This window comes from Bidens hawaiensis, unplaced genomic scaffold (genome assembly GCF_021521415.1).
Source record: "Bidens hawaiensis isolate Kalapana, Puna unplaced genomic scaffold, B.hawaiensis_p1.1 tig00062303_1, whole genome shotgun sequence".
Classification (NCBI taxonomy): Eukaryota; Viridiplantae; Streptophyta; class Magnoliopsida; order Asterales; family Asteraceae; genus Bidens; species Bidens hawaiensis.
The window spans coordinates 1-54,241 of NW_027501179.1; the positions used below are offsets into that span (position 1 = coordinate 1).

Genomic DNA, 54,241 nt, shown 5'->3' on the forward strand with positions numbered 1-54,241 from the left:
ATGATAAATGATAGATTCACCTAAATCATTTCAAGTAAGGGACTTGAAGGGAATGATGTTATTGAATGGCACTTCGTCATGCGTATTAGGGCTAGTAAACCGTAGTTAGGCAGTATTTGCTACTTACATCAATCTTCTATCTATCTTGTGCAAGTGAGACATTGTTGGACTCGGTCTGCCCAAGACACATATCATTATTGATGTGGCTAGTACGTTATGATCCAAGTCGGGTCATACCCAATAACAAGCTAGACAAACACCAATAATAATTGTTTATATATGATATGATCATAACAAACAAATATTAACACTTGAGTTATTTGGAAAGGGGTTTCTAAATACATTTTACTTGTGAAATAAATAAATCATATGGATGATTTATACTTTGAGAGAGAGCATTCCATAGTGTTATTTAAGATGGTTAAATAACAATATGTGAATAATGGTTACCAAGCATGTTACCTATATTGTGTTATATTTATTTTGGGAAATAACACAATGTGAGTTTTATGATATAAAACTTATTTAAAGACAAAAATATATATATATAATTTGAAATGGGTGAGGGTGGCCGCCCCCCCCCCCCCCCCCCCTTACTCTCTTACACCTTTTATTTTATATTATTATGTTTTCTTTAGTGGAGACATGCATTGGATGTGAGTGGGTGCCATAGGTGGTGCTTCCATTAACTCCCTAACTCTCTTTCATTCATTCTTACAATTTTTTACAAGTAACAAAACATTCCTCTCTTCCTTTTCTCTCCCATTTTCGGCCACAAGGAAGAACATCAAGAAGGAGTTGTTTTTTCAAGTGAATCCTAGCTAAACAAAGGTGTATTGTCGGAGGCTTGGGGTATGCTAGCTTGAGGAGCTTCCATATTCAAGTTCTTTCCTTTCAATCACTCTTTCTTCACCCGGTTTTTGGTTTACTTGAAAGGTAGTTTAACATGCATGAACTTATAGTGACATGCATGTGTTTGATAGTATGTATTTCGTATATGGATCCGGGTTTGGGTTTTGCATGTATAAAATTGGTTTTATACACTATAAACTAACAAGATTTAAAACATTTATCCGCTGCGTTTTTGGTAAAATTAAGGTTTTATCACTTTGATAATTTTGTTAAAACCCAACACATGCCTTGCTTACACCTAGCTAAAGGCAAGTGCCTTGGTTGTGCTTTTGAAAGCTTTTTGCTTGAGCGCCTTTGACTACTATTGTTTATACGCTTAAAAACATGCTGGAAATTGACCAAAAACAACCTCTTCAAAATATAGATTGTTCTTATTCAGTAGACATGTTTTTGACTTAATTTAGTATGAATGAAAGCAGATACATACTATAAAGTAACGTTTTTATATCAAATTGTTGTTTTTTGTTGGATCAATACAAGGGTATATTTGTTTTCCCAAAAAGTTTGATGGATTTTCTTTATTAGGCATGAATGGCCTATATAGTAATTTAAATATATTGGTAACCTTATGAAGAAAGTTAATAGTGTGGCCCCACATATAGTTTCCTTTCTTATTACCACATGATGTTTTTTCATTAAACAAGACGTGTTGACAATTCTATTCTAGGTTATATGTAAACCTACAAAACTCTATCAGGCCAAAGCTGAAGCTGATTTTCTTGTGGTTGAGCAACGTGTTAGAAATATATTGAAAAGAATTGGCAGAGATCCATATAGCATTTCCAAAGCGGTCATAAAAAGCTTCTATAAGAATGTAAGAAAACTCACAGTACGTATTTACATTTAGTAAGATATCTCAAATACCACCTCTCACGTCTCTATGTATGATCTGTGTATAAGCATGGTAGATTTCTGACCTCATCTATATGTAAATTGTTGCTTCATTTTCCAGGTATGCAGATATAAACTCATTGAGGAAGAGTTTAACTCTCCAGTTTTTAAAACGGAGTTGCAAAAGTACCTAACTGATGAGGAATAGAGGTATTCTAATTACTTTTTATCTTATCGTATTTTCATTAGGGAAAATATAGAAGAAAGGAAAAGGAAATTGCTTATTGATGTTTATGCTTGATTATTGTTATGAGTAAATTATATTTTGTCCCTATGGTATGCAAAACGATACATAAATCATCTCTAATGTAGCCTAAAATCTAAATAATTCCTGAATAGTCCTGGTATTAGTAACATGAATAAATGCCCCCTCATCTTTAATTTATAATTTGGTTTTAAAATATTATTTAATTTTAAACCCAAATTCATTACATTCAACAACACTGAGAACACAAACATAAATTCATAGCCTCGAAAAATGTTAATTGTTATTATTATTCATTAGTTGTTACTAACTGTTAATTGCAGTGTCGCTGTGGGATTCTATATTTTGCTTCGAGCTGCTGATCGATTTTCAGCTAACTATAATGCTTTCCCTGGGCAGTTTGATGGGTAACATCCATCTTCATCATTCCATTACTACCTATCAATGCCATACATATATTAATTGTACTAGTAGTATTTGTACAGGGCAATGGATGAGGATATATCAAGATTAAAAACTACAGCAGTTGGTCTTCTTAGCGACTTGGGGTGCAACGGGTCCACTTTGACGGAAGACCTTATGAATGAAATGTGTCCTTATGGTGCTGCTGAGTTACACACAGTTGCAGCTTATTTTGGTGGAGTTGCATCACAGGAAGTTATCAAGGTTATTTCACTTGCTGTTTTTTTATTTATAATAGAGATGTCAGTTTTCACTCACTTATGCAACAAGATGCGTACTTGGTGGCCTTAATGAAAAACTTGAATAATATTGCTGAAAAGGAAATCAGTAGTATCTTAAAGTTTATTTTTTAAAAAAAACCCAAATCGTATTGTAGCGTTGTTGTACTATGAGTTTTGTTTTCGTAGTTGACAATCACATGGCAAACTATTTATAAAAATTTGGACAAAAAATGTTGGTTGTCAACCTGACATGCCCCGCTTTGACTTGATTTTTGGCATAAAGTTTTGTGATGCTTTTTATTAAATTGGAGGGCATTTTAGATATCTATCTATTCTATAAAAGTACAACATGTATAGTCAAACATTAGGTTTTATGGGATGTTCCTTCTTTGGGATTGCTTAGTGCGCTTTGAAACAAACAGATTGGATTGGTATAAGCAACTTCTAAATAATTAGATAAACCGTTTTGATAAGCGAAACAGTTTATTACTAAACAAACAAGTTAATGTAATTTAAGTTTTAATTGCGTGTAGCTTATTACACAACAATTTGTGCCCATGAGTGGAACTTTCATCCTCAATGGCATTGATCACAAATCTCAATTGTTGTCCTTCTAAGGTTATTTTCTTGAAATTACTTGTGTGCGCTTGTCATCATTATAATTAATCGTTGTTAAGGGTATTGGGTTAACGGACGGACACTTGTTTTAAGCTATGTATCTGGTCAAACAATGTAAATTAGGCCCCGCAAAACAGGTCATTCCAAAAAATATCAATTGATCAAAACTGTCACAAGAAACTGCCTTTAAAACTAATGAACACAATTAAGCATGAAGTTAGGCAGTAACTGTCTAAGTAGCATGAGAACGGGTACGGGACCAGGATACGGGGACGTTACGGGTACGGGAAACGGCAAAAATCAAAAATCCAATATACGGTTACGACAACGGTACGGCAAAAAAGAATATAAAAAAAATACAAATATATTAAACAAAGTCCAATATATATATATATATATATATATATATATATATATATATATATATATTGTTTTAAGAATTGAATAAGTTAGTTAAAATCTATAAGTTAGTTAAAATCTAGGGTTACAAATGAAATATACAAACCTAGAGAGACTAGATTAAAAAAAACACCTTTTAATGTAAAAGTTTAAAGTTTTAAGGATTAAATTCATACAAACAAAACATAAAGGGGTTAAATGTTAAAAAACCTAAAATTAGTTTAAACCTAAAAACCTAAAAAAAATTAACAGCCGTCAGTATCTTCTTCCTTCTTCTTCCTACTGCTCCAGCGCCGGAATCTCCGTTTCGGAAACTTCAAAGACGCCGTACCTAAAGCCCAAATACGTATTACATCCCGTCCCCAATTTTCGGAAACGGCCGAGAAACCTTTCGGTGGCGTTTCGCCGGCGTTTTTGTCCCCGGCACATCCCCGGGACGGGGACTCCACCTCCTTTGGCGTTTTGGTGCAACGTAGGTTGAAGTTGAAGTCCGAGCATGACTCCACTCACACACAACACCAAAAGCATAAAACGAATATGGTACGATACTGGTACCGATATTATTATGTTGGAAACGTCATGGTACCAATTAGAGGTGCACAAATCGGTTTTTTTAAAAAAACCGGTTCGGTTATTAACCGGACCGGTTTTTTTCGTCCTGGAAAAAAACCGGTTTGGTTAATAACCGGACCGGTTAATAACCGGTTTTTGTGCATGAAAACCATAACCGGTCAAACCGGTTACGACCGGTTTGTGAACCGGTTAGAACCGGTTAATAAACCGGTTTTTTAATAACCGGTCTAACCGGCTAACCGGTTTTTTTTTTTTTTTTTTTTTTAAATAACCATTATTTTTCACAGTATAAACAAACCGGTAACTACAAGGCAAACCGGTAACTACAAGTATTAAATCGTTATCGCATATTCGTAACTAAAAAATACATAACTTTCATTTATAGCTTTTACATTAAAAATACAAACATTAAATCGTTATCGCATATTCGTAACTCAAAAATACAAACATTAAAGAATGCTTAGACACGATTACATTAACAACTTGCTGTTTCTTACTCATTATTTTCATCGCTACCCGATCCCGAGCTATTCCTTAGGTAATCGTCGTACGCGGCTTCTTCATCGGTCATTGGTTGAGTGTGTCCTTGATTGACCTCGTCTTCATACAAGCCCGCCTCATAGTCCATTTCCCCCTCGAGTGAGCGTTGATGTTGTGCCCTATCTAAAGCGTCCAAGTAATCCTTGTAGCAAATAGACATCTCTACAGCTGGTGGAGTGAGTCGAGTCCTCCTAATCGATATAACCCTGCCAGAAACAGAAAAGGCAGACTCCGAAGCTACCGTGGAAGCTTGGACCGTTAGTAAATCTTTGGCCATGGCGGCGAGGATCGGAAACTCATCCTCCTTACCTCTCCACCAAGCCAGCAAATCAAGACTTCTAAATTCATCTGGAGTCATGTGTTTCACAAAGTTGGTACCACCATACCTTCCAAGTTCACTGCTTGGGGTGTTTACCTTTTGACGTTTACCGGCGTCTTCCCAAATCATGTAGTACATCCCCATTTCAAGGTCGGTTTGGGATTGGGATTGGGCAACAGCTCTTAACGAGTCATGAATTTGGGAAGACGACCCGTATTTTGTAAGGTAAACATCATACATGTTAGACAAGGTGGTGTTGAAAGCATTCTTTAAAGTTTGGTTATAATAGGGGTTTTGATCGTCGTTTAACTCTAGCTCATCACAAATTTTTTCTATTAAAGCTTCAACACCACCAACATTTATGCAAGGGTTTAACGCAGCAGCACATGTCAAAACAGCGGGTAGTTGTTGAAAATATTTTCTAAATTTTTCTTTCATTTTTACACCCATATCAAAATAAGGTGCACCCCTACAATGAAGTTCACTCAACTTTGTGCACATGACAGCAATTTTTGGTAAAGCAATGGGGCTTGTTGGATAGTAAACCCCGGATAAACTAGTTGTGCAAGATTTAAAAATTTGAAGGACCTCCGTAACGATCTCAATCAATAACCAGTTTCTAGGATCGTACGGTGCACATTTACCCCTACTTGACATTATTTGATGAAACGCAATTAGTGATTCTTTTTGTTGGATGGCTTTCTCAAACATATCACAAGTCGAGTTCCATCTTGTTGGACAATCCCAATTGGGCCCCAACCATTGACAATTAGCTTCATCACAAAATTTTTTGTATCTTGAAAATGTTTTATTGTTGCTAAAAACATCTCGTAACATTCTTTTAAAATTGTTTCTTTGCGTTTCGATCACGTTTAACCCATCTTGCACGGCCAAGTTGATAATATGTGCAATGCATCGGCTATGAAAAAACGCTCCATCACAAATAGGTTTATACTTTAATTTTAAATGGCCAACCGCGGCCGTATTGTTGGACGCGTTATCAAACGAAATTGAAAAGATTTTATCTTCAATCTTGTATTGTCGAATGACTTTATCCAAGAGTTTAAAAATATTTCTACCCGTGTGCGGGTAATCAAACAATTGAAACGCAACGGTTCGTTTCATCATTTGCCACGACCCGGGGTCAACCCAATGAGCCGTCACACAAATGTATGAGTCGGGCGAACCATTAGGTACCGACCACACATCCGTTGTTAAGTTTACACCAGTTTGTAAGTTTGAAAAGTATGAAATTAGTTCGGATTTAGCGTTTTTCCAAGCTTTAAGACAATCTCTTCTAAGGGTCGAACGACTTACGTGTTGGTAGCGTGGTTGAACATACTTTTGCATCATCTCCGTGAATTGAGGGTTGTCGAAGTGGTTGAAAGGAAGTGTATTTTGAATCACAAAGTTTGAAAACTTTTGACGTACCGCTTCAAGGTCGTACGTAAACACCGTTCCTTGATTCGTCATCTCCGGCTGCGAACTACTTCCCGATTCGTCCTTCAAGGCCTTGCAAAAGGGCCTTTGTACATGCGCTCTTAAAGTGGAGTTTGCATCTTTGCCATAAAACTTCAAACAATGTTTGCATCGAGCTTTTTGGGTACCGTTAGACATTTCGCATAGGTCGAAATGTTGCCAAACATCTTGGTTTCGTTTCGTGGGGATGACCCGAACGACCGTTTCTCCCGTGTTCGAGGCACCCATGTTGACGGATGAAGCAGCACTTTGGGAGGCCATGATAATCGACTACGAAATAAGAGCGTATGGAGTGGTAATGTGGTATAATTGAGCGTGAGATAACAAAATAATCGCGTATGTAATAAACGTTTAGAGCGTTTGGAGTTGTATAATCGAGTGTGATCTAACCAATACCCAACCTAAGCTATATATAGATGTTTGTGGGGGTAAAATGGGGAAAAAAAAAAACGGTCAAAACTTATAAAAAACGGCTATATGGCCGTTAATCAACGGGAAAAAACCGGTTTTTAACCGGTTAACCGGTTTTTTTATAACGGTCAAAAACCGGTTTATAAAAAAACCGGTTAACCGGTTTTTTAAAAAACCGGTTATTAAAAAAACCGGTTTTTTAATAACCGGTTATTAAAAAAAACCGGTTTTTTTTATAACCGGTTATAAAACCGGTTTTGGCTCCAAATTGTGTAACCGATATATAAACCGCCGGTTTGTAAACCGGTCAAACCGGTTTACAAAAAACCGGTTTTCTTAAAAACCGGTTTCCGGTTTAAACCGGCAAACCGGTTCGAGGACCGGTTTTTTTGACCACCTCTAGTACCAATATTGTGGACGTATCAATTCGGTTTGTCACGCCACTGTGCTAACACTTTCTGCAGCTTACGATACAAAAATATTTATATACCTTATAGTGAATACAACTTTGTTTTAAAATAAATTTATGCTAGATAAAAAAACAGGTAGCAATGTTATATTCCGAATTTTATAAAGCAATACATTATATTATTAGAATAACGAAAACGGTAACGACGTCAATTTAAAATAAAACAAAATAAAAGAAAACTAAATGTGAGTTAGCTTTGTTAACATGTACATTTATGTTTCGATTATTTGGACGTTACTACTCGCAACCTCTAGAAAAAATTATATCGAGACTATTCTAAAAAAGGGTGAACTGCGTCATTTTTTCAGAGAAGCTAAATGTGAGGTAATTATGATAGCAATATATTTTGAGATAACTTTAATAGCATGTGCATTCGCCGGTGGCCTACATTGGTTCTATGGCCTACGTTTAAATCTCGATTGACTTTAATAAAATTTTCACACCGACACCTATGAAATTTTGATCGACCCATGAGAAAAAAAAAAGAAAAATTAGAAATTTATACATTTATACATTTACAAATATGGGGAAGGTTCATGTGCATTTTACTCTTAACATGAGAACGTAGGAAATAATATCAATTTATAAAAAAATGAGAACGCTAGAAACAATAACAGCTACAATACCAATCTACATAAACAATTATTTATAATAACAAAGAAAAAAACCTAAAAATTACAACAAAAGAATCAAAATCAAGAACAAAATAATAACAGCATATACCAGCAAATACTTATATCAGCAAAAGAAAAAATCTAATAATAATAACAAAATATAAATAAGCAAATACTTATAACGTCTCATAATCAAAAATTAGCAAATACGAACAAAAACTAACAACAAACATTTATAAAAATAAACCTAATAATAACATCAAATTGGTTCTCACTGTTTTCATGTTAAGAATAAAATCTACCTATTCTAATAATGTAAAATAATTGTTTACACTTGTATCTTTTGGTTAATTCTCATAATTATTTTCCCTCCAAAACTAAGATTTTAATTGACCCTAAGATATGTAATAGATCAATATTATTCACTTTCCTTTTGTTACTCTATTTATATTATATCTATACATTTTTATAAAAATAAATATTATATTATTTTACTATATATTCCACAGTCAATGGTTTAACATTTAAACCCGGTTTAATTATGGTTTCATAAGTACTAATCTCATTAAAATGATCATGGACAGGAATAAATAAACGAGTAATCATCACTTTGTGGAACCATACAGGATCCGGTTACAGACAATACAAGTACGATACGAAACCAACCAAATTAAATATAAAACTAAATGACAATATTTAATTTTACCTCGGTTAATAATTGGCCGGTTGAGACACCGAAGATTAACGAACTTTGCTAGATGACCAAACGAGACCGGACGTTGGCGGTGCACAAAGGCAACGGCAGCGGGCAACGGACAGAGGTGCAGCGATTAGCGGTTAGGTGACAAAACATGGTTTATTGTTGATTTTCGAATTTCACCATGTGTGCCAAAGATTGAAAATAATATAATTTCAAATGTTATCATTAACATATTGTACCATGTATATTGTTGAAAATTATAAAGAAAAACAAAATTCGAATATGCTTTCATTTTACAAAGTAATTTTTTAATCATTAAATTATAAATATATGCTTAAAAGTTGATCCATTTTTTTAAAATCTATCAATTTATCTATTATTATTGTAAATTGTCATATAAATTTATAAATTATATATATATGCTTTAAATCTATCAATTTATTTTTTGGTTAATTTAATAAACTAAATATATGTTAAAATGTAAGGATAGTATATATCAATCACTTTCAAGCGTAACAAAGTTTATCATATTTGTAGGGGTATGGTACTAAAACCCGGTTCTACGACCCTAAATCTATTATGTTTGGCTTATTTTATTATATGGGCTAATACATTTGTTTTTGGGCCGAGGGGGTTTTGTGGAGGTAACCCTAACTGGGCTAGGCCCATTAGGGTACCATGATGGTGGCCATGAGACTCTATATAAGGAGGTCTCCACCTCCTTATCAGGGGGTCATGCTCAGTAAGAGCCACCACCACTTTTTGTGTCTGTGAACAAGAAATCCTCAGGATATCTTAGCAGTCGCCTCCACGTCCCCAGAAAAGCCATCGCAGGTCTCACAGCATTGCAGGTCTCAGGCGCAGCCGAGGATGAAGAAGATCAAGACGTGGTTCGTTCATCTCGAAAATCCGTGGAAGCATCGCCTTGGATCAGGTTAGATTCGTTTCGTGCTTCGACATTGGCGCCATCCGTGGGACGGCAACGAACTGCCCTTCGATCTTCATCTCGGCTGTCAGATCTCTCCCAAGAAAAACGCAGATCTGTAAGTTTACAAAAAAAGGCTTCAAAGCTTGTTCTATTTAAAGCTCAAAAAGATCCATAGATCTAAAAAGAGGCTTCCAGATCTGGGCAAGAAGGAAAATCCGTGATTCGAATGATCAGATCTCCGAATCTGTAAATCTGTGATTCAGGATCTCCGAATCTGTGATGGTTTTAAATCTGCTCCGAATCTTCAGATCTGTCCAGATCTGATTTACGGATCTAGGTCTAGATTACAAACCTGGATTTTAGGTCTAAAGTTGCAGATCTGACTCTTAAATTGCAGATCCAGAAGTTACTAGACTTCCGCCGCCATGTACGCACGCTCGGGGGTTCTCACTCCGCAACCGTGCATGTGCCGCCGTGGAATCCACCATCTGGGTTTTGCGCAAGAGACCTCCGCCATGCACACGCACTTGCGAGTCATCACTCTAACGCCGTGCATGCGCGCATCAGGCTACGCGCCAAACTTCAAGGTTGGGAATCCTCCTAATATCCCATATGGCTACGCGCCAAGGTTGGGAATCCTCCTAATATCCCATATGGCTACGCGCCAAACTTCAAGGTTGGGAATCCTCCTAATATCCCATATGGCTACGCGCCAAGGTTGGGAATCCTCCTCATATCCCATATGGCTACGCGCCAAACTTCAAGGTTGGGAATCCTCCTAATATCCCATATGGCTACGCGCCAAGGTTGGGAATCCTCCTAATATCCCATATGGCTACGCGCCAAACTTCAAGGTTGGGAATCCTCCTAATATCCCATATGGCTACGCGCCAAGGTTGGGAATCCTCCTAATATCCCATATGGCTACGCGCCAAACTTCAAGGTTGGGAATCCTCCTAATATCCCATATGGCTACGCGCCAAACTTCAAGGTTGGGAATCCTCCTAATATCCCATATGGCTACGCGCCAAACTTCAAGGTTGGGAATCCTCCTAATATCCCATATGGCTACGCGCCAAGGTTGGGAATCCTCCTAATATCCCATATGGCTACGCGCCAAACGCCAAGGTTGGGAATCCTCCTAATATCCCATATGGCTACGCGCCAAACTTCAAGGTTGGGAATCCTCCTAATATCCCATATGGCTACGCGCCAAGGTTGGGAATCCTCCTAATATCCCATATGGCTACGCGCCAAACTTCAAGGTTGGGAATCCTCCTAATATCCCATATGGCTACACGCCAAACTTAGGGGTTGGGAATCCTCATACCATGTGTTCACGCATCACATATGCTCACGCATATTACACATGCCAAACTGCAAGGTTGAGAATCCTCCTAAGATCCCATATGGCTACACGCCAAACTTAGGGGTTGGGAATCCTCATACCATGTGTTCATGCATCACATATGCTCACGCATATTACACATGCTTACGCATCACATGCTTACGCATCACATGCTTACGCATCACATGCTAGCACATGTCACAATCTACACGCACGCGCACGCAACATCTGCGCGTGGCGCATGACACAAAACCAAAGTTTACGCGAACGTGCATGAAACATCTGCACGTGGCGCGTGACATAAAGTAGCCCGTAAGTCGCCTCACGCGCAGGCTTTATTATTCACAGCTCATAAGACGCCTCGCGCGCAAGCTGTTATTATTCTTACAGCCCGTAAGTCGCCTCACGCGCTGGCTTTATTATTCACAGCTCATGAGACGCCTCGCGCGCAAGCTGTTATTATTCTTACAGCCCGTAAGTCGTCTCACGCGCTGGCTTTATTATTCACACAGCTCATAAGACGCCTCGCGCGCAAGCTGTTATTATTCTTACAGCCCGTAAGTCGCCTCACGCGCTGGCTCTATTGTTCACACAGCTCATAAGACGCCTCGCGCGCAAGCTGTTATTATTCTTACAGCCCGTAAGTCGCCTCACGCGCAGGCTTTATTATTCACAGCTCATAAGACGCCTCGCGCGCAAGCTGTTATTATTCTTACAGCCCGTAAGTCGCCTCACGCGCTGGCTTTATTATTCACACAGCTCATAAGACGCCTCGCGCGCAAGCTGTTATTATTCTTACAGCCCGTAAGTCGCCTCACGCGCTGGCTTTATTATTCACAGCTCATAAGACGCCTCGCGCGCAAGCTGTTATTATTCTTACAGCCCGTAAGTCGCCTCACGCGCTGGCTTTATTGTTCACACAACTCATAAGACGCCTCGCGCGCAAGCTGTTATTATTCTTACAGCCCGTAAGTCGCCTCACGCGCTGGCTTTATTATTCACACAGCTCATAAGACGCCTCGCGCGCAAGCTGTTATTATTCTTACAGCCCGTAAGTCGCCTCACGCGCAGGCCTTTATTACTTTCACAGCTCGTAAGACGCCTCGCGCGCAAGCTTCATTATTCTACAAGCTCGTAAGTCGCCTCGCGCGCCAGCTTCTTTATTATTTTACAGCTTGTAAGCCGCCTCACGCGCCAGCTTCATTATTCTACAAGCTCGTAAGTCGCCTCGCGCGCCAGCTTCTTTATTATTTTACAGCTCGTAAGCCGCCTCACGCGCCAGCTTCATCATTCTACAAGCTCGTAAGCCGCCTCACGCGCCAGCTTCATTATTTTACAAGCTCGTAAGCCGCCTCACGCGCCAGCTTCATTATTCTACAAGCTCGTAAGTCGCCTCGCGCGCCAGCTTCTTTATTATTTTACAGCTTGTAAGCCGCCTCACGCGCCAGCTTCATTATTCTACAAGCTCGTAAGTCGCCTCGCGCGCCAGCTTCTTTATTATTTTACAGCTCGTAAATAGCGTCACGCGCCAGCTTCATCATTCTACAAGCTAGTAAGCCGCCTCACGCGCCAGCTTCATTATTCTACAAGCTCGTAAGCCGCCTCACGCGCCAGCTTCATTATTCTACAAGCTCGTAAGTCGCCTCGCGCGCCAGCTTCTTTATTATTACAGCTCGTAAGTCGCCTCACGCGCCAGCTCAATTATTATTCTCAAAGCTCATAAGACGCCTCTCGCGCGCAGGCTTTATTATTAGGCTCGTAAGACGCCTCTCGCGCGCAGGCATTCTTATTATTTTAGCTCGTAAGTCGCTTCTCGCGCCAGCTCCATTATTATTATAACTCGCTTTTATTACAACATGTCACCATCATGAAGAAAACCTCTCAAAACTCAGACAATAAGACAAGGCCAAAGAAAAGGGAAAAAATCGCCTCACACCTTATAAAGTCCAGCGCTCCACCTAGACGCTTGCGCGCCCAGGAGCAACACTGGACTTGGGGGGGCTTGTAGGGGTATGGTACTAAAACCCGGTTCTACGACCCTAAATCTATTATGTTTGGCTTATTTTATTATATGGGCTAATACATTTGTTTTTGGGCCGAGGGGGTTTTGTGGAGGTAACCCTAACTGGGCTAGGCCCATTAGGGTACCATGATGGTGGCCATGAGACTCTATATAAGGAGGTCTCCACCTCCTTATCAGGGGGTCATGCTCAGTAAGAGCCACCACCACTTTTTGTGTCTGTGAACAAGAAATCCTCAGGATATCTTAGCAGTCGCCTCCACGCCCCCAGAAAAGCCATCGCAGGTCTCATAGCATTGCAGGTCTCAGGCGCAGCCGAGGATGAAGAAGATCAAGACGTGGTTCGTTCATCTCGAAAATCCGTGGAAGCATCGCCTTGGATCAGGTTAGATTCGTTTCGTGCTTCGACAATATTTAATTTCTTAGTTTTTTTATCGAGGATTGTTTCAGGTTTTTTGTGGAACTTAAATTTGATTTTTATGGGTCAAAAGTTGGTCTAGATTGTTTGGTACAAGTTAACTACATTTAGATCAAAATTTGTTACGAATCAAAAATGGGAAAATTGAGTATTTTTAAAAGTTTAAAAATGCAAATAGATTTGTCATCAAATTTATTACGGGTTTAAAGTGTTGGCTTGAAAATGTCAAACAGATGAAAGTTAGAATTTTAAACATGATTCGGGTTTCAAAATTATTTTCAAGCGCTTTTTTGGAAATAATCAAAAGGTTCAGGATTTGTCAAATTGACTATTTTTCCGTAGACTATTAAAATTTAAGAAAAGATTACGAACACTTTCGGCACGTCACCCCCAGGCCTATCAATGCTTCTAATTTTTATCAAATTTGAAATATTTGTGTAAGCATTAAATTTTCCTTCAATGGTGATCAGAACGTTGTATGGGAAGCATGTCATGCAAAACTATGCTCAAATGAAGCAAAATATTCACAAAATTGAATGGGTTAACATACTATTCTTTATGTTGTCATTATGACAAAGTCGATAAGCTCCCTGAAACTTATCAAAATCTTTTTCATTGTGTAGCTTAGAAAAACGTAGTTCTTGAAGAATATCCCTCGTTACAATTTGATGTTCCTCATTTCTTTCGATGGGTGGTAAATTAATAAATATATCAATAAAGGTAACACTTATTTTGTATTTAGGCTGAGTGGTTAGAACTACTATTGTATGAGAAGTCTTATTCCTGAAATTGGTTAATAACCAAAATTCTTTCAATCATACATATATGACATTGAGAATGAAAATATATGACATTGAGAATTAAATTTTCAATAGAAAGAGCGTTCTAGGGTACGTTTCTGCACGTACATTTTTTTATTAAGTTCATTAAAAAAATCATTTTGTGATATAAATAAAATTAATTTATACACACATAGATACAAGCATAGATGTAATACATTTCTCATATACGTTATGTAATTATTTGCTTTACTTGTAATTTTATAATTTGGATCATCCCGTGTATAACACGGGCTCTAAAGATAGTGTATCTAATATAACAAATGAAATCCAATTAATACATATACATATAGTTATATAAACATCTAATATAAATGTTAAGCCCATAAAAGTTAAACTGTATGCGGCTTTAAGCCTATTTAGATGTAAAAAGCTTACCCCAAAACTAATTAAAATTAAAAAATTTTAAACCTAAAACAAAAAGAAAAAAAAATAACTAGCAGTAGTTCAATTTGGAAATGAGAAAGAGCACTAAATGCCATCGGTGACCCGAACTGAAACCCGCCCTACCCGAACTGTAGCTGAGAATCAATCGCACGTGTTCATGGAAACACATATGGTTGGTGACGACAATGGGGCATATTAGTTCATACCAAATCAAAACTACCAACAAATAAAGCAACTACTCAGGTTAATCCAATAGCAAGATGTGACCCCATGCGTCCGCAATCGCAAACAACGTTGGGTAGCTCAAGCTTGTCATCTTCTGTTTCAGGGAAAACCCGCCTCCCAAAGGCCCATTGCGACATAACTCGATTGAAATCGGATTCGAACTTGAGACTTTGCAGTCTTCAGCCCAAAAAATCACTATCCTTACGATGTTAGTTGAACGAAAGCTCATTGACAAAAAAAATTAAGAGGGTTTTGTTTTTTCAGAAAAGATCTTCTTGACCTCTTTTGTCTGCGCCGTGCAGACCACGCACATACGTTTAGGTCTGCATTGTGTATGTTTTTCGAAAGACCTTTCATTAAAAAAAAATTGTAAGGCCCCGATCCTGGGTACCCTACTTTCACGCTGGTTGAATTTACTCATTCACATAATTCGGAAAATCAAAGTTAATTAAAACATTTCGCGGAAATAAAAGTCAACCATTCATACATAGCATAAATACTTTGTCTTAAACCAGTAACATTCGTTAAATTTCGAACCTTAAAACCCGGCCCATTTTCTTTTTAATGTTGTTTATTTATTTAATTATTTATTTGATTTTAACTATCAAAGATATACAAAATATGCGCCTAACTAACTTTTAACCCAAAAGTGTATCCACCTCTATTGGGTAGGGGCCTAATCGCAAATAATGTTTAAAATTTTTCATCTTCTTCTTTCCCTCCAAGCTCACAGCCGACACCCCTTGCTCCTACCATTGTAACTCGGATTTTTCGCCCTAAATCATGGAATTGACTTAACCAAGATGATTCCCCACTAAAATACGAACCCACCGACACTTTAAACATGGTATTTGATAACCAATTGACAGCTAATCGTGTATATTGAACCCGCGGCTGCCCTTAACCATAAACCACTATAAATACACGTCGAAAACTCAATTTAATCTGCACACACATTCATCTTAACCTCTCAACTCAAAGCCCTAACCTAATTCCACCATAGGAAGCCGTCAGTGACCAGTTGATATCACGCCTTGGCCGAAACCCTAACTCGCCGACCACCCTTAATCCTTTAACGTATCAGGTAATTGTAATATGCACTCAAATCGTTTTTCATCGTCTAACAAAACCCCCAAAACAATTTTAACATACACTGAACGAATCAATGGATTTAAGAGCTAGGATTTATGTAAATAGATATGAACAACTGAACCTGTTTATTTATTTAATAGTTTCCAAGATATTAACAATTGAGAAGCCTGGTCTGTTGGTCTGTCTATGCGTGTTAAGGCCTGAACCGGCCTGGGAGCCGAATTCGATCCCTCCTAGGCCCGGTTTTATGTTTTCTTAATTTCTTTTGTTTTTAACATTTTAATCATAATATAACAATAAATAAACATTATTTTAGTGAAACCGAACCTAAGAGGTATTATTTTGGCCATGGCTTCGTGTCATATTGTTCCTATCTATAAGTATGTATACATATATACACATAAACATACATATATATATTTTTATACACTTACATACACATAATACTATAAAACGAATATTATTTTATTTAGTTATTTATTCATTTACTTATATTTTTTTTCCAAATCTATCTAGCTTAAACATCCGAATAATTTTCTCCATATGAATATATATATTTTTTAAATAATTAATATTAATGTTTCATTAAACATATATATAATGTTATTAATACTTAATATCGGTTAGTATTAATAAAACTCATTTACTTGAAAATATAAATATGGATAAAATATATCGCTTACCAAATAATAATAATCTTAATTATAATAATAATAAATAATGCATCTAAACCCTAAACGACTCCCAAATATTTCAAAGCGATTAAAATACAATAATGACGTTGAAACTAATAATATCTCATCAAATCTCAAATTGTTATTAATTCTTTTCCTCATTTATTAATACTATCATTAACAATTAGCGAATTTTTGTTGACGTATCTCGAAGGCTTGAACGTGTCCATCCGCACTTTTATTATTATCTCATCCTCATTAATCCACCTATAAAGTAAGTAATTCACATCCCCCTTTTTACCGTTTTATATTTTGGGGGCGTTATGCGTTCACAACTCAATGATTTTATTTTACTACAATTCCATTATTTGCGTTATATGATATTACTCAATTAGTTATACGTGCAATGTGACTATGTGTTTATTTTATGTTTTGGTGGTTGGTATCTCATCCCCATCCTCATTAGTATGATCATACGCCATCGGAGTAGCTCGTTATCTATGTGATTCGAGTGAAAAGACAATTATTATATTTATTGTTTTGCTAGTTGTAGTAGTTCATATTTATCGCAAGGAATTGTCATTTTAATATTATATATATTCAAAAACCATGATTACTTGCTCAACTTTATGTTGACAAACTACATATTTTCAAACATGGCGCAGGTAGCTATATTAGGTGAAGAAAAAGAGTTAAAGAATAGTTGGACTTCAGGTTGCGTGACGGATAAAGACTTTTAGATGAATTAATTATTTTTCATTTGTAATGTTTATTTCTTTTGAGACAATGTTGTGCTTTGCGTACTTCATATATGAAATGAATAATTTAGATATTGACACGTGTATTATACTTTAGTGTCTTTTGAGCAATGACACAATTATGTCGCGCCCCGACATATTCCACCGTAGGTTGGGGTGTGACAAAACCGAAATAACATAAGTCTTAAACATTAAATATAAATAACAAGTGACTCTTCTTTTCTTCAATGCCAGTCTTCTTTTATTTGCCACGTGTCTCCCTCATGCAACTTGTCTCATCCTATTTGTCTGCGTGCAAACTAAAAGTCAGCTACGCTGAGTGAGATCTAGATAATCAATTAACATACATTCATAGTCATGCTTCTACGTGTCCGTAGATACGTATTACATACATTACTTACTATTACTCATTCATGCATACATTACGTACATGCATACGTATTTACATACTTTCATTCATACTCTCCCTATGGTATACCGTAAACTATCCTGCTTTTTCAATCTCAGATATTATCAGGGTCTGGTCCCTACTATCTCAGATATTATTAGGGTCTGGTCCCTCTATCTCAATCTCAGATATTATTAGGGTCTGGTCCCTGTCATCTCAGATATTATTAGGGTCTGATCCCTTCGTCTTGCTTAACCATACATCCATACATGTCCCATCAACTATCCATACTTTCACATCATACGTGCCTACTTTACATGTCTTATGTATATACATATTCATTCATATAATCATCATATAATAATAATAATAATAATCAACGCACAATCATACACGTATCTTATACTTATCACTTAGGATAAGTATTTTAACTGTCACATCGGAGTATGCGCACAGCCCCGAAAAACGTCAGAGAGAAAGGGGCTAGAACTCACCTGCAGTCGATTTCTCTCTGAATTAATAGTAATTCCTTTCTTCAACTGTGCCCGACTAACTGATAATAACACACGTATTAATCTCTATATTTGCCTTTTTACTTATTTTATTAAGTTAACGGGGTTAACTTTTAAGTTAACTGAACCGGCATGTAACCTTCTTTACCCGTTCATATTAATTTAATATACTTTAATCCTTATTTTATTATTGGTTTGCATCATTAACCTTTAGTGAACATGAACTTTATTATTCTAACAAACCAATACGTTCACGGTTTCTTTAACGAACATACGTGGTAAGGTCCCTAGCGAGTCGGGTTGCGGGTTCAAGTCGAGTCGGGTCTCGGGTTCGGGTTCATTCAAGTTCTTGTATCCACATTGCACTCTTATCATTATTTATTATTAATAACTTGTTATTATTATTATTATTATTATTATTATTATTATTATTATATAACCCGTGACCTCAACGTTCCCCACCTACCCTCTTTTCATTCATCTTCTTCCCCTTTCTCATTCTCTACAAGACCACCGTCGCCGCCCCCTTTAGATTTCCTGCCACCAGGTTCCGGTCACCATGGTCGATGAGGAGGAGCTGGACTAGGTCTGAGCATAGGCTAACTGAGTTGCACAGAGCTTGCTTCACACGAGGTTTGGGTCGCCTCAAATCGATTCGCACGGAATCGATTCTCTCAGAACAATTCGCATGCCAATCAATTTGCATGGCATGCGAATTCTTTTTCGGCAACCATTCACTTGGCGTGCGAATTCTTCTCCGACAATCATTCGCATGGCGTGCGAATTTTCTTCGACAACCATCCGCATGGCGTGCGAATTTTCTCCGACAACCATCCGCACGACTCGTGCGAATCCTTTTACAGGAATGATTCGCACGGTTGTGCGACTCATACCTCGCGAGCCGTCCGTCGAACCTACCCTCGCACCCCGGGCTCGGGTCCTTAAGATTCGGTTGTTGAAGCTTGGGTTCAGATCTCGCGGTTAAAAGAGCCAGTTGAAGGGTTCGGACACAAGACCCACCCAGTCCATCGCGGTTCAGACCTGGGTTCAACTTTTGTTGGTTTATGTTTCAAGCTTTCGGGTTCGAATTTAACCATGGCCGAACAGGTTGGGGGTTCGGGTTTCGTTCCGTCAGTAACTACGAACTCGAGTTACATCCATAACCGAAGACTTATCTTTCTTATTCGGTTCACTAAGATTAATTCGTGTTGGCTCGTTTTGTTACAAACTTTTCAGATTTCGTTTATTCGTATGTTATAAATCTTAATAAGGAAATTAAATGAAACTAAACATAATATTTACCTTATATATTGATTGGTTAGATCTTGAGTATTTGGATGGATGAATTTGGAATGCTGGTGCACAGGAGATTTTTGTGTGTGTATGGCAATGTGTGACAATGATTGGGAGGATGACGGTGAAATGATGAGGATAAGGATGATTTAGGGTTTTTTTAGAGGTTTAAATAGGGAAAGCCCAAAGGCTTTTAGGCCTATAATTATCCTTAAGTCCATTAGCCTCTATTAACTTTATCCATTCTCCTAAAATATTTAATTAATTTAATTGACTTCTCTCGACACGACAACTAAAATAAACTCGAAATACTTTATTTATTATTATCAAAATGAGGACGTTACAAGTCTCTCCCCCTTAAAAAGGTTTCGCCCCCGAAACCTATCTATTACATAAACAACTGCGAGTAGAACTTATGCATATCCTCCTATGCTTCCCATGTTGCATCGGATCCTTTACGGTGTTTCCAAATCACCTTAACTAGTGGAATAACCTTTTGACGAAGTTGCTTATCCTTACGGTCAACGAACTCAACTGGTTGCTCAATGTAATTCAATCGCTCATCTACGTCTATGTCCATCAACGTCACGTGAGACGTGTCGTCGACGAGACATTTCCTTAAGTGAGAAACGTGAAAGGTAGAGTGAATCCCCTCCAGTTCTGCAGGTAGATCGAGCTTATTCGCCACTTCACCTACACGAGCAATGATCTTAAACGGACTCAACTTTCCTCTCTTCCTTAAACGAATGATACCTTTCTATGGCAAGACCTTAAGCATCACGTTGTTGCCAACGTTAAACTCAATTAGTCGTCATCGCTTATCGGCATAAGACTTTTGACGGTCTTGAGCAGCTTTCGTCCTTGCCTTTATTTGATCAAACCTCGAGGAGGTTTCTTGCACAACTTTCAGACTATCAATCCTTTCTGACCAATCTCTCCCCAGCATACGGGAGTTCTGCTGTTGTAAGAAAATTATGCTAAGTGAAGATGATCATCCCAACTTCCTCCAAAGTCTAACACACAAGCACGTAGCACATCCTCAAGGGTTTGGATAGTCCACTCAGACTGCCCATCTGTTTGAGGACGATACGCCGTGCTGATGTTCAATCTCGTTCCCATTGCTTCATGGAACCTCTTCCAAAATCGAGAAGTAAAACGGGTATCTCTGTCGGATACGATCGACAACGGTACTCCATGCTTCTCTACGACTTCTTTAATGAACACATTCGCTAATGTTTCTGACGAGATGGCCTTTCGTATAGGCAGAAAGTGAGCACTCTTAGTCAAACGGTCCACAATCACCCAAATGGTATCATGATTCTTAGCTGTATGCGGTAGCTTAGTTATGACATCCATGGTGATGTGTTCCCATTTCCACTCGGGTATTTCCAAGGGCTGCATCTTCCCATACGGTTTCTGGTGTTCTGCTTTAACTTGTAAGCAAGTCAAGCACTTGCTGACATAATCAACTACTTCATTCTTCATACCTGGCCACTAATAATCTTTCTTCAAGTCTTGATACATCTTGTTAGATCATGGATGAATCGAGTATCATGATTTATGAGCCTCGTCTAGGATTCGACTTCTGAGATTCCCATGTCGTGGAATCCACATTCGATCGAATATGATCTTTTCACCTTGTGTATTATCAATCAACTCAGTGTGTTACCATAAATCCTCTCTTTCTTCATCAACCCTTCATCTGTAAGTACTTCTGTCTGGACCTTGCTGATTTCTGTAAAGAGATCTGAGTTGACAATTAGCTTGTAAGACTTCACGGTCGCTATTACTTCTTCATTCTTCCTGCTTAAGGTGTCAGAAACTACATTAGTCTTTCCCGGGTAATACTTGATTTCACAGTCATAGTCTTTAATCAACTCTAACCATCTTCTTTGTCTCATATTCAACTCCTTTTGCTCGAAGAAGTATTTCAAACTCATGTGATCCGTATAGATAGTACACTTAGTACCGTACAAATAATGTCTCCAAATCTTAAGAGCATGTACTACAGCTGCTAACTCTAAGTCATGCGTCGGGTACGTACTTTCATGCACCTTCAATTGTCTAGACGCATAAGCTCTAACCTTCCCTCGTTGCATTAACACGCAACCTAACCCTTGATGCGAAGTGTCAGCACAAACTACTAAATCCTCGTTACCGTCGGGTAGAACAAGAATTGGAGCTTGCGTGAGCCTCTTCTTCAATTCCTTAAACGCCTCTTCCGGGAACTTACCCCAATTGAACACTACAGTCTTTCGGGTCATACGGTCAACGGTGCGGCTATCTTGGAGAAACCTTGGATGAATCTCCTATAATAACCAGCCAACCCTAAGAAACTACCTATCTCAGGCGATTTTTATTGCCTCGATCTTTGCTGGGTCCACAGTGACCCCCTCGAGATTGATTATGTGACCTAGAAACTGCACATCACGCAACCAGAACGCACATTTCGAGAACATGGCGTACAGTTTCTCATCTTTCAAAACTTCTAACACTTCCCTCAGATGCCTAGCATGATCAGACTCGCTTTTCGAATAAATTAGTATATCGTCGATGAAAATGATAACCGACTTATCTAACATCGGCCGACATACCCTATTCATCATGTCCATGAATGCCGCGGGAGCATTCGTTACACCGAACGACATTACGAGGAACTCGTAGTGTCCATACCGCGTTCGAAACGTTGTTTTAGGAATGTCTGCCTCTTTCACTTTTAACTGATGATAGCCCGATCGAAGGTCTATCCGCGAGAACCAGCTAGCACCTTGTAATTGATCGAACAAGTTGTCAATTCGTGGCAACGGATATCTATTCTTTACTGTAAGCTTATTCAGCTCACGATAATCGATACACATTCTCTTGCTTCCGTCTTTCTTCTTGACGAACAACACCGGCGCGCCCCATGGGGAGACACTCGATCGTATGACACCTTTGTCGAGGATATCTTGCAGTTGGGACATCAATTCTTTCATCTCGGACGGCGCCAGTAGGTAAGGTGCTTTCGCGACGGGCTGTGCTCCTGGTATTAACTCAATCTGAAATTCTACCTCTCGTTCCGGTGGCAACACCGAAAGGTCCTCAGGGAACACCTCGGGATAGTCGCACACTATCGGAACATCTTTCACTTCCTTTACCTCCTCCAAAGCATCGACAACATACGCCAGGTAGGCACCGCACCCTCGCTTTAACATTTTCTCGGCTTTTATCATCGAAATGACGTTAAGCCCCGAACTTTCCTTATCACCATAAACCGTCACTGTACCACCATCCAAGGATTTTAACCTTATCAATCTACTCTTACACACTATCTGAGCCTCAAACTCAGACAGCCAATCCATTCCCAAAACCACATCAAACCCACCTAAGGTCATTACATAAAGAGTAACAGGGAACTCACGTCCCTTTAATTCTATCTTACCGTCCATAACCATTCTCATTATCCTAACAAAGGTATCACTAGCCGTTTCTACCATAAAAGTTTCAGGCACACGACTACATGTCATTTTAGCTAACTTACAAAATGTTACATCTACGAAACTTCTATTAGCACCTGAATCGAAAAAAACATAAGCAGAAATACCATTTACGAGAAAATGTACCTGTCACAACATCAGGAATCTGTTTGGCCTGCTCCTGTATCAGCATGTAAGCCCTAGTCTTTGGCCTGTTCTTCTCAGCATCTTTCTTCCCACTACCTCCAGCTTCACCCTCAGTGCATTCTCAAGCCATATGACCCATCTTCCCGTATTTCTAGCAGGTGGGTTTTGCATTACATTCATGAGCATAGTGCCCCACCTTCCCGCACTGAAAACAGGCATTTGACCCAAGCCTACACTCCCCTCCATGAGGCTTCCCGCACTTATGACACACATCAGTACTAGCACTCCACTTACATTCACCACCATGAATTTTCCCACAAGTCTTGCACGACTTTCTCTCCCATACCTTCTGTTTCTTGTCCTTGGGATTCCACATCTGAGTATTGGGCCGCTTAGTGTGAGCAACCCATTTTTTTTTCTTTCTTCTCCTCTATCACCACCTCATTCACTGCCAGCTAATCATAAACCATTTCCGCAAGTGCAACCACGGAATCGAAAGTAGCAAGTCTACTCGCCTTGACCAGTATGCGGACATTCTATGGAAGTCCTCTAACATAAAACTTGATTCTCTTCTCTTCGGTATTCACCATCTTGGGCACAAGTCTTGACATACGGTTAAACTCAGTGGTGTACTCACAGTGTGTCATCTTTCCCGCCTTCAAGTTCAGGAACCTCATCTCAGCCCTTTCAACCTCAGCATCAGAACAAAACATCCTCATTACCATCTCTCTCATATCATCCCACCTCATAGCCTTAATTTCATCAGCAGTCTTTCTTTGTTCAACAGTTTCCCACCAGAACATAGCTTCATCACCAAATGATTGGGTGCTTGGTCGGGACGGCACTCGCTAATGCGGATAACCTTATCCATGGCGGTTATCCATTGAAGAGTAGCGATTGCGTCACTAGTACCAGTTAGCTTAGGTGGGTCACAACTCTTGAAGGTTCTGTAGTTGCAACCACCTCGGCTCTATTCCCTTCATTCATCTTCACAGAACGAACCTCGCTTGACGCCTCATTCTCAGTCTCAGTATCCTTCTTACTACTCTCCCCAGTCTTCTCAACAGTCTTAGTATGGCTTTCATTAGACTTCTCAGATTGGAGATTCTTCACCGCAACAGCAACAGCTTGAGTAATCGCAGCTTGAATAGCATGATCGAGCTGATACTCTTCTTCACGTATAGTCAGGCTTCTGTCTTCACTAGGTTCAGTAACCAGCTCTTCTGAGGGTACTCGGTTAACCCGTGGCCTACCACGGCGTCCCTTGCGTCCTCCTTGTCTAGTAGTCTTAGTACCAGCCATCTGAATCCTAAAGGAAAACAAAAACATCGTCACGTGAGGAACTATTTAGTACAAGGATAGTAAGGCTGCAAGTAATAACAGTGGCCAGCTGGGATTAGCTGCTCACATTAATTTCCGTGTCCTATACACTTCCTTTCGTGAGTCTACTTGTGCTTGGTTCTACTTAAAGTAGTTAGAACATCAAACATTTCAAATACGAACAAACAATTCTATCACTAGATATTCATATAGCTTTCCTTACTTATCCCTACATTATACGTAAGGAAATTCACGTATTAACCTTGCATGAGTGACACATGACATTCTCTAACTGGCATCTTCGTTCTTTCTTCTTTTCGTCCCATTCTCTGTTCGAGTCTAAGCATGTAGGATGCTTATTCTCTTGAACTTTTGCTCTGATACCAACCTGTAAGGCCCCGATCCCGGGTACCCTACTTTCACACTATTTGGATTTACTCATTCACATAATTCGTAAAATCAGAGTTAATTAAAACATTTCGCGGAGATAAAAGTCAACCATTCATACATAGCATTAATACTTTGTCTTAAACCGAAATAACATAAGTCTTAAACATTAAATATAAATAACGCGTGAATCTTCTTTTCTTCGATGCCAGACTTCTTTTATTTGCCACATGTCTCCCTCATGCAACCTATCTCATCTGCCTGCGTAGATACTAAAAGTCAGCTACGCTGAGTGAGTTCTAGATAATCAATTAACATACATACATTCATATTCATGCTTATACGTGTCCGAAGATACGTATTACATACTTTACTTACTATTACTCATTCATGCATACATTATGTACATGCATACGTATTTACATACTTTCTTTCATACTCTCCCTATGGTATACCATAAACTATCCTGATTCTTCAAACTCAGATATTCTTAGGGTCTGGTCCCTCTCTCTCAGATATTATCAGGGTCTGGTCCCTACTATCTAGAATATTATTAGAGTCTGGTCCCTCTATCTCAATCTCAGATATTATTAGGGTCTGGTCCCTGTCATCTCATATATTATTAGGGTCTGGTCCCTTCGTCTTGCTTAGCCATACATCCATACATATCCCATCAACTATCCATACTTTCACATCATACGTGCATACTTTACCTGTCTTATGTATATACATATTCATTCATATAATCATCATATAATAATAATATTCAATGAACAATCATACACGTATCTTATAATTATCACTTAGTATAAGTATTTTAGCTATCACATAGGAGTATGCACACAGGCCCGAAAAACGTCACAAAGAAAGGGGCTAGAACTCACCTGCAGTCAATTTCTCTGTGAGTTAATAGTAATTCATTTCTTCAACTGTGCCCGACTAACTGTTAATAACACAGGTATTAATCTCTATATTTCCCTCTTTACTTATTTTATTAAGTTAATGGGGTTAACTTTTAAGTTAACTGAACCGGCATGTAACCTTCTTTACCCGTTCATATTAATTTAATATACTTTAATCCTTATTTTATTATTAGTTTGCATCCTTAACCTTTAGTGAACATGAACTTTATTATTCTAACAAACCAATACGTTCACGGTTTCTTTAACGAACATACGTGGTAAGGTCCCTAGCGAGTCGGGTTGCGGGTTCAAGTCGAGTCGGGTCTCGGGTTCGGGTTCATTCAAGTTCTTGTATCCACATTGCACTCTTATCATTATTTATTATTAATAACTTGTTATTATTATTATATAACCCGTTACCTCAACGTTCCCCACCTACCCTCTTTTCATTCATCTTCTTATCCTTTCTCATTCTTTACAAGACCACCGTCGCCGCCCCTTTTAGATTTCCGGCCACCAGGTGCCGGTCACCATGGTCGATGAGGAGGAGCTGGACTAAGTCTGAGCATAGGCTAACTGAGTTGCACGAAGCTTGCTTCGCACGAGGTTTGGGTCGCCTCAAATCGATTCGCACAGAATCGATTCGCTCGGAAAAATTCGCATGCCAGTCAATTCGCATGGCGTGCGAATTCTTTTCTGGAAACCATTCGCTTAGCGTGCGAATTCTTCTCCGACAATCATTTGCATGGTGTGCGAATTTTTCTCCGATGACCATTCGCATGCCGTACGAATTTTCTCCGACAACCATTCGCACGAGTCGTGCGAATCCTTTTATGGGAATGATTCGCACGGGTTGTGCGACTCATACCTCGCGAGCCGTCCGTCGAACCTAACCTCGCACCCCAGGTTCGGGTCCTTAAGATTCGGTTGTTGAAGCTTGGGTTCAGATCTCGCGGTTAAAAGAGCCAGCTGAAGGGTTCGGATAAAAGACCCACCCAATCTGTCGTGGTTCAGACCTGGGTTCAACTTTTGTTGGTTTCTGTTTCAAGCTTTCGGGTTCGAATTTAACCATGGCTGAACAGTTTGGGGTGATGGTTGGGTAAAAGTTAGTTATTATTATATATTAATTAGTTATATTTAGGTAAATAAATAAATGAACATTGGTACTTCAAACATTGTTATGTGTTTTCAGTACATTGGAAGTTAAGGAGCTTAAACGAGCTAATTCAGAGCCATCCAGATGAAGATTAAGAAAGCCTCAAGATGATGGAAGCATGGGGAAACATATATGGATGGTTAAGAAGGATTCGGGAAAGGATTGGATGAGAAACCTGAAGCCGAAATGAAAGCTGAACCAGACGGGTTACCAGGAAAGTGTCTTTTAGTAAAACGGGCATATCTCGGCCTAGAAAATGAGTTACGGAATCCATAATATATGAATTTCGGATTCTCAATGAGACGAATCTGAATATGAAGTTTGTTTGCATCTTCGTGCGATGCAAAGATGCTGGACATGCAACTTCGCGCGACGCAAAGTTGCAACATTATGAGCCTTAATATTTTGTCCTTCATGCGACACGAAGATGAACCCCATTGCAACTTCGTGCGACGCCAACCGACCTAAAACCGAAAAAATCTAGGTTTTGCCTTATATAAACCCATTAACTTCACCATTCGGTTTATCACGACTTCCAGAGGTAGAAAAGGCTCCCAAGGACGACTTTCAGCCATCCCGAAGCTTCCGGATCCATCATTGATCATATGTTCATCAAGATAAGTGTTTTAAACGTTATGTCGATGCTCGGCTAAGTTTCCGTGTTCATTCTAGGCTAGGTTTTATGTATCTTAACTTCTGATCAGATTCAATATGCTTAAAGATTAAGAGTTTGATTAAGTTTATGATTTGATCTTGCTTGTTTATTGCTTTGATTGTTTAAACAATTTATGTCATTGATTATTAATTGTTGCTTCACTATTTTGGTTGTGTTCATCACCATTTAGGGTTAGCTCTTGTGTCATTGAACTAGTAATCATCGGTCTTTGCAAATTAATTGGTTTTCATAACATAAATTGGTAATTGGGTAGGCTAAGTTCAATTGTGTCAACAATTCGGTTAGGGTATCGTTTGTCATCACAATCAAACTATTAGGTCTAGCAATTACTGCGCAATCAAGTCAGTTGAATCTGTGATTAAGTCAGATGTCACATTACCAAACCTAGAATGAATACTTTTCTTTAATATTGTTTACAAAATCTTTTTAAGTAATCGTTTAGTTTTAATTAATCTTATTTAAAAACCGCTTGACATCGTCTGTCCGCTTTAGTCTAATAATTAATTTAGTAATATTAAATTAGTACTTTCCTCGAGTTCCTGTGAAGACGACCTTACTTACCCGTACTTATTATAGGTACTTAAGTCTTAAATTAATTGTTTTTTAGGAGACCGTGACAGCCTATGTCAGGGGGTTCGGGTTTCGTTCCATCAACAACTACGAACTCGAGTTACACCCGTAACCGAAGACTTATCTTTCTTATTCGGTTCACTAGGATTGATTCGTGTCTTCTCGTTTTGTTACAAACTTTTTAGATTTCGTTTATTCGTATGTTATAAATCTTAATAAGGAAATGAAATGAAAGTAAACATAATATTTACCTTATAGATTGATTGGTTAGATCCTGAGTATTTGGATGGATGAATTTGGAATGTTGGTGCACAGGAGATTTTTGTGTGTGTATGGGGATGTGTGACAATGATTGGGAGGATGATGGTGAAATGATGAGGATAAGGATGATTTAGGGTTTTTTTAGAGGTATAAATAGGCAAAGCCTAAAGGCTTTTAGGCCCACAATTATCCTTAAGTCCATTAGCCTCTATTAACTTTATCCATTCTCCTAAATAATTTAATTGACGTCTCTCGACACGACAACTAAAATAAACTCGAAATGCTTTATTTATTATTATCGAAACAAGGACGTTACAAAAAGGCATGCGTGCCATTTTCCTGATACAAACTTGGACCATTAGTTTCCATCTAACCTTTTCTTCTCATCCCATCTTCTATCATATTATTTTCATCAGACCATTTTCCTCAAACACTTCGATCAAACCCTAGCAACCCTCCACCCCTCTCCTCTCTCCGCCGTCACCCCCCCCCCCCCTCCTCCTGCCTTCGCCATACACCTCTGTTGGTCACCCCCACACCACTGCCACTTTCCTGTAATTGATTTGTTAATTATTATTAGTTTTTAGAATTTAATTTGTAATTATTATTAATTTTAGTTCAATTAGTAGCAGCTTGCAGACGTTAAAACACAAACAATCCTCTTCTTACTGACTACAGAGGTTTGGTTCACCTCTTCTGCTACAGATATCTGTTGATATGGTCTACAGACTACATACATTTTACCTCTAAAAAAACAAACAGCACCTACTTTTTAAATTCTTCTTTAAATTTCTATGTATTCCCTAATAGGCTAATTATAATGTAAAACATAATACTAATTATGTTACCATTTATTACTTTTATATATATATATATATATATATTTATATATATATATATATATATATATATATATATTTATATATATATATATATATTTATATATATATATATATATATATTTATATATATAGGGGTGAGTTAACGTACAATAATCGCTTAATGTACATTACGTACGCACACAAAACTTCAAGCCAAATTCCAACCCTAAAACGTTTACGGTTAAATTCTAAATCGTTCAGGCTTAAAACCTAATACTCTCAAGATTAAAAACCATCACTCAAAGTCAAAGTTGATCGATTGAAGCTTCAAATTGATGATTAAATGGATCGATTTCAAAAATTAATTGATCAATTGGCTTCAATTCCAATTTCAATTCTTATCAAAAGCTAAACAAACCTGTGAACAACAAAAGGAGACGGTATATCACGACGGTGGATGGTGGTTTCGAAGGTGGACGGAATCGCTGGACAGTGACAGTTTGCTGAACGGTAAGAGTGAAGGTGGACGGAATCGATGGGAGCAAAGGTGGACGAAGACCATCTCGCGTTGTTGTTGCTCGCTATTCTGGTTGTAGAAACCCTAGATCGCTAATCTGAGTGTTGTTGCTCGCTATTCTAATTGAAACCATAGATCGCTAACTGAAATCGACAGGGATACAAGTCGTGTACGTCTTGTATGATTAGAAATAGAAATTATTGTATCAGGTCCATTTCCTATACACACACACACACATAACAATGAACACAACCAGTATACAATACAATTTCTAATTATCTTGTATGGGGTATACTAGGTGGTGCCCTGGGGTCTCGTGTTTACGTAGGATCCAAGGAGGGCCCAGACTGCTTCCCGGTCCTTCCCGGTCTGATGTATATAACCTTACGCTATACTTTTTATGTAAGAGGCCGTTTCCATGGCTTGAACTTGTGAAGATTGGATCAGATAAGATATCAATTGAATATCGGTTATCTTGAGATCTTTAGCATGAAGTAATCCCCGTTAATTTGAGATTAGGGAATGGAGTTTTAGGATTTGTGAGGTTTTTAGATCCATGTATGGTATCGGGGTATAGTGAGCTAGAACCAACTCCTAATGTTATAACCCACTTATCCGAATTTGATGCTAAAACGGGTCAAAAACAGGCTAAATCAATGACAGCTCACCAATTACAAATGAAGCAATCTAGCGGCTTCATAAGCGGTTGGAAGCGATCAGAGCGTGACACGTAGAATTTTAGAGGCTTCATTTATATATATATACTAGGTTTTATCCCCCGTATTACCGGGGTTGTTTTACATTTTTCTTTTTTAATATTTATTTTTTAGGTTTTAATTTTTCTTGATTGTAAGAAAGTTATTAATATACTTAGGGTTTGATGATTAAAGGGCTTAACAAATAAATGATATGTTATAATCTGTTTAAAAGCTATTTGGATTTGGTGACCCATGATCCGCTTATTTTCTTTTACTATAAAATTGTTTTTGAATTATAAATAATATTTTTTTTAAAAACATCAGATATTAATTTTTAGTATATCGCTATTTATATATGGTAAGATTAATTTTTAATTTAATTTATCTCCCGTATTACTGGGATTGTTTTACATTATACGTTTATAATATTTATATATTTTTTTGAATTCTAATTTTATTTATTGCAAGAAATTTAATAATATACTTAGGGCTTGATGATAAAAGAGTTTTACGAATAAATGAGATGTTATAACTCGGTTTAAAAGTTATGTGGGTTTGGTGAGACCCGATACCCGCTTATTTTTTTGTAAAAAATTGTTCTTAATTATAAATAATATCTTTTTTTTTAAATCATGTATTAATTTTTAGTATATCCCTATTTTATAGGATTTTCACATCAAATATTTGGTGAGATTAATTTTTAATTTAATGAAATGTTATAACCCGTTTATGAGTTATCTATGTTTGGTGAGACCCATACCCATAAATTCGGGTCAAATACATAAGAATTTAGCGAGCAACCAGAGAGCTTTTAAAGGTTTCATTTATATATATTATAGATATATATATATATATACATACATATATATATGGGTGAGTTAAAATAAAAAGAGATAGTTTTCTAGGAAGAGTAAGAATAGATATAGGCCATTGGCTCTAGGATCTAGTGGTTGAGATTAGTAGTTTTCAAAATACCAAATAGTTTCCTAGGATTTAGGATTTAGTCTACATAATGTCCTAGATAGGCTCAAATAGTTTCTTAACTTCAAATTTTATGCCCTTCTTACCATTCTTAGGAAATTATTTATTTTTATTTGAACTCTCCTCTATATATATATATATACTAGATTTTATCCCCCGTATTAAAAAGATTGTTTTACATTATTCATTATTAATATTTATATATATATATAATTTGTAAGGCCCCGAACCCCGGGAACCCCACAGTTGGTAATCATACAAAACGCTTGTAAAAATATTTAAACTTAAAATGGTTCATTTCATTAAAATAAGCAATTCAGAGTATAATTCAGCGGAAAACATAAATAATAAAATAAGTTATCAAAACCCGGGAATTTTGCCCAAAATCAACATATTTATCTTTAAATAAAAACTTGTAAAAATAAATGTTTAATAGTAAAACTTCAATTCCCGTATGCCCTTCACCGTCCAAGTAGCTTCGTGCACGTCAAAGCGATAAGGCATCCTCTTCCTAACCTGAAACTCACAAAGTCAGCTTGAGCTGAGTGAGTTCAAGTTTTAAATAAGTATTATCAGTAATGAAAATTATGATAATCATACCAAAAGTCTTTAAAGTAAAAATAAGAGGGTACATCCATTAAGTCATCATTTACCGAAGACTAGACTTTCTCATACATATGTAAACATCCTTTAAATACATCCATATATGTATAACAACATATATATATATATAACATTCACATATAACATTCAGGGTCGAGCAAACGTACAACCCAAACACGTAACATTCAGCGTATGCAAACACAAAGTAGGCATGCACAACATTCAGTAGTCTAAACGACTACAACATTCGCCAAATAGAGGCCAAACAATAATTTATATATATGTATATATGTTAACATTCCAAGGCCTACCCTATTCTAGCAGGCCTATATAAAATCGTTTAAAACATTTCATCCAGTAGGAAAACACTTAGGTGTGCATGCTAGCCCAAAAGTTAAAAGAGTAAAAAGGGCATCATGAACTCACCTGAAATCAATCGAACACCTGCAACGAGCTAGGAATCTCTAAGTGCACAATCACAAGCAAGGGCCTGTAAATTATACACAACACGTTACTAAACTAGACCGTAAGAACACTCTTGCCTAATGGGTCGTTCAAGCCCAACACTTTGGCGCAAGGCCCAACAACTTGGCCCAAGGCCCAACACTTGGCCCAAGGCCCAACAACTTGGCCCAAGGGTAATCAAATCGGGTCGAATGCGCGTGTAATAAACCTTAAAACCATTTGTTAAACGAATCAGCCCCAAATGGACCAAATTCCATTTTAAATCTTTTCATTCATCAAAATTATGTCACCCGAGTTGATAGGGTTGACGGTTCCTTTTTACAACTCTTACTTTAACATTTAAACGAAAATTCGCGCACCGCCAACTCGATTGACGAAGCATGTAAGGCCCCGTTACCGGTAACCCTACTTTCGTGTTGGATTTACTCATAAACACAGTTCTAAATATCAGAGTTAATTAAAACATTTACGCGGAAAATAAAACTTTCATAAAACTTTACATAATTCATAACTTGTCTCAAAACATCCTTTGTCTTTCAACATTAAAGTATTAAATTAAAACATCATAAGTCTTCAGATGCCAGACTCTTGTTCAGTGCCATGTGTCTCCTCAAGCGAGCTGCCTCATCCTACTCACCTGCGTGCATACTAAAAGTCAGCTACGCTGAGTGAGTTCTAGATAATCACATAATCATACCCTTCACATAACATTATATTCTTTCATTCATACTTTCATACTTTCATACTTTCTTACTTTCTTACTTTCTTACTTTCATACTTTCTTACTTTCTTACTTTCTTTTGTATTAACTTACATTCATATTTTACGTTATAAAGAGCATTACGCCCTACATTCCTCGAGTATTATTAGGGCTCGGTACCCTCCTTCCTCGAGTATTATTAGGGCTCGGTACCCTCATTCCTCGAGTATTATTAGGGCTCGGTACCCTCTTTCCTCGAGTATTATTAGGGCTCGGTTTCCCTCTTTCCACGAGTATTATTAGGGCTCGGTTTCCCTCTTTCCTCGAATATTAGTAGGGCTCGGTTCCCTAGTTCTCGAATATTAGTAGGGTTCGATTCCCTCTTCGTTACCATACAACCATACATCATACCTCGAGTATTATTAGGGCTCGGTACCCTTTTCGTAACCATACAACCATGCAACCGTCATTTCCTTCTTTTATTAACTTTATCACGTTCATACACATAAGCATACATATCATACTTACCTTACACATAGCGTTACGACCTGACAGTACGTGCAATATCCGAAGATCGTTCACGTACCATCAAGCAATCATTCCTACATATCATATCATTCACATAAGGCATACACTTATCTCTTAGGATAAGCGTATTAACAAACATACCGAGTATGCACACAGCCCCGAAAACATAACACCTAAATGGGGCTAGAAACTCACCTGAACACGGTTACGTTCTCCGTTGATCGTAATCCCTTTCTTCAGTTGTGCACGGCTGACTGTATATCAAGTATACATATCAATTTAACTATTACTACTTATAATGTATTTCTATCTTTATATGACCCACAACGAACGGGGGTCCGGGGGCAGCGCCCCTGGCAGCGGGGTCTAGGGGCGGCAGCCCCTAGCAGGGTCCAAGGGGCAGAGCCCCTGGCTGGGGTCGAGCTGCCAGGTCAGCTTGGAAAAATTTTATTTCCATTAACTGTCTTAACACATTTTCCATTAGGTTTTTAATTTATTTTCTAAACGAACTTCACTTCAGGCGAAGTTAAACCTCGGGCGAACTTGGCTTCAGGCGAAGTTAAACCTTAGGCGAACTTGGCTTCAGGCGAAGTTATCCTTAGGCGAACTTGGCTTCAGGCGAAGTTATCCTTAGGCGAACTTGGCCGTAGGCGAAGTTATCCTTAGGCGAAGTTACGCTTGAAGGCGAAGTTACGCTTGAAGGCGAAGTTCATCAGGCGAACTTAATCTTGCAGGCGAAGTTATCGCGCTGCAGATCTGTTTGCCCATAAATCCTTCGTTTCTTAGCCAAATAACTCGATTTTGGTACCCACGGAATCGTATGATCGGCGCCTACAAATCCCAACCATCAAATCGGCCTAAAATCGACGTTTTAGGGGTCCGATTTGGGCAGTTTGGGTTTCGGGTCCGGTTAACCCATCCAATCCTAACCATTTTCAGTAATATTAGCTTTGTTGGATTTGTTCTTACCTTACCAACTCAGATCTATCAACAAAATCTCGGGTCTCGGCTTCGAATCTTGATCGGTTAGAATGTGTGTGTTTTGAGTGTGTGAAGAAATAGATGTAAATGAAGATATTTTTGGGATTTTGGGGGTATTTATATCCCTGAAATCCCATTCTTATTTAACCCATCTCAATTAATCCACGACCAAGACCCGCTCCCTACCCGATACTAATTAATTACGCGAAATCACTAAACATAACTTCCTTTATTCATCATTAAAATTTTTAGGATGTTACAAAGCACTAACCACAACAGCCCCGAGCATCAAAAAAATAATTTTTCCACAGCCCTTAAACCCCCCTAGGGCTGCACAAACTGATTCGGTCGGTCATCCGATCAATTAACGCATCAAACTCAACAATTGTCAATCCTACACCCGGTAAACCCTAGTTTTCGAACTAAAATCGATTGACCGACCTAAACACCTCCACTGGGCATGAAATTATAATATGATGTACATGTCATACCTAGTTGGATTTTGATGCGAAAACCTCACTCGAAACAGCCCCGGAAAAGCTCAATTAGGCAGCCACCCGGTTAGCCTACAACAAGACGTTTTTCGATCAATACGCGCAATATAAGGATCAATTGACGTGTAAAAGACTTGGGGAATCGTAGTACATACCTTGAATTGAAGTTCTAAGGCTTAGAATTGGCTGCAAAAAAGAAAATAGTGGGTCTTGTTCTTGTTCTTTTCTGCCGATCGCACAGCACAAGGAAGTTAGGGTTAGATCATGTTATAATATAAGATATTACACTCTAGTCCCTCCAGATTGAAGTGTAAGGAAAAATGGAAGGAAGAGTTAGGTTCTTTAACGTACCGGGATGACGTAAAGGCTTCCGAGAAACGTCGGTTAAGTCCCGAGAGTTATACATACTCTACAATCTTTAATTTTTGAAACCGGAATTAACGGGCGTTACATAATTGGATTTTAATTTTATTTATTGTAAGAAAGTTAATAATTAATATACTTGCGGTTTGATGATAAAATGGTTTCACAAATAAATGATATGTTATAATCCAGTTTAAAAGCTATCTGGGTTTGGTGATACCCATTACCCGTTTATTTTCTTTATTATAAAATTGTTTCTTAATTATAAATAATATCTTTTTTTAAATAAAATAGAATATTAATTTTTAGTATATCCCTATTTTATAGGATTTTCATATCAAATATTTGATGATTAATGTTTAATATAATGAGATTAATTTTTAATATAATGTCATCAAATATTTGATGACATTTCTCGCAAGTTCACTTGTGTGTTATATAAATAAATAAATACTTTTACGAGTGTTGAAAATAAGCAAAAATATGCAAGGGTTTCAAGCTATTAACCCTTCAAAGTTACGGTTACCAACAACGCACTGGCGAATCACAAATGTACAACTCTATTATGAGTGTCAATAGTAACCCATAGCGGCAACTTGGCCAATATGGCTTCAAACGTTCAAATCTTTGTTTAGAGCAATATCAGTCTAGCGGAAAAGTAATTTTGTATGCCTCGTGACATTCATTTTGTATCATTTCAAAACAAATTGTACTATTTTGATTAAGATAAAAATTATACAGTTAATTGCTCATTAGGGGCAAACTTGTTACTTCTCCGTTAGATTGAGACTATCCTTGATAATGACCAATTTTTTTGGATTTTGAAAGTTCCTCTAACTTAGTCTCTAAGGACGAAGCCACGCAATGCAGCTTCCTTGGTCATCCAAGTTCTTGACAACCAGGGGCGGACCCATATAGTGTGGATCGGGGTCCGAGACACCAATATTTTTTAAAATTTATTAGAAGTGGTGTATTAAATTTTTTTAGGACCCCATAAGATTTAATACCTGGAATCCATACCATTAATGTTGGTGTGGTTTGGTGAAAAGTTTCTTGTTTTACTTTTAAAAGGACCTGAGTTCAAGCCTTACAAGGCGTAGTTTTTGGTTTTTTGTGTTAATTTTTTAGTGTTATTCAATCATTTGATTGTTAATGTTGCAATAATACCTTTGGAAACATTCAAACACCTCTAAAATACATATCATTGTTTTCAACTTTATGTATGGTTTTCTTTGGAAACATCTAAACACCTCTAAAATACCAGTTTTATTTTTCACTAAGTTAAGTTAATGGTTTTCGACACATGCTTACAAAAGGGTGGATCTAGGTTCTATCTCAAACGCGTAAATAAGAAAATAGTTAAACAAAGTGATTGGTCGACAGGAGCATAAAGTTGATAATTTGAAAAAAAGGGAAAAAAGTGTTTATGTGTCAACCCGACCCTTTTTTGCCCGTTCAGGTGGCGATGATTGAAAAAAAAGTTTTATTATAATATTGTTTTTTTATTATGTTCTTCACCCCGACCTAACCCGAACAATGACTGACTCGAAAAAATTTTTAACCGGAAATACGGGACCCCATTGACAAAAAATCCTGAATCCGTCACTGATTATTACACCTCCTATTAGAAAGTTTTGGTTTTCCACTGATCCTAGCAACAACTTTGATGAGAGCTGATATTCACCTGATTTCCTCAATAGACTTATGTTTCCTAGAGTTCCAAATCATCAATTAAAAAAATTACAAGTTGATGTTCCAGTCATGTTATTACAAAAGCTTGATCATAAGAATGATTTATGTGTAATGGAAAAAGGTTACTAGTAAAACGCTTTGTAATGAGGCAAAAGTCATATTAATAATAGAAAACATACTTTTACGCATATAGTTACTTTAACTCTTTTTGATATTTTATTTCCATCCATATTTCAAATGAGACGGTTTCGAATTGTCATATACTTTACAATGAAAATAAATAAGAGCAAATGACAGTCTCTTACTAAGGTTAGTCTGGTCATTTGATGTCTAGAGTTTTTCCAGTTAAAAATTGTATGCTGTGTTATCCTGAGTAACATGCAGCCGCGGCTTAAAATTGTTAATATTAGATAAAGATAGGAAAACTTTCGATAAAACTTCAAATGTTGTATATAAATAGATTTTAAAAAATTTTTAAATTGTAAATTCAAAACTTTTTTGTACACGTAGTATATAGTTATACACATATATGTAATACGTTTTTATATATAATTATGTAGTTACTGTTCACATTTAATTGTCTTTTTTATTTGCATCATATAATCAATCGTAATTTAAACATTGATCTATCAGTGTACCAACACGGGTTCTAAGGCTAATAATCTAATATAATACTTTATTATTATTATAAAAATCTTACTCGTAAACTTTATTTTTTTGAAATTAGAAAAATTAAAAGAAGTAAAAAACCAACCCATAACAATTAAAGGTTTTAATACAATGCGTTTCAGTTCTAATTATAACAACTTCTTTCGGTGTCACATCATAATAACTAAGGGTGCTCTAGCAGTGGTGGTTGTCACTATTGCTTAGATCACCAAAGGCATTTGGTTTCTAGTTATCCCAAGGAGTTAGAAACCGCGACACTAGTTTTTAAAGGCGTTAGATGGAATTTATTGAACAAAGTTGGGAGACAACCGACAGTCGAAGAATGGTCATCATTCTCTAGCATGATGGATTGATGGTGTTGGTTGTACCATCAACCATGTGAATTGTAATTTGTCTTGTTCATATTTTCTTGATAATGCTTTCTAATCACATAAGCTTCGGCAAGGCCAGAAGTGGCAATTGACATGATATTGGCTTGGCCAAGAAATAAAGAAAGATATTATAAATGATGATGTTGCCATTACCATTGGAATATTTATAGGAAAATCTTGAACTTTTCACACGCTTACTAGTGGCGAAGCTCAAACGAGGACGTCGTGGGGTGGGGGTGACAGACTCAAAATGTATAACAAATTTCATAAACTAGAGAGGGGCTCAAATTTTCGGTATAAAACGAGTGATTTTATATCACGTATAAAATTTTAGACGAAAAACTGGTAAATTTAAACTACTACGGCCACCTCCGGCTCTCACTATCCTTCCCCAATGACGCTTTCAAATGGTATTACTGATTATTTAACTAAATAAATGTAGCATCTCGTGGATAGGTCAAACTTGGTAAATCGATACATTTTGTTTCTTTTCTTGGAATATAAGCAAGCAAATAATGTTTTGAACGTCATCATCCACGTCACTTAAAAATGAATTTTAACACAATTTTATGTAAAAAATTGTGCCATATACAACCTCTGATGACCTTTTTAAAGTGTGAATTATTAATATGAAATGTTTGGTGAGCAAATATATAATTTTAAGTTTGGTGTTCTGTATCTTTAGGTCAAGTTTATATCATACCACTCTCTTAACATTATTACAACCAAAGACGACCGAGGCTGACCATGGACCCACACTCAACAGCCATATGTAGCAGTAGAGGTGGCATTGTGGCAATCTTGATTCTTGACCCAAAGCATTTCAAATGGGTCGGTTTGGGTTGCTTTGAAAATTACATAGATTGATTTGGGTAAGACATTTTAACTAAATGGGTCACTTGAAATTCTGCCTAGCTATTTTCGGGTCAAAATGGGTCAACAAATTTAATGAAATGGGTCGATGTGGGTTTGTCATAAAGAAATGTGGCAGATTTCAAGTGAGAACGGGTTTTAGAGTGACGTAGATTTCCACACGAGACAGGTTTTGGCACAAAACAAGTTTTGGATTGGAACGGGTTCGCGTCAGGTTTTGGCTCGGATCAAGTTTTTATTTATCTATTGAAACCGGACAATATAGCTTTTTACTATTTTTGTTTTTTATTTATATTTTGAGTTTATGATTTTTTTTTTTAATTTTTTAGGGGTTTTTTATCTCAAGGAAAAACCCCTCAAAAAATTCAAAAAATAAAAAAATAGAAAAATCATAGCTTAAAATATAAATCAAAAAGAAAAAGTAAACAAAAAACTAAAATGTTTTCACCGTTGTCCTCGTTTCAAAAAAAAAATTGACCCAAACCATGTTCTGACCCGCTTCGACCGGACACTGACCCGTTCTGACCCGAACCCGTTCCTACCCTGACTGGTTCTGACCCTGGCCCTAACCCGTTCCGACCCCGAACCAAAACAACCCTTTTCTAATTGGCCCGTTTCAACCCTAACCCGTTCTGACCTATGATCAGTTTTGACCCAACCCAACCCAACCCATTTGCTAGCAGGTTTTGTTCTTATCATTTGATGGCAATAACTTGGTTGTATTTTTGCGCGGCATTTTCAATAACTGACGCTATGCGAATCACTTAAAAAACTATTAGGGTTTAAAGTAATGTCCAACCTTTTCTCCACAAAATACAACTCCAACATTACTTCCAATAGAATATCCATGCAACATCCTCTCTCTTCCTAAATCAAAACTCTCATGTCAAAGTATACAATTCCAAATCCCACTTGTCCTTCAACCTTGCAACCATCTAAATATCAAAAGAAAAGTCAGTACTTTATTATTCCGAAAGATATGGTTTGTCTTTTTATAACAGTAAACTCTGCAATTAAATTATAGATTCAAAATTTGTTTATAGTTACTGCCTAACTTCATGCTTAATTGTGTTCATTAGTTTTCAAGGCAATTTCTTGTGATAGTTTCGATCAATTGATATTTTTTGGAATGACCCGTTTTGCAGGGCCTAATTTACATTGTCTGACCAGATACATAGCTTAAAACAAGTGTCCATCCATTAACCAAATACCCTTAAAAACGATTACTTGTAATGATGACAAGGGCAAACAAGTAATTTCAAGAGATTACCTTATAAGGACAACAACTGAGATTTGTGATCAATGCCATTGAAGATGAAAGTTCCACTCATGGGCACAAATTGTCGTGTAATAAGCTGCATGCAATTAAAACTTAAATTACATTCACTTGTTTGTTTAGTAATAAGCTGTTTTGTTTATCAAAACAGTTTTATCTAATTATTTAGAAGTTGCTTATACCAATCCAAACTGTTTGTTTCAAATAGCACTAAGCAATCCCAAACATTACAACTCATAATTCAACGAGACCAAGAAGGACCATTGCATAAAACCCAATGTTTGACTAGACATGATGTACTTTTATAGAAAGGATAGATATCTAAAATGCCCTTCAATTTAATACAAAGCATCATGAACCCACAAAACTTTTTGCTAAAAATAAAGTCAAAACGAGGCGTGTCAGGTTGACAACCAACATTTTTTGTCCAAATTTTTATGAATAGTTTGTCATGTGATTGTCAACTACGAAAACAAAACTCATAGTACAACGCTACAATTTCTTAATAAAATTACGATTTGGGTTTTTTACAAAAATAAACTTTTAAGATACTACTGATTTCCTTTTCAGCAATATTATTCAAGTTTTTCGTTAGGGCCACCCAAGTATGCATCTTGTTGCATAAGTGAGTGAAAACTGACATCTATATTATAAATTAAAAAAACAGCAAGTGAAATAACCTTGATAACTTCCTGTGATGCAACTCCACCAATATAAGCTGCAACTGTGTGTAACTCAGCAGCACCATAACGACACATTTCATTAATAAGGTCTTCTGTCAAAGTGGACCCGTTGCACCCCAAGTCGCTAAGAAGACCAACTGCTGTAGTTTTTAATCTTGATATATCCTCATCCATTGCCCTGTACAAATACTACTAGTACAATTAATATATGTATGGCATTGATAGGTAGTAATGGAATGATGAAGATGGATGTTACCCATCAAACTGCCCAGGGAAAGCATTATAGTTAGCTGAAAATCGATCAGCAGCTCGAAGCAAAATATAGAATCCCACAGCGACACTGCCATTAACAACAGTTAGTAACAACTAATGAATAATAATAACAATTAACATTTTTCAAGGCTATGAATTTATGTTTGTGTTCTCAGTGTTGTTGAATGTTATGAATTTGGGTTTAAAATTAAATAATATTTTAAGACCAAATTATAAATTGAAGATGAGGGGGCATTTATTCATTTTACTCACACCAGGCCTGTTCAGGAATTATTTAGATTTTAAGCTACATTAGAGATGATTTATGCATCGTTTTGCATACCATAGGGACAAAAATATAATTTACTCACAACAATAATCAAGCATAAACATCAATAAGCAGTTTCCTTTTCTTTTCTTCAATATTTTCCCTAATGAAATACGATAAGATAAAAAGTGATTAAAATACCTGTATTCCTCATCAGTCAGGTACTTTTGCAACTCAGGTAAAACTAGAGAGTTAAACTCTTCCTCAATGAGTTTATATCTGCATACCTGGAAAATGAAGCAACAATTTACATACAGAAGAGGTCACAAATCCACCATGCTTATACATAGATCATACATAGAGGCGTGAGAGGTGGTATATGAGATATCTTACTAAATGTAAATACGTACTGTGAGTTTTCTTGCATTCTTACAGAAGCTTTTTATGACTGCTTTGGAAATGCTATATGGATCTCTGCCAATTCTTTTCAATATATTTCTAACACGTTGCTCAACCATAAGAAAATCAGCTTCAGCTTTGGCCTGATAGAGTTTTTGCAGGTTTACATATAACCTAGAATAGAATTGTCAACATGCCTTGTTTAATGAAAAACAACATGTGGTAAAAAGAAAGGAAACTATATGTGGGGCCAAACTATTAACTTTCTTTATCATTATTGAAATTAATATATAGGCCATTCATGCCTAATAAAGAAAATCCATCACACTTTTTGGGAAAACAAATATACCCTTGTATTGATCCATCAAAAAGCAACAATTTGATATAAAAACGTTACTTTATAGTATGTATCTGCTTTCATTCATACCAAATTAAGCCAAAAACATGTCTGATGAATAAGAACAATCTATATTTTGAAGAGGTTGTTTTTGGTCAATTTCCAGCATGTTTTTAAGCGTATAAACAATAGTAGTCAAAGGCGCTCAAGTAAAAAGCTTTCTAAAGAACAATCAAGGCACTTGCCTTTAGCTAGGCGCATGCAAGGCATGGGCAGAGCAAGAAGTAATTTTTTTTAAATTGATTTTAAACCAGTTGGCCAGCCTTGTGACTTTGACTATCTAGGTATAAACAAAACTCTATACGTACTTAGATGGCATGTAAAGTTGTTTAAATATACAGGTAGCCTTAATGAGAAAATAGAATACTTGGTGACCTTTACAAGCATTATCCTACATTCAGTGAAAGTAGCAATTATCAATGGTGACTCACTCAGTAGAAGATGTCATATCTGGTATTGATCCCTCAAGTGGTGCCTCCCCACCACCTTCATTAGCAATGAATTCCTGCAATCAAGAATTATAATCACTGACCTAGAAGCAATTTTTCACAAAACTAAAAATTGAAATATGCAAAATGAGAGTAACACGTGAATCACTACCTTTAATGCTGCCACCATCACCCAAAAATCCGATGCACCAGATTCGACGTCAGCATGTGGATCATCAAGTATGCGTTTCAAATCTGAGCCTGGAGTTTAAACGAATGTCATTTGTTAATATTATCAGTTCTAGTCCTCATTACTTCATCTACACTTTTTCATCAACTTAAATTTATAATCCATTAACATAGCAAAAAGTGTAATTATGCAAAAGAGTGTTTCTAATGATTTCAGTTTCTTATAGATAACTATAAACAGAGCAGCTGTTAAAAATACAATAGACCTCCTCTAAATTAGCACACAAGTGCCTAAACCTTATTTGTGCACAACTAAATCCTTGTACGTTTAAAACCTAGCAAAAAGCTCCTTTTCATCAAGTTTACAGACTTAATAATGCAAATGGAAAAAAAACAGTGTGCATCAACATTTTCCCATAGTACATACAACAAAAAAAAATAATTGATTCAAAATGATAATATCCATAACATACAGCTAGAATACTTCAATAGAAGATTATGTTACAGTAATTTTATGTACTTACCGACTCCTTTTGAGGCAAAAACTTTGAACGAGGCCTCAATAGCTTCTTTATAGTTGTCCTCATCTGCTGCAACTGTTTTCGCTTTTATTAAATCCTACAAGTTCCAAAGTAACAGTTTTAAAAATACTGAGACATAAGAAGAAAATCTTGGGTAATTAAGTAAAAACCTTGAATTCCTTTTTCTCTTCCCTAGTTGATGGCAGCCTTCCACCATGACTTTTAGCCCATTCCTCTGCTATCTTCACAAGAATTAAAATGTATGGCACATGTTTATGGACTACAGGATCAAATGCATCTAAGTCGATGTTCTCGGTAAACCTAAAACAATGTAAGAAATTAATATCTGGTATATAGAAGTATAAAACTACTTCCAGTCAAATGCAGCACAAACTAATAAAAGTATGTTCACTTAAAAAAATACCAACTTTTTAAGTTCAGGCCATGGATTATTTAACCGGAGATCATCCAAAAAATGATCAGGCTTTGACTCAATAACCGCGTGTTCCTGTCACATCATGAAAAACAAGATTACAGCCATTGACTTGTTGTATAGAAAAGTCAACATTTGACCTATATCGATAATGAGACTACATGAACAACATCCTTGAATTCATATGTACTACTCATATTTACCGTTTAAAAACACAAAAATACCATATCTACTCATCCCATCTCCCTATAAATAAAAGAGAATAAGTTGGGACACTTGTCCCCCTCTCCTTAGCTGTGCCCACGTGTCAAGTAAATATGCTATCTGCTGAGTTGGCAATCAAAGAGGCTATCCACATTTTCATCCTAAATCTTCCTATGGAAGTTACACGATTATCCGGGCCTTACATTTTCTTCATCAAATTCAAAATTCAAACTTTTCATCACAAGATTCAAGAATACCCTAATCTTATACCTCTTCACCTCTGTTAAAAGCATCAAAGGTTTGATCTGATAATCTTCCTCTGAAATCTTCGTCGTCGGGAATCGATAATTCGAATCCATGGCGGTAGCTGTACATGAAGATCTTCGAAGGTGGTTGCGCCGACTATGAAGACTTCCGACGGTCGTTTGCCGCGGAAGTCTACTCCACAGGAGCAAAGAAGCTTGTAGGTTTTTTCTTTTTTAAATACCAGTGTATCGTGTTGATTTTAGATATAAATTTTGAATTTCAAATATAAACTAGATCTGGATTTGGGATTTGATTGATGATGAAATATGGAATTTCATATTTTAAATAGAAATAGATTTTGATTTTGGGGTTATTGGTTGATTGTGTCGATAACCACATTTTTTCTTTTTTTCTTTTTCTTTCTTAATACATTCTTTCTGAGTTTAATAAGTTGCTATTTTATTTGTTTGGCGTATGTTCACATCTCTACTAACATGAATGATTTTCTAAATCTGTATCAAATTTCATTCCGAAATTATTTGTTTTTTTTTCTTGTGTCTAGCTTTTTTGACATTTTGGGTTCATGTTCCTATTTCAGTGTAGTGGATAGTGATTTCATTACTACATTTGCTTCAAAGAATGCTGCTTTTGATAAATTTGGGGCCAAATCCACTACTTGATTCAAAAATTGGTTCAATGATTGTATATTAAATGATTGATAGGTTTTATTATTGTTATTATTATTATTACTACTATTATTTATCTTTAGGAGATCAAATTAATGGTAAACTTGTAACTTTGATTCCATGAGGATGATCAGTTTGAAATTGGCAATCTCAAAGTGATTAATGAAAACAGCTTATTTCAAAATAAACAAATAATCATCAACTTATTTCGTGCTTTTAGAGCACGCAATAAATTTATAAAATACTTGTAAATATATCTATAGCATCTTCTTTCTTACCACATAGAATAAATTAAAAACAGGCTTTGATCCGTAAAGTAGAATAAGTCAATTCAGTGGTGGTGGCTAACTTGATCCATAAATTTGTTCAGGTTTTGATGCTAAATCAAAAAACAGGAGATTAAAGAGGCTACAAACTCTTTGATAGAAGCTAATTCTAGGAATGATGATTTAGTGAAAAAGTTTGAAGATGCGAAGAAACGAGCATATCAGCTTCAAGAATCTAATCAAAGGTTTGTGATCATAATAGTATTGATATTTAAAGTGGATTTTAAGTTTAACTCTCATGAAAAAGAATAAAGGTTTGATTTTTTAATGTGCATTTGAATTTTGTGCCACTGATATACTTTGATTGTTGAAAATATTTTTATTTTTATAGGATTGATGAAAAGCTTTCAAATATTGAATCTGAAAATCAAGTAATTCGCCAGCAAGCATTGACCATGTCACCTTAGTTTAATCAGGTGCTTAATATCAAGTTTGAGTACATCACGACCCTGAGTTTATGGTTATTGTGGGCTAGAAAACTCATCACACCAAGTGTGCCCAAACCAATTATAATTACAATGTCCCACCAGGTTAATTTCTAATAATGCTTTTTTTAAATGATTTTGAATAACAAGGCAAATAAAGACTGACAGTCTGACAATTCGTGCTTTTGTTTTGTATTGCAGGAACGATTGCTGACAATAAAGTTTCGCCATCATAAATTCAATGACTTCTTCTAATTTGACTGATTGTGAGTATTATTATATATTATCAATCCAATCAAGCCAATACGTTTAGCCGCGATAAAAAGTATGATGACTGAGTTATATGTTGGTGTTTGTTATACAGGGAACCACTTGACCCACCTATTACCAAGGGCTTGTGGAGCAGATTGGTTTCTCTGTAAATGGGTTGCAAGAAGTCGTGCATTTGTTATCCTATGTGTAAGTTGTTTAACTAATTAACTGATACAAATGAAGTTTAACTTTGCTTTCAACATTCGTACTTCTACAATTGCTCACTCTCTCCTCCACATAGCGCGTGAAAAAAGACCACAGATGAATCTGTGTAATACACGTTCATTTAATATTTGAATTTTTCTAACAGACTAAAACTATGAGCCTAACTTTAATAACAAAAATTCAAGGAAAAGGCAGCACTCAGGAATTCAGATGAACTCTAATTTATGATGATCAACCCCAAAACCGTTGATGTTTAACACGTCAAAACAGATTGCAGGCTAGGTAACGTGTCGAAATGGGTTGGTTTGGGTCGAGCTATGAGCACTTTTTGTCTACATTAGATCATTATTGTATTAAATAAGATTATGAAAAGTAAATTGCCATTAACTATTGCTAATAAAAAGAGTTGGAGGTTTAAGCATTTTGTATAAATGTGATGACCTTTTTGACATGTTATTTTACCCTTTCAACCTCTTAAAGGTAAAGACAATCTAAATGAACCCGTTCTTAGGTAAATGGGCCAATATGGCCTTTTATTATCATTTTATATTTTTAACTACGCATCGCACTCCCCTACTTTTCTCCCATACTTTTGTGATCAACAAAACTATGGAAATATGGCCTATTAATGATCATCAATCCTCTCCACAGTCCACACAAACACACTGTTATTATATGCACGTTATTTATGTCTACGGCGACAAAAGAATGAAACCACCCTTAAAACACTTTCATTTTTCTTCCCTCTATGGCATATGCTTAAAACCCTTAATGTTAAAATTTTGATGTTATGAATTCAAGCATATTTATATGATCATGCTTATTTCTATATACAAGTTTATAACTAATGCTTTAACAGAATCATATCTATATACAAGATTATAACTAATGCTTTTAACAGATTTCATAAATAAATATTGTAACTAAACCAATTCCGCAACACGATAATAAAAAACTTTTATATAATTAAATTTCTAATTTGATTTATTATATATATATTCACACATGTTTAGAACATAGTTATTAAAGGCGCTGCGCCCAGCCGCCTGGCGATTTTTCTGGGCGAGGCGTATAAACAGCGACTAGGTTGACTACAGGCGGAATTTTAGGCATAAAAACGGCAAGTGAATTTTTTTTATTTTTTGATTAACCTTGATTTTATATGATTATAATGCTATTAATATTTGAACAACCTACCCAAAATATATGGGATTAACATAATTAAGTGTTCTGTTTATCTTTATAATATAATGATCGGCATTTAGTTTTTATTATCACAACTACAAGCAACCAGTCGCTACCAGAAGGAACATGTAGCAATATATATATATATATTACTTTTTGTTTTAGAATATGAGGTTAGTTTAGTGCAGCTTGTTACTATTTTCTGTTTGGATTTATGCTTCCGGTTATGAGATTAGTTAAATTCTGTTTTCTTTTTATTTTCTGTTTTCGATTATGATGTTAGTAATAGACAGTTTAGTGCAGCTTGCTACTGTTTTCTGTTTCGTTTTATGCTTTCGGTTATGAGATTAGTTAAATTCTCTTTTGTTTTTATTTTCTGTTTTCGATTATGATGTTAGTAATAGACAGTTTAGTGCAGCTTGTTACTGTTTTCTGTTTCGTTTTATGCTTTCGGTTTTGAGATTAGTTAAATTCTGTTTTGTTGTTTTCTGTTTTCGATTATGATGTTAGTAATAGACAGTTTAGTGCAACTTGTTACTGTTTTCTGTTTCGTTTTATGCTGTCGGTTATGATATTAGTTAAATTCTGTTTTGTTTTTATTTTCTGTTTTCGATTATGATGTTAGTAATAGACTGGTCCGTTAGTTTAGTGCAGCTTGTTGCCATTATAAATTTTGTTTGTGAACATTTTTATTTAGGTGCGCTTTTTTTGTCTCAGGCCCACGCTTTTTTTGCGCCTAGCGCCTGGGAGAGGCACTTTCGCGTTGTGTGCGCCTATCGCTTTTAATAACTATGGTTTAGAATTAACGTTTAAAACCCGTGTGTCACACGGAAGCTAGTGGTAAATATAAGACCAATCACTTATATCAATCAATATGTTTAATTGAACAAACAAATAGAAATTTAACATTATTACTTGGTTTCGTCTCAACACATAATGTTCTGTTTATTTATTTGGGAAGCAAATTGTAAAATTATCTTATTTAAATCTTATTTATTATGAAATAGTTAAATATAAAATGTTTAGATTAAATTCAGAAGGGCATACACGTATACTAACGGAAAATAAACCAAATAAAAATTCAGATGTACCTTGACACTGATTCGAACAAACCCACTGAGGCCATATGAGCGTGCAAATATTAACATAACATTTGCATCACGACAAATGCGGTCCAACTTCGCCATAGAATCTTCAACCAGCTGAATTTAAATCCACAGATAGTGAAGATAAATCAGAAGAGTTTACAGAGCATCTGTTGTTGATAATCATAAAATGTTAAGCTAAAGTGATTTACCTGAGTGGCTACAACCAATGTGAACTGAGAAAAAAACAAAGGATTTGTGTCAATTAAAGTGACGGGATGTTCTTCAATAAATTTGGCTTTAACGGCATCATTTAGTTCCTGAAGAAAAGCACAAACACATTTTGCCTTTGGGTGTCCAAGACTTGACTCATTGACTGTGCAAACACATTATTATTGTTATTATTAAGATTAACAATAAAGTTGAATGAAGTCAGAACAACGGATAAGGAAAGGAAAAGATACCCATAAAATTATTTCCAAGGTCTGCGTTTTCGACTTTAGAAGCATCGACAACAGTAATGCTTCCAATACCAGCAAGAACAAGGTTTTTGAGTGTTTCAGAGCCAGTGGGCCCACAATTGAGCAAGCATATGCTAGCTTTCTCAAGTGCAGCTTGGCCTTGGTCACCCCAGATCCTGTATGTAACATGAAGAAGATATGAAAAACAAACAAGAACACGAATGGATATGTGTGTTGTCTTATCAATTACAAGCAAGCAAGCATCATGTTAATTGATTAATTAAAACAATTAACAATAATAATTAATGTTGAGATGAGCTAGGGTTTGGTTTAGTTTGGTGAAGAAAAGCAGCTACCTGAGTTGACGATCGTATTTGGTCTTAGCTTCCACGGCCATTGCTTGACCTAGCTAGCTTTGTTGTGGTTGTAGTCAGTGGCGGACGCAGGATTTTTTGACAATGGGGTCCCTTTCGGCGTTCAAATTTTTTGGGTCGGTCGTTGTCTGGGTCGGGTCTGGTCGATAAACATAATAGAAAACAATATCATTATAATAAAACACACAGAATACCATGTCATTCGAAACGATAAGAGATAGCATTACAAATTCTGTTTTTGTCACGTTTCTCGATAAAAAACTGGGCTATATCATTCAAAACAGTAGTTCCAGCAGTGAAATGTATATTATGAACAAGTCACATGCTTCCATATGCAAAATCAAAGCTTTGCCATTGCCAAATAGAAAGTAACTAAATACAGGCTCTAAATATTACTTGTGTCAATAATTAAAATTTAGAAAAAATAATCGTTTTGACCCAAGCCAAATCGAAACATCGTTAGAATGAACCGTTTTTCCACAATCTAAACCGCGCTACTCTCCCCAAACCCTAACTCCATAGCATACCCCATCTTCAAACCCTTTCCCCATTCTTTTCAATGATTCTTGCATAATTAAGCCTAAAATTCAAGTTTTTAACACAACAAAGTCATAATCTAACAATAATATACAACATACAATTACCAATCTAAGTATATAATTGCATAATATCAATCAATTGGACATTTTTATTTTAGCCCTAAAATTACCTGAGAGTTGAGGCAAAATTAGAAAGCAATGACGGACGGAGGAGCGCCGAGAGGGTGGCCGGTGGCAGAGAAGCGCGGCGGCGGCTACAGGGGTTGGCTGGTGGCAGTCCGGCGAAGGCTTCAGCAGCGTGGAGGAGTTGAGGCTTGAGCAGCAGCGCTCTAGTCTTGTTTCTGGTATGATGTTATAAACTTATATGAAACCCTGTATTGACTATTTGACTAAAAAATTAAAAAAAAATAGCAAGAAAAGATTTAAACCGGTGTAGAGGAGCCTCAAACCTAGGACGTTCAACACTTAAAACCAGAATCTTTCTCACTAGAGCGGATAAGTAATATGTTTATGGGGTCCAAGTACTAATTTATATGGGGTCCTTCAAAAATTTTCTGTATCGATTCTAAAGAAATTTTAAAAAACATTGGTGTCCCAGGACCCCGACGGCCACTATGTGGGTCCACCCCTAGTTGTAGTTGTATAAAACAAACTGACTAATAACTAACAAGCACCAGACGACTAATTGGATTGGATTACTGCTCAATGCGTAATGATGGAAGGAAGGAATTTTTATTTCAGAGATGAGAACGAACGAACAGAGAGTCGCCTGCGTCCGTGTTTTGACCTAACCAAACTCAGGGTACCCTATTTAAGTATTTATCAAGCCCAGCTAAAATCTATACCTATATATTTGCGGGTTTATTTATATTTTTGTTTTTATCGTTTTGTTATTTTATATTTTTATGATTTGTTTTATTTTTTAATGTAGTTTTGTTTTGATTTAATACGTATGTATTACTTTATTGCGTTCATTATATTTTTAACGTTTGGGCTCTTTCAATTGAGATGTGTACGTTTTTCAGATTTTTAACGAGCAAACATAAACAAATACGAACATGGTGATTTTTGTAAACGAACAAACATGAACACAAATATTTGTCTTATGAAAAAGGGGCAATTGATGTAGGTGACGATGGTTGTTGATGCATGAGAGGGGAGGTTGACAATGGTGGGTGGTAATCGGAAGTTAGCCGGTGATGGAGAGGATAGTCCAGCAACGGAGAATATGTAGAAGAGAGAAATTAAATTAGGGTTTGATGATAAAAGATTTTCACAAGTAAACGAGAGGTTATAACTCGTTTAATGTGTATTTGGGTTTGGTGAGACCTATACCCGCATTCCCAACTCGTCCATCATCCACATCTCTATAAATACACTTCAAAAATTATATTTCTCTCATGTTTAATTAAATAATATTTTTTATACTTTTATATTTACAGTTTCTCTCTCATTTACTTACAACCACTTTCAACAAATACTACAAAAAATGAGGGTAAACAAGTTTTCCTTAAATTTACAAAAAAATCACTATATTTCTCTCTCATTCACTTACAACCACTCTTAACAATATCCTATAATTTAAAAAAAAACTTCTCACAAAAATTTAGGGGATGGGTTGAGAATGCTCTAAAAGGTTTTTCACAAATAAATGAGATGTTATAACCCGTTTAAGATTCGGGTTTGGTGAGACGCATGACCAACGAAAATTATTGTATGATATTGAAAGGTTTTCATAAAAAAATGAGATGTTGTAACCCATTTAAGAACAATCTGGGTTTGGTGAGACCTATATCTACGAATTCGGGTAAAACGCATGAGAAACCTCAAATCAATAATCAATCAATCTGGTGGCTTGAGAGAGGGTGAGCAGCGACCAGAGAGCAACAAATAGGATTTTTTGATAAGCATGTATATAATATAGAAGTTGGGTATTTATCAAAGCCCAAGTAAAATCTATATTATATATATATACCATATATACACCACAAGAAAATAAAGCTAATGCAACCCCGATAAAAAGTTGCATTAGGTCTTGAAAAAGTTGCATTAGGTCTAATGCAACCCTAATGCAACTTTTTCAAGGCCTAATGTAACATTTTTTCAAAGGGTTGCATATATTATTTAAATGCAACATTTTTATGATGCAACCTTTTCAAATGTTAGTGCAACTTTTTTATTTTTAACTGCAACTTTTATAGCAACCAAAAGCAACCTTTTTTCACATCCAATGCAACATTTACCTAATATTTTTAAGTTACACAAATGCAACTTTTTTCAATCAAATGCAACTCTATAGTATCATTGTTTCAAGTACCAAAATTTATATTAAATAGTATCTCAATTAAACCAACACAATATTAACATTAATATATTAGCTATATCGTAATTCAGCATAGGTCTAAACTCAAAATAACAATGTAATAAAAAAAAGTTGTCAATTACAATGATAAAAGGTAACAAAACCGCCTACTTATCTCTAAGATTCTAAAGTACTCCAGCAAGCAGCTTTTCCATTATACTTCGCATTGTAGCTACAAAGTTTCAAGCTTAGCCTTTTTCCCTTTTATGTTCCTCTTTAGTTTCTTTTCACATTTCAAGCAAGCGTGTTTTCCAACTTTGAGGCTCTCTCTAAATGATTACATAAGCCCACCTGAAATCATGTATGATTTCTCACCGTCATCCACTTTTTCATCAATTGCAGTAACATCTCGACCATAAAAATAAAGGTAGTTAGCCATCATGATCTTTGTTCATAACAGTCGTAAAAGGAATGACCAAAGTACTTCCATCATCTGGAAGATTGTAGTTCTTCATTTGTTCCTTCAAAAGAGAATGAAACAGTATTTTATAAAAACAACCAATAAATCAGCAATACAAGTTGCTTGTTGAAAATAACAACCAATAAACAAGCAGACATATAATAGCAGGCATCTAACATCAAATTTCTGGACAATAAACCCGACACAAAACTTGAAACCTGTTTACACATTACTTTGTGGTTCAATATCCGGGTTTGATCCAACCTATATAATCCACAAATGAGTAAGGAACTCAACTATTTTACTCTTCACTTTAATCAAGACTTGGCACTAAGAAACAGTTATAACTTACACAGGCAAGTAAATAGCTGAAAAACATACACATAAGCAGAGGAATTATGAGAAATAAAAGCAATTATGATTTCAACAAAGAGTCAACTACAGATAAATGAAAACAGCCCAAATATCAAAAGTGTATATTCACAACAGAAAATTTAGGAAATGAAGCTCCCTACTTTTGTAAACCCATATGTACCACTTAGTGTGGAGCCTCTATATTCTTATATTTAGAGCATATAACTGGATAATTTAACTAAATACATTCGGTCAAATTTTGAAAAGTTAGCAAAGGAAAAGTCAGTCAACTATTCAAATGGGCTTTAGAGGGAAAAGTTGAATATTTCTAAATGAAAACTAAAGTCAAAATATTACTCTGGCTGATACAAACATACATACATAAAATGCAAGTTAATATCATGTTAAAATAGCGCATAATCGAAGTGAATGTATCTAAATTCAAAATAACACTAATGTATGTGTGTGTGTGTGTATGTATAATAAAAGTTATATTAAAATAGGCTCATTTGGGCTCGCGAGCCGGCTTGAGCTCGACAAGTAAAGCCCGGACTTGTTTATTAAACAAGCTTATTATTAGGCTCACGCTCGAGCTTGTTTAAACTTAGCTCGATTAGAGCTTTTAGTGAGCCAATCTTAAGTAACTCAACAATGGCGTGGTTTGTTTTCATCCCAAGTAGCCTAAAGTTAATAACAGGAAAAAAATATGCAGGTAATCACTACATGTATACCTGAAAAAATGAGCGGGTTGGGTCGGGCACGGTAACAGGTCAGGCTGGGTTCGGGTTAAAATGGGTTGAATTAATAATACTCAAGAGCTTTCAATTTAACCAGAGTTAGTTTTCATAAAAAAAAAATAATGATTCAAAACAGTCAAGAACATACCAAGATGATTGCTTCGATGGTTGTCCAATGTGTTATGCCTCTTTCTTTTGACAGAATCAAT

General features: G+C 36.4%; 1 protein-coding gene and 1 pseudogene across 1 annotated transcript; one reads left to right on the plus strand and one right to left on the minus strand.

Annotated features, from left to right (window-relative positions):
• The first annotated feature begins 1,579 nt into the window (after nt 1-1,579).
• On the plus strand, nt 1,580-3,308 carry LOC143603624 (NEDD8-activating enzyme E1 regulatory subunit AXR1-like; annotated as a pseudogene).
• Nucleotides 3,309-40,166: 36,858 nt separating this feature from the next.
• Nucleotides 40,167-49,403, minus strand: LOC143603625 (NEDD8-activating enzyme E1 regulatory subunit AXR1-like). The gene is made up of 14 exons (XM_077080375.1): nt 49,270-49,403; nt 49,018-49,181; nt 48,812-48,922; nt 44,167-44,246; nt 43,909-44,059; nt 43,742-43,835; nt 43,201-43,289; nt 43,032-43,105; nt 42,215-42,377; nt 42,006-42,091; nt 41,541-41,624; nt 41,282-41,462; nt 40,596-40,680; nt 40,167-40,249 (listed from the first exon to the last, which is right to left on the minus strand). Exons 1-13 carry the CDS (start codon nt 49,271-49,273, stop codon nt 40,597-40,599), a joined length of 1,365 nt encoding a protein of 454 aa, XP_076936490.1. The 5' UTR covers nt 49,274-49,403; the 3' UTR covers nt 40,167-40,249; nt 40,596.
• Between the last annotated feature and the right edge of the window lie 4,838 nt (nt 49,404-54,241).

Excerpts from the sequence above, each read along its gene's own strand:
- LOC143603625 (XM_077080375.1), bottom strand. Across the intron at positions 43,106-43,200 it reads TGATGGTGGCAGCATTAAAG|GAATTCATTGCTAATGAAGG; the intron begins GTAGTGATTCAC and ends TCTTGATTGCAG. Across the intron at positions 42,092-42,214 it reads AGAATGCAAGAAAACTCACA|GTATGCAGATATAAACTCAT; the intron begins GTACGTATTTAC and ends TTCATTTTCCAG.